Raw genomic sequence first — 62878 nt, 5'->3', positions numbered from 1 at the left:
CTGAAGGGAAAATACTGAACATGCACCTACCTCTTCCCCATCCCCTTTTTCCCCAAAAAACTGTCTAAAATTAAATAAAGAAATGGCAGAAAAAAAAAAGACCTACGTGCCCTTGTCCAAATGGTTTCAAGTCAAAAAATTAAAGGGAATCTTGGACCTAAGGCTTTCAGGTCCCCACTGTAAATGTTTAAAATGTTTATATAACCATTATCACGTCATTATTTTAGGGTGATACTTTTTCTCCGGTTTTTATTTTTTGGGTGGTGTGTTTTTATTATATACCCCAGAAAAAAAATTTATGATAAAAAAAAGTAAAAAATTAGGATCCAGAAAAAAAAAAATTGATAAAAAATTCAAAAAAAACAAACTATAAAACGTAAAAGGTGGGTCGCGGATGACTATGGTATCAAAAATTTTGGGTTGTTTCAAAAAGCTCCCTGTAATCGAGCAAGGAAAAAAAAAAAAAATAGAGTTTCTATTTGTTTTTCTATGCATCGAAGGGAGCATCCTAAATTATTTCTCCCCATATTAATTTAAGTGGCGTCTGTCTGTCTGTCTGTCTTTTAAAAAACTTTGTCCAAAAAAACTCCCCCAACAACACCAAGGGGTTTTACCCCAAGTTCCCAAAAGTGACCATTGCTTGCAGTTGTGGATATATTTGGGTATTTTTGGTTCAGTGTTTTTACCGTCATCAGAATTTATGATTTTTTGAACACTTCTCTACAGTTTTTATGTTTTTGGGGCAGATTTCCCCCAAAAACTTGCAGGAGTGATAAGTACAAAACCTCATTTTACATTTTATTGGTAGTGATTTTCAGGGGGAGTTTTGGCCCTTGATTTGTCATATTTTGCCTTGTCGATGTGACTGCCCCAATCCCACCGAGGAATACATCAAACTTATAGAAATGATTATTAATTAATTGCCAACCCTATTTGTTAGTTATCGGTAAAATGGGGATTTCTCCCAAAACTTTACAGGAATATCAGTGCTAAGCTTTTGAGCATTTAGGGCATTTCGGTTCAGTAGTTTTTACGGGGAAAGGGCCCTTTTTTTCTAAAATTTTTTAATATTTGACAATTTCTCTTTCACCTTTGGGCAGATTTCCCCAAAACCTTTAAGGAGTGATCAATGCCAACCCTAGTTCGAAATTCATTGTTTTGTTACATTTATGATTTACGCGGTTATCCCCTTGATTTTCGTTTTTTTCCAGTGTTTACTTTTTTGCTGTTAACATTAGGCGAATTTACCAAACTCACATGTATTTAGTGTAAAGCGTGTTGTGCTTTCTTTTTCTGATTAATGTTTCCTAGCGTCATGCCTTTGTTTTATCTGTACTACTGCCCTAATTCCACGGTTTTAAAATTTCCCAAACTTACAGGATTACGCTGTCAACCCTAGTTGTGTTTCATATATTTGGGTGTTCATGAGAAAACCTGTTTTGTGAATGGTATAATTGTGCAAATAAGTACTTAAAAATCGGAAAAATCACTTTTTTTTTCTTATTTCAACAAAAAACTAGAATAAAGTATTTTGCAATACAGTTATCAAAAGGGAAACAAATCTACCAGTTTTTAAAAAAAAATTTATTGTGTTGTCATGGCAAAGGAAATTACAAAACCCCAGTATTGAAAAATACAGGAGAAAAAAAGGGGCGGGGGTGCAACGAAAAATATACTTTTAAAATGATGGATGAATAGAAACAAACTGAAAATAAACACTTTTAAATAAATTTTATTATTTTTGGGAGCGAACCCAATTGAAAAAATGTTTTAAAAATTTCCCATTAACTTGCTGGTGATGATGTCAAAAAAGAAAGCAAAATTTAGATATTCGGTGCATTTCTTGAAAAAAATTTTGAACTTAAAAGATCTTAAATCGCAGATGTCCAACCCCATTTTGAATTACCTAAATTAAGAACATCTGAAAATACTTCACAAAAGCAGCCACTGAAATTTATTTTGTCTCATTATTTACTTTGGGTTATTGCAATGTCAACTGTATGGTGTTTGCTAACTGTGAGGTGCGTAGAGCAACGTTTCAAAACGTGTGACAAAATTTGTCCCTTTAAGGGGGAAATTTGACCCTTCCAAACAAACATTGTACCACTTACATTGGTTGCCGTGAAAACAAGATTGAGTTAAAGTTTAAATCTATTTCATGTATAGCTGTCACACTGGGAAGGGGACCTCTGTTTTTAACAGAATTGCTTACAGAGTATAGCCTAGTAGCAAGGTTTGAGATACTGAAAATTTTTGATGTTTTTGTTGTTTCCCTACAACAAGTCAAAACATTCAATGATAGAAGTTTTGTACTATTGGGCCAAAAAATTTGGAATGAACTGCCGTTTGAACTACGAAAAAATAAATCACTTGAAATTTTCAAAAAAAAAAACTAAAGACACTGTATTTCAGAGATTTCGCGGCATTGTTTTAAAAATTTTTGATAACGTTTTATTATGCAAAACAGCAGGTGAAAAGTTTTACTTTTTTTTTAAAGGTTTTACATTTCAGCATTTATTCCCAAGGTTTTTTGATAAAAGCATTTTTGGTAAGGTCTTTTGGGAAGGGAAATGTGTAGATTCTTTCTTAAAAAGTATATGATGGCACCATTAATGGGGGGTTGAAATTCTATAGCAGCCCGTTGGGCGTTTCCAATGCTTTAACACAGGTTTGGGAATAGGGGTAAAATTACCTCAAGGGGGGGGAGGCGATCAGGGCTGTTTTTACAAAAAGGTGTTATTATTTTCAATGTATTGTCATTTTAATTTGGATAATAACTTTTTTATTTATTATTACAAGCCCTTGAATAAATTATTGTATAAAAAAAGGTGTTTAACAAAATTTTTCAGTTTAGTTTCAGTCTCCCCCCACTAGTGGTGTGGGAGATTTTAAAATTTTTTTACTGCGCCAGTGTGTGTGTGTGTGCCGTCTGTTAAATTTTGTCTGCGCTCTAAGTAAGATTCTCACCGATCTACCAAATAAACAAAATGTGTTAACCTAAGTCCCCGGCCAAATTTGAACAAGCCCAATTTTCCCCGGCACTTTAGAATTTTGGCCCCCCGAATTATGGAAAATTTGGGCCTTTTTTTCTCTTTCTGTTCCTAACTTGAACAGTTTTTATCCGATCATACCAAACGGGAAAAAATGTGTTTGCCAATAAGACCCTTTTCCAAGTTCAATATTTCCCAAAACGGCCCCGGGGCACTTCAGAATTTTGGCCCCTTTAATTAACAAAAATCACTCCGTCACAGATGCCATGATACATGTATTGATGCATGGTTGACTCAGATACAAAACTGTTTCCCTTGGGGACATGCACTTTTCTCAAAAGCAGCTCTAGTTTTTCATTTAAATAATTTGAAAAAATGTTTCCAAAAATTCAAAAGCCTTGTTTAGTAAGTGTATGCAAAAAGGGGAAAGGGTTTACTTTTGCCCCAAAAAATTGACCTAAAAACCAGAAGTTTCTAACTGGAGTAAAGAATATGTTTTCTTTCATCAAAAAGTATTGTTTTACAATATATTCATTATAGAATAAAGTATCTGACGTAACTGAAAATACATTTAACATTATGGGTATGGGAAACCTTCAGTTTTTAACAGAATTTCTAAACAAATCTGATATTTTCACTATGAGCACAGCTGTCAACAGCTATAAAAAAATGACCATTAATTCTTCGAAAGAAACTGGACTTATAGTCAAAATATTTTTGTGGTCCTTGAGTGTGCTCACTACTAAAGACATCTGACCTAAATATGGTAAAAATGCCCAGTTTTCTAAAAAAATCTGCAATTTCATCAATATTCAGTGATATGTTTTGAACAAAAAAAATGTATTTTAATAATTTGTTTATAAAAAAAAAATTCCTTATAGCGGATAAATATTCTGGAAGCAAACAATAATATATAGTTTCTATACGCCCGTTTGAAAAACGGGACGTATTATGGGAACGGAGCATATCTTCTACATGCATGGAGGGATTTTGATGAAACTTGGCACAGGTGTTCAACATCATGAGACGGAGTGTCTTGCGCAAGAACCAGGTCCCTAGGTCTAAGGTCAAGGTCACACTTAGAGGTCAAAGGTCAAATTCAAGAATGACTTTGTCCTGAGCATATCTTCTTCATGCATGGAGGGATTTTGATGAAAGTTGGCACAATTGTTCATCATCATGAGATGGAGTGTCATGTGCAAGAACCAGGTCCCTAGGTCTAAGGTCAAGGTCACACTTAGAGGTCAAAGGATACAAGAATGAAAACTTTGTCCGGAGCATTTCTTCTTCATGCATAGAGGGATTTTGATATAACTTGGCACAAATGTTCACCACCATGAGACGGAGTGTCTTGCACAAGAACCAGGTCCCTAGGTCTAAGGTCAAGGTCACACTTAAGAGGCCAAAGGTCAGATACAAGAATGACTTTGTCCGAAGCATTTCTTCTTCAGGCATTGAGGGATTTTGATGTAACTTGGCACAATTATACACCATCATGAGACGAAGTGTCATGCGCAGTTCCCTTCTTTAGAATTACTTTCCTTTGTTGTTACTATAAATAGCTTTTATTGTAACTTTTTCATTACTAGTCGTAGGGAAAAATCGAGACCACTTTTCTATAGTACAACATGCATGCTACATCGTGTATTTTGATCAATCTCTACCTGGTAAAGATTTTTGTGTGGACTTATATTATTTTTTTGGGGATTTTTTTTTTTTTTTTTTTTTTAAAGATTAACTTCCCTTAGTTGTTACTATAAATAACTTATATTGTAACTTTTTTATAATTGACTGTAGGGAAAAACCAAGACCACTTTTCTGTGGTACAACATAGATGTTACTTTCCAATTTTAGGTGTATTTTAAGGTATCTCTACCTGGTAAGGAGTTTTTTTGTGGACTTATTAGAAAAACAAAAGACTTTCAATGATTACTAAACAACCACAAAATTAAAATTCCATTTGCAAATACAGGTGTTAGAGTAAAGAAATTTGCTGTGACGGGTGTATATTGTGACATTCTGGCACTCTTGTTCAAATTAAAGCCAATTTGAAAATGTTCAAAACTGCATAGGCGATAATTATAAGGCTTAAGTACACTGAGTCATTTGTTGCATTAATGACTTGAAAAATATATGCCAAGCATGTACTGTTCCATGACTTTCTTTAATTATATGATTTCAAAAAAGAGGAAATAGAAATAAATGCTGTGAGTAGCCTGACACTTTGTGTTGGTGTATTCTTTATGATAAACCAAGGTATATGTGACGTAAAAAATATTGAAACAAAAATTTAACCGAGGGGTGGTTTCAGAGGGCTTATTATAATATGGGTATTGCCTTAATTGCACTGTGAATTACAATATAAAGTCATAATGGTGTGCTAATATTTTCATTGTACTTTAGGAGACATCTTTGTTTTTTCTCCGACATCAGATGTGAAAGCTGCCAGGTTAAAAATTTGACACAGTTCCTGCAGAGTTACAGACAGCTATGGAATCTGAAAGGTAATGCAGGTCTAGTTAGGAATAAATCACTGAATACATCTAGTTACTGATTCACATAAATTACATTCTCTTGGTGGACATGCACATGAGCTGTTCCAACCAGATTAGAGCTAGTCAGATCATTCTTATGAATAAAGGGTATCAGCTTTCAGTATTGAAACAAAACAAATTACAGCTCTGAAAATGAGAATATTGAACAACAACCTCGTAAGATTGAATTGTCTGATTGGAAATATAATTAATGGAACCCTAGTGTACCACTGGAATGCAAGAATGCAGGTGTGAAGTGCAGCTCGTAATATTCCATTGATACATCGTAATATTCCATTGATACATTTTTAGCTTGACTACGAAGTTTAAGGAGAGCTATCCTACTTGACCTGGCGTCTTTCCACGTCCCCACCTTGGTTAAAAGTTTTTTACACTTTCTCTTTTTTCAACTTATCTCTGTAATTACTTGATGGATTTGATTATCCCCCGCCGATGAAATCGGGAGTGGGGTATTGAAATGGCGTTGTCCGTCCGTCAGTCCGTCCGTCCGCAGCCATTTCTCAGTAACTAGCAGGTAGAATTTCATGAAACTTGAAATAAACATGAACCAACATACTGCGATGATGCCTGTCAAGTTTTTTTATTGGATTGGTCAATTTCCCTTCGAGTTATTGCCCTTGATTTAATTAAAAATGTCCATCCGCAGCCATTTCTCAGTAACTATCAGGTAGAATTTCATAAAACTTGACATAAACATGCACCAGCGTACTGCGATGATGCCAGTCAAATTTTTATCGGATTGGTCAATTTCCCTTAGAGTTATTGCCCTTGATTTAATGAAAAACCTACATCTGCAACCATTTCTCAGTAACAAGCTGGTAGAATTTCATGAAACTTGAAATAAATATGAACCAACATACTTCGATGATGCCAATGATTTTTTTTTTCAATTGGTCAATTTTCCTTAGTTATTGCCCTATAATTGTTTAAAAATCTACAGATTTGTACATAACAAACCAACCCATTGGTAGAATTTCATTGAACTTCTTCCATTTTTTTCCATGAACATTTAGTATAAACATGTGAAGTTCTGACCCCACACCTGGTCACCACCTTGCCTTGGTCACACACCCTCCCCCTCTCACGCCCCTCTCAACCCCCCCCCCCCCCCAAAAAAAAATCCTTTTATTTTGTTTTTCAGTCCTTCCATGAATATTTATTAGCATGCAGAATCGTAGTATCCCCCCACCTCACTCTCCACTCGATCTTGCCCACCACCCCGATCATGCGTCCTCATTCCCCACCCAGTTTTTTATGCCCCCAAAGGGAGGCATATAGTTTTTGAACCGTCTGTCGGTCTGTCAGTCTGTCCGCAATTTTCGTGTCCGGTCCATATCTTTGTCATCGATGGATGGATTTTCAAATAACTTGGCATGAATGTGTACCACAGTAAGACGACGTGTCGCGCGCAAGACCCAGGTCAGCAGCTCAAAGGTCAAGGTCACACTTAGACGTTAAAGGATAGTGCATTGATGGGCGTGTCCGGACCATATCTTTGTCATCGATGGATGGATTTTCAAATAACTTGGCATGAATGTGTACCACAGTAAGACGACGTGTCGCGCGCAATACCCAGGTCGGTAGCTCAAAGGTCAAGGTCACACTTAGACGTTAAAGGATAGTGCATTGATGGGCGTGTCTGTTCCATATCTTTGTCATCGATGGATGGATTTTCAAATAACTTGGCATGAATGTGTACCACAGTAAGACGACGTGTCGCGCGCAAGACCTAGGTCCGTACCTCAAAGGTCAAGGTCACACTTAGACGTTAAAGGATAGTGCATTGATGGGCGTGTCCGGTCCATATCTTTGCCATCGATGGATGGATTTTCAAATAACTTGGCATGAATGTGTACCACAGTAAGACGACGTGTCGCACGCAAGACCCAGGTCCGTAGCTCAAAGGTCAAGGTCACACTTAGACATTAAAGGTCATTTTTCATGATAGTGCATTGATGGGCGTGTCCGGTCCATATCATTGTCATTCATGCATGGATTTTAAAATAACTACGCATGAATGTGTGACACAGTAAGACAACGTGTCGTGCGCAAGACCCAGCTCCATAGGTCAAAGGTCCTAAACTCTAACATCGGCCATAACTATTCATTCAAAGTGCCATCGGGGGCATGTGTCATCCTATGGAGACAGCTCTTGTTTTTTTTTCATTTTTAATTTTCCATCAATATTTATAACCAACAGGTGAAATTTTGTACCCTCATCCGGTCACCACCACTGCCCCCACTCCGCTGCCCCCACCAAAAAAAAAAAAAATCATTTTCTGTTAAAATGATTTTGACTAATGAAATTATTTGCTTCTTAGTAACATCCTAAACTTTTTGCCAGAAATATTTTTTTGCCATTCCTCACCTCAAGCCCTTTCGGCGGGGGATACCAATTCATCGAATTTGCTTGTTCAGACTTGAAATAGCTATTCCTCATCATCACCCACATCATCTGACATAAGGGCCATAACACTGGCACCAATATTTCATAATTTATCTCCCCTTTTCACATAGTTTTTAAGGTTAAAGTTTTGATGCACTTTCACTCTATCTCAGTTATTACTGAATTGATTTGATTCAAACTTAAAAATCATTGTTCAACATCATCACCCACGCCATATGACACAAGGTGCATAACTCTGGCACCAATTCTTCATGAATTATTCCCCCTTTTTACTTAGAATTTCAGGTTAAAGTTTTGATGCACTTTCACTCTATCACTGTTTTTACTGAATGGATTTGATTCAAACTTAAAATAGTTGTTCAGCATCATCACCCACACCATTTGGCACAAGGTGCATAACTCTGGCACCAATTTTTCATGAATTATTCCCCTTTTTTAGCTCACCTGTCACAAAGTGACAAGGTGAGCTTTTGTGATCGTGCGGTGTCCGTCCGTGCGTCCGTAAACTTTTGCTTGTGACCACATAAGAGGTCACATTTTTCATGGGATCTTTATGAAAGTTGGTCAGAATGTTCATCTTGATAATATCTAGGTCAAGTTCGAAACTGGGTCACGTGCCATCAAAAACTAGGTCAGCAGATCTAAAAATAGAAAAACCTTGGGACCTCTCTAGAGGCCATATATTTCACAAGATCTTCATGAAAATTGGTCAGAATGTTCACCTTGATGATATCTAGGTCAGGTTCGAAACTGGGTCACGTGCCTTCAAAAACTAGGTCAGTAGGTCTAAAAATAGAAAAACCTTGTGACCTCTCAAGAGGCCATATTTTTCAGGGATCTGTATAAAAGTTGGTCTGAATGTTCATCTTGATGATAGCTAGACCAAGTTTGAAACTGGGTCACATGCGGTCAAAAACTAGGTCAGTAGGTCTAAAAATAGAAAAACCTTGTGACCTCTCTAGAGGCCGTATATTTCATGAGATCTTCATGAAAATTGGTCATAATGTTCATCTTGATGATATCTAGGTCAAGTTTGAAAGTAGGTCACGTGCCGTCAAAAACTAGGTCAGTAGGTCTAAAAATAGAAAAACCTTGTGACCTCTCTAGAGGCCATATATTTCATGAGATCTTCATGAAAATTGGTTAGAATGTTCACCTTGATGATATCTAGGTCAAGTTCGAAAGTGGGTCATGTGCCATCAAAAACTAGGTCAGTATGTCTTAAAATAGAAAAACCTTGTGACCTCTCTAGAGGCCATATTTTTCATGGGATCTGTATGAAAGTTGGTCTGAATGTTCACCTTGATGATATCTAGGTCATGTTTGAAAGTGGGTCACGTGCCATCAAAAACTAGGTCAGTAGGTCAAATAATAGAAAAACTTTGTGACCTCTCTAAAGGCCATATTTTGTGGTGTTGTGATGATATCTAGGTCAAGTTTTAATCAGGGTCATGTGTGGTCAAAAACTAGGTCAGTAGGTCTAAAAATAGAAAAACTTTGTGACCTCTCTAGAGGCCATACTTGTGAATGGATCTCCATAAAAACTGGTCAGAATATTCACTTTGATGATATCTAGGTCAAGTTTGAAACTGGATCACGTGCCTTAAAAAACTAGGTCAGTAGGTCAAATAATATAAAAAACTTATGACCTCTCAAGAGGCCATACTTTTCATGGGATCTGTATGAAAGTTGGTCTGAATGTTCGTCTTGATGATAGCTGATCAGATTTGAAACTGGGTCAGCTGCGGTCAAAAACTAGGTCAGTAGGTCTAAAATTATTAAAATCTTTTGACCTCTCTAGAGGCCATATTTTTCAACGGATCTTTATGAAAATTGATCTGAATGTTCACCTTTATGATATCTAGGTCAGGTTTCTAAACTGGGTCACGTGCGGTCAAAAACTAGGCCAGTAGATATAAAAGTAGAAAAACCTTGTGACCTCTCTAGAGGCCATATTTTTCATGAGATCTTCATGAAAATTAGTGAGAATGTTCACCTTGATGATATCTAGGTAAAGTTCAAAACTGGGTCACATACCTTCGAAAACTAGGTCAATAGGTCAAATAATAGAAAAACCTTGTGACCTCTCTAGAGACCATATTTTTTATTGGATCTTCATGAAAATTGGTCAGAATTTTTATCTTGATAATATCTAGGTCAAGTTCAAAACTGGGTCACATGAGCTCAAAAGCTAGGTCACTATGTCAAATAATAGAAAAAACGACATCATACTCAAAACTGGGTCATGATGGAAGAGGTGAGCGATTCATACCATCATGGTCCTCTTGTTTTAATTCAGTCAGTCAAATATTTTACAACAGAAAAATGCTACCACTGACTATATATTTAAAATTTTGGCAGGGGTTGACCAGCATACACTGCTAACAATTAAAATTGTTTGCTATTCTGAGTGTTATTTATGATATATATATTATTTTATGACAGGCTGTGGCCCTCCACCTGATGTGAATAAGACAAAGAACCATGTATGGAAGTGTGATCCAGGTATCAGCCTTGTCTTGTACTCTGTGTATTTCTCGTGCGCTCTTGTATGTAACGTTACAAAGTTGAGTGGAATTATTATTGTAATGAGACTCTTCAATGGCAACCGTGCGAAGGTAATGATAAATATTATTTTATGATTACACAATAAATAGGCTATACAGTAACGTGGCCATTCGAGCCAGTGCATTATTATGCTAGCAAATAACTAAGTTCAAACTTTTACAATAACAAGATGATGTAATAGTTATGTACTAATGCTCAGGTGAGTTTTTCTGATCACTCGATGTCCGGCATCTGTCTGTCGTCTGTCAACATTTAGCTTGTGTTTGCGTTAGAGGCTGTATTTTTCAACTGATCTTCATGAAATTTGGTAAGAATGATAACCTTGATGAAATCTAGGCCGAGTTTGAAAATGGGTCATCTGGGGTCAAAAACTAGGTCACTAGGTCAAATCAAAGAAAAACGTGTATGCGATAGAGGCTGTATTTTTCAATTGATATTCATGAATTTTGGTCAGAATGATGACTTTGATGAAATCTAGTCCAAGTTCGAAAATGGGTCATCTTGGTTCAAAAACTAGGTCACTAGGTCAAATCAAAGAAAAACCTTGTGTATGTGATAAAGGCTGTGTTTTTCAATTAATCTTCATGAATATTGATTAGAATGATTACTTTCATGAAATCTAGGCCTAGTTTGAAAATGGGTCATCTCGGGTCAAAAACTAGGTCACTAGGTCAAATCAAAGAAAATCCTTGTGTATGCGATAGAGGCTGTATTTTTCAATTAATCTTAATGAATGTTGGTCAGAATGATAAGCTTGATAAAATTTAGGTCAAATTCGAAAATGGGTCATTTCGGGTCAAAAACTAGGTCACTAGGTCAAATCAAAGAAAAATCTTGTGTATGCGATAGAGGCTGTATTTTTAATCCCCCGCCATGGCGGAGGGATTATAGGAATGGTCTGCGTCCGTCCTTCCGTCCTTCCTTCCGTCCTTCCGTCCGTAACAAATTCGTGTCCGGTCCATATCTCCTAAACCCCTTGAAGGATTTTCATGAAACTTAGGTCAAATGATCACCTCATCAAGACGATGTGCAGAACCCATGAGTCAGCCTTGTCGGTTCAAGTTTAAGGTCACAACTCAAGGTCAAAGGTTTGAGCCTGCCATTTTGTGTCCGCTCTATATCTCCTAAACCCCTTGAAGGAATTTTATAAAACTTGGGTCAAATGATCACCTCATCAAGACGATGTGCAGAACCCATGAGTCAGCCATGCTGGCTCAAGGTCAAGGTCACAACTCAAGGTCAAAGGTTTGAGCCTTCCATTTTGTGTCCGCTCTATATCTCTTAAACCCCTTGAAGGAATTTTATAAAACTTGGGTCAAATGATCACCTCAGCAAGACGATGTGCAGAACCCATGAGTCAGTCATGCCGGCTCAAGGTCAAGGTCACAACTTAGGGTCAAAGGTTTGAACCTTCCATTTTGTGTCCGCTCTATATCTCCTAAACCCCTTGAAGGATTTTCATCAAACTTGGGTCAAACGACCACCTCATCAAGGCGATGTGCAGAACTTATGAGTCAGCCATGTCAGCTCAAGGTCAAGGTCACAACTGAAGGTCAAAGGTTTGAGCCTTCCATTTCGTGTCCACTCTATATCTCCTAAACCCCTTGAAGGAATTTTATAAAACCTGAGTCAAATGATTACCTCATCAAGACGATGTGCAGAAATTATGAGTTAACCATGCCAGCTCAAGGTCAAGGTCACAACTAAGGGTCGAAGGTTTGAGCCTTCCATTTGGTGTCCACTCTGTATCTCCTTAACCCCTTGAAGGATTTTCATCAAACTTTGGTCAAATGATCACCTCATCAACAACTCATGAGTCAGCCATGTCAACTCAAGGTCAAGGTCACAACTGAAGGTCAAAGGTTTCAGCTCTGTATCTCCTAAACCCCTTGAAGGATTTTCATGAAACTTTGGTCAAATGATCACCTCATCAAGACATTGTGCAGAATTCATGAGTCAGCTGTGTCAGTTCAAGGTCAAGGTCACAGCTAAAATCAAAGGTTTTACCCTTTCACTATCCATAGCAGTGGCGGGGGATTTAGCTGTCTTTCAGACTGCCTTGTTCAATTAATCTTCATGATTATTGGTCAGAATGATAACCTTGATGAAATCTAGGCAGAGTTCAAAAATGGGTCATCTGGGGGTCAAAAACTAGGTCACTAGGTCAAATCAATGAAAAACCTTGTGTATGCGATAGAGGCTGTATTTTTCAATTGATCTTCATGAATATTGGTCAGAATGATTGCCTTGATGAAAACTAGGCCGAGTTCAAAAATGGGTCATCTCGGGTCAAAAAGTAGGTCATTAGGTCAAATCAAATAAAAACTTTGTGTATGTGATACAGGCTATATTTTTCAATTGATCTTCATGATTATTGGTCAGAATGATTGTCTTGATGAAATCTAGGTCAAATTCGAATAAGGGTTATCTTGGGTCAAGAAGATGGTCACTAGGTCAAATCAAAGGAAAACCTTATGTATGTGATAGAGGCTGTATTTTTAATCCCCCGCCGTGGCGGAGGGATTATAGGAATGGTCTGCGTCCGTCCTTCCGTCCGTAACAAAATCGTGTCCGGTCCATATCTCCTAAACCCCTTGAAGGATTTTCATGAAACTTGGGTCAAATGATCACCTCATCAAGACGATGTGCAGAACCCATGGGTCAGCCTTGTCTGTTCAAGGTCAAGGTCACAACTCAAGGTCGAAGGTTTGAGCCTGCCATTTTGTGTCCGCTCTATATCTCCTAAACCATATAAGAGAAATCTGTTTCTCCTTATCATAAGCAATCTACAGATCATTATCTAATCATGCTTACTATCATGCTGATTTCTCCCTGCCACAGAGCGAGATGCATGTAATTATCTATCAATGATGCATGCCCTTGAGGTTACCTGGCTCAAAAAGAGCGATATTTCAGGCAAATTCGTAGCAGTGGGTATGTGATAGAAGCTGTATTTTTCAACTGATCTTCATGAAATTTTGTCAGAATGATTGCCTTGATGAAATCTAGGTCAAGTTTGAGTATTGGTCATCTGGATTCAAAAACTAGGTCACTAGGTCAAATCAAGGCAAAACCTTGTGTATGCAATAGGGGCTGCATTTTACACTGGATTTTCATGAAATTTAGTCAGAAGTTGCCTTGATGAAATCTAGGTCAGGTTCGAATATGGGTTTTCTAGGATCAAAAACTAGGTCACTAGGTCAAATCAAAGAAAAACCTTGTGTATGCGATAGAGGCTGTATTTTTCAATTGATCTTCATGAAATTTGGTCAGAATGATAGCCTTGATGAAATCTAGGTCAAATTCGAATATTATCATCTTGGGTCAAAAACTAGGTCACTAGGTCAAATGTTTATACTCAAGATTTTTGCTCCATTTTTAATGATAATTGGTCAGAATATATGTTTCCATGAAATCACTAGGTCACACATGTTTACACTGTTATGGTGTGTTTTTCAGGTGAGTGACCTAGGGCCATCTTGGCCCTCTTGTTGGTTGGTTGACTCAATATTTATAGCCTGCTGATTGCTAATTTATGGCCATCAGATGTAAAAGTGAACATATTTAACAGTTTAAATGTGTAACTTGTATGCAGATCAGAGTAGAAAATGTCAGAACAGGGCAAAACAAGGCTGCATTTGGGGTAGTCCAACTTTGGCGTAATTATCACTTTCATTTCATTTCAGTCTGATATCACATCCAACTCAGCCACGTTGGAACACAGGCGTAATCATTAGTGATTAAAATATGAACATAAATTATAAGCTTCACAGTTTGAAATATGAAAGATGTATTTTAATTTGCTGTAGGTAATACATTTATCTCGTGAACAGAAATGTTATTCTGCATAAAAAACTATAGAAAAACAGCTATTAGATATACATGCATGAGTGTACAGCATTTAGCACAGTGTGAAGTCGTACTCATTTTGTTCTCCAAAGTTTATTCCGGGTGCTCGTGAAGGAACAAGCACATGGGAATATATGTGAATAGTTCTCTCCCAGTATTTGTTTTGTCTTCCAATTTTATAATTTTTATAATTAGCTCACCTGTCACGTAGTGACAAGGTGAGCTTTTGTGATCGCCCGTCGTCCGTCCATCGTTCGTCCACAATTTCTTGTGAACAAGATAGAGACCACATTTTGCAAGCAATTTTGATCAAACTTGTACAAAACTTGTATTGGCATGATATCTCAGTTCCTTTCAAAAACTGGCCAGAACCCATCATGGGTTCTGGAGTTAATTAAAGGGCCAGAATTTGCTATTTTTGTGCGTCAACAATTTCTTGTCTGCACGATAGTGGTTTCATTTATGATTTGATTTTAACCAAACTTGCACACAACTTGTATCACCACAAGATCTTGGTTTCTTTCTTCAACTGGCCAGATTCCTTTATAGGTTCCAGTGTTATGGCCCCTGATAGGACCAGAATTAGCTATTTTGACCTTGTCTGCACAATAGCAGCTTCATTTATGATTTGAATTTAATCAAACTTGCACAAAACTTATGTCACCATAAGGTCTTGGTTCCTTTCTTGAACCAGATTCCATTATGGGTTCCAGAGTCATGGCCCCTGAAAGGGCCAAAATTAGCTATTTTGACCTTGTCTGCACAATAGCAGCTTCATTTATGATTTTATTTTAGCCAAACTTGCACACAACTTGTATCACCATAAGATCTTGATTGCTTTTTATTCGCCCGAAGGGACATATTATGTTATCGCCTCGGTGTCCGTCTGTCTGTATGTCTGTTGGTTAGCAATTTCCCTTCCACTCTGAAACTCTTGAACCCCTTGAAGGATTTCAAAGAAACCTGACACAAATGTTCACTCATTGAAACAATGTGCAGAGCGCATGTTTCGGATGGCTCACTTCAAGGTCAAGGTCACACTTAGGGGTCAAAGGTCATATGACTTTGTTTTGTGTGTATATTGCTCTGCATTTGCGTCGATTGCAGTGCTCTTGTTTTTATTTGGCAGATCCTTTTGTTCACTTACAATAATTTTTTTTAATTACTTCCCTTTTATGTTACTATAAATAGCTTATTTAAGAAACTTTTTTATTATTGGCTGTAGGGAAAAACCGAGACCACTTTTCTGTGGTACAACATGGATGGTACCTCCAATTTTTAGGTGTATTTTGACATATCTGTACCTTGTAAGAATTTTTTTAATTTTGGTTAAATTCTTCCCTTTGTTGGTCCTGTCCTTTGGACTTAGATTTTTTTCTGAGGATTTAATGGCAAAAAGAAAAATATTTCAAATAGCAAATTGATTCTTGTGCCTGACTTGTAAAATACACTCTATATCAGGTCAGGAGCACTTCGTACTTCCTGAAGAAAGTAACCCACTGACCTACGTTATTGATTTGTTTTTCGCCATTGGTGACGTAACAGCTTTAATACGTCACTATTGGCGCATTTCATTCATACTCAGGTACTGGTAACGGATGAGCACAATGTCTCGGGCTAATTCTAAATGTATTAGCGCAATATTATTTGTATATTTACCTTGCTCTAAAGTTGAACAAGAGGGCCAAAATGGCCCTTAATATCGCTCACCTGTTATCATTGCACTTAAGGACAAGAAGGTCAAAAAATCATAATCAAGATCAATCAAAAGAAATGAGAAAATATAGTTGAAATTTTCTTAAAGTTACTTCAAATAAAATTATTTTCAAATCAGGCCAGTAGTTTCATGCCTGAAGGATTACATCAGAGGAGGTTAGGAGCAAAATTTTGACTGATGAAGCCCAAAGGACAGGAACAACAAAGGGAAGAAATTAAAAATAAATCTAAGTCCTCATGCTTGCAATCATGTCTGAAAGATTGAAGTACCTAAATTATGCCAATTTTTAATAGTGGCTGCTTGTGACTCTGTGGATGGACTGTCAGGGGAGGTAACTAGAGTCACAGATTAGGACTACATTTGGGGTAACTGCTTCAAAATGATGTCGCAACAGCTATATTTGACAAAATCTGATGCTTTGTCTTACAGTACTAAAAATGCCATAAAACCTTAGAAACTGTTGATATCATGCTAAAACCTTGTATTTTTTTCATGTATTTAGGTTTCTTGTACATTTCAAAATGAAACTGGCACAGTGTCAGAGTAAAACATTTTTCTTATATTAGGTGATGTTGAAAGAAAAACTGGCGTATCACATATAGAGATTTGTTGTCTGTATATTATAATTGGGCAACAGTTAAATTCATGTGGGACTGTCAGAAAAATACTACAATTGGTAAAAAAGAAAGAAACCAAAGAAATGGCATAATGGAAGAGCAAAAGTGAATATTAACTTGCTAAACACATTTTCTTTTCTTTGAAATAACTACTACCACAATTTTTAGTAGTGCAGCTGCTGTTCAAAACAAAGTGCAGTTTCAATGTATGACACATGTCCCCTGCAAATGCTTGACAATGATAAATGTGATAAAAAAAAATCGTCAGATTAATGGTTGTTTAATATTTGTGACGGGCGATAAAACTGAGTTGAGATATTGCCTATATGAAAAGATTATCATTCTCAATATTTCCTAGGATTGTGTCAAATTAAATTGACTCAAGTTCTAGACAGGTACCGTAACTCAAAAAGATAATTGTCAAACATGAAACTCCCAGCAATATTCTCATGCTCACTTGATATATACCAATAAAATCTGTAATGTATGGGACAAACATTCATTCACTATATGCCACAATATGCCTTTGACACAGAGGAACACGTAATGACATATCCAGTAATAAATGTTTTTTTCGGACTCATAAGTTACTAAGTCCCAAGTCCCATCTCAGTGAAGAGTCCTCTCTCCGAAACTGTTGTTTGCACATTAGCCGATAAGGTTGTTATTTTGTACACATTTTTAGCTGAACCAAAATTCAGATTGTTTTTGCTTGTCATACAATGTAGGTGGCACTGACAGTCGGCAAAATATAAAACAATATTCAAGCCTCTGAAACTTAACCAAAGCTACAACAATATTAATGTTGTAATAGCTAAATTACTGCCTATGATGAATCAGATTCCAAAAGCCAGTGTGAAGAATATTTATCAATTCGTAATTTCTGCTTTCTAGTACGACAATGCCTGTCTTTCAAGACTTTGTGCCTCCAGCCAGTTGTATGTATGCAGGATGCAGACCTAAAGTAGTCATTGCATATCTCCATTTCATTCATGTTTATATAATAAACATTATGCAATGTTCTTGCATGTCAGCTGTGGTATCTGTATAGTTTATTATGAAAAATGTTTCCACAAGTCTATTTTTACTACAGAATAGATACATACAAAAACACTAATAATATATATCCTTGGTTACTTTGAAAATGGCATATATATGCATACAAGCTACACAAAGAAAACAACAGTAAACTGAGATTATTAGATATAAACCACTTAGAATAGTTGGCCTAAATCTTTGTCAGAATAGTCCAGGTCAGTTTCAATATAGGGTTACAATGTTTATAACTACCCCCCCCACCCACCCCGACAACAAAGTTGTAAGGGGGCGTATACTACATGTTTCAGGTTTGTCTGTCTGTCTGTAGACACAATCTTGTGATTGCACCATCTCTCCTCATCCCCTTGACACAATTAATGAAACTTCACACAAGTGATCAGTAACAACTGTAGTTATGCATGGGGCATGTTAGAGTCTTTCAGAAAAATAATTGCAGAGTTACGGGACTTTGTTTTTTGTTACTATACTATATACATAGACACAATCTTGTGCGCACAATCTCTCCTCATCCCCTTGACACAATTAATGAATCTTCACACAAGTGATCAGTAACAACTGTAGTTATGCATGGGGCATGTTAGAGTCTTTCAGAAAAATAATTGTAGAGTTACGGGACTTTGTTTTTTGTTACTATACTATATACATAGACACAATCTTGTGCGCACAATCTCTCCTCATCCCCTTGACACAATTAATGAAACTTCACACAAGTGATCAGTAACAACTGTAGTTATGCATGGGGCATGTTAGAGTCTTTCAGAAAAATAATTGCAGAGTTACGGGACTTTGTTTTTTGTTACCATACTATATACATAGACACAATCTTGTGCGCACAATCTCTCCTCATCCCCTTGACACAATTTAATGAAACTTCACACAAGTGATCAGTAACAACAGTAGTTGTGCATGGGGCATGTTAGGTTCTTTCAGAAAAAAAAAATTGCAGAGTTACGGGACTTTGTGTTTTGTTACGTTACTATATACATAGACACAATCATGTGCACACCATGTCACCTCATCCCCTTGACACAATTTAATGAAACTTTACAAAAGTGATCAGTAACAACAGTAGTTGCGCATGGGCCATGTTAGGTTCTTTCAACAACAAAAATTGCAGAGTTATGGGACTTTGTTTCTTGTTAACATACTATGTACATACAGTCTGCATAATTATGCAATCTTGTGCACGCCTGATCTTCCGAACCCTTGCACACAATTTAATGAAACTTCACACATTAGTCCAACCGGAAGTTGAAGTGACGATTTACGATGACGTAACAGCCACTATTTGCTGAAATATTTTTTATGCCCCTGCATCTACTGATGCGGGAGGCATATAGTGATCATCCCGTCCGTCCATTCGTTCGTCCGTCCGAGCTCACATTTGCATACTTAGGTGGCTATAGGAACAATAGGTAACTGTACTTTTTCTTTGATGTCATTCATTCCGTAAGGCTTTTATGTGGCTATTTTTCTCTTACGTGGCTAAAAGAACAATAGAGAGAACAAAAGAGTAGCCACATAAGTATCCATATGTAGGAACTTTCGTCCGTCCGTACGAAGTTAACCAAATGGGACTGTTTCGTCTAGCATCAATACGCCTTACTAGAATGACTTGATACTAATGCAGATGTAACCTGTGACCATTCCTCATCTGCAGACATCACCGGACCTCAGTTTGACCTTGACCTTGACCTCATTTTGGACTTAGGTTGCTTTATATGGGCCATCTCATTGTTAACCAAATGGGACCGTTTCGTCTAGCATCAATACCGCTTACAAAATGAATTGATACTAATACAGATGTAACCTGTGACCATTCCTCATCTTCAAACATCACCTGACCTCAGTTTGAACTTGACCTCATTTTGGACTTAGGTTGCTTTATATGGGCCATCTCTTGGTTAACCAAATGGGACCGTTCCGTCTAACATTAATACCGCTAACAAGAATGAATTGATACTAATACAGATGTAACCTGTGACCATTCTTCATCTTCAAATATCACCTGACCTCAGTTTGACCTTGACCTTGTTTTGGACTTGGGTTGCTTTGTATCAACAAGAATGCCACTGGGGGCATCAAGCGTTTATTGAACGCAGCTCCTTGTTACGAGTCTTTTGCTCTGAATTTTAATCAGTATTTTGCTTCCTTTTATGTAGTTATATCAAAATATTACGCGGAATGTAAGAAAATTGATGATGGTAACCGAAGTTATTTGGAATATAGTTGGGTGAAAGGTTACTTGTTACAGCCATTTTCAAATAAAAAAACTGGCAGTTTGATTTGTAATACCTATTTTTCAGTTTCTGTTGATAATTTGTTACTTATATACTAAAACTAAGCTCTAAAATTGTTCAGATTTCAGTAGAAAATTGTGGTTTCTTGAATTGAATTGATGTTACCATGGAAATGAAGCTCGTGACCTATATATCTAAATGCAAAATTCAAAAGCGTTGACACTAGTCTATTTAAGGAACATAGCTTCGGCTTTTTATTTTCATTTAACAAAAATCCATGAAAATAATAGCATCATGCTGAACAATTTTTCAATGAAAAATGCCAGAGGAAGGGTACTTCTGTTAGTATTTTAAGCTGTGAAATTTGTTTGAATAAATGCAGATAACTCAAAAATATAACTTACGTTACAAATAATATGTTTTAAAGCTACAATATTAACAAGAAAGATAATTTTATTCAATATTTTTTTTTTATAAGAAATTACTACAAGAAGCAAGATATAAGCTATTTTAAACATCTCTGTTGTCATGGTTACTTTTAAACTTTAAGAAAAATAGGGTACCATGTAAAGTGCTTGGTATTTTGCTAATAATATCACCCAAATATTCCATGTTGGTCATAAACAGAATGGCACTGAAGCTGTTGAAAACCCCGTTTTTATACATAGATGTTTAAAAATGAGAGAAAATGCGTTTAATACCATGGAAACATGAGCTCTGCGACATACACATTTTAAGCTGATATTGAGATAGCTAATGTGCATACTTGTAAATTATCAATTATGCAGACATTATGGATATCAATGAAACTAAAATACACTGAAAAGTGTTAAATATCCATATTTTACTTCTTCTTTTAATATAAAATACCTTTTAACGGTCATGTTCTTCAAACCTGGATAAAAATAGAACTTGAAGGGACAGAGATAAACGAAATTGAGATTGTAGCAGTTAAAACATCATATTACATGAAATACAAAAAATTGCTGCAGTTCAACTAATTTGAATTTACCCTTGTAACAAGGTAACCTACCTCCTTAAACTAAATTAGATACTATGTTTCAATGGGTTAAAACCTATATCAGGTGAGCGATACAGGGCCTTCAGGGCCTTTTTGTAAAATTTAATCAGTGATATTCAAATGATTGTGCCCCTTGATATAAAATGGTTAATATAGCTGGAAATAGAAATGGCAATATAATGTTCACCAAAGACTACCTTGGCTTGATTTCCTTAGTTGAACTGATGGAAAAGATTATACATTGTATTCTTATACTCAGTTTTTGTTTCTATAGCAACAAGGAGAGGCCACATGCAAACACAAGGAGTTTCTAGAATCTGAAGAAGTTCCTGAATCAATTTCTGTTGACAAGAAACATCGGAGTACTGCTCAGCTAATATATGCTGGATACAGAGTAAGTTACAACTATTTACTATAGATATGTCTCCCCCATAGGTGGAGGGAGACATATTGTTTTCGCCTTTGCCGTCTGTCTGTTCATCCGCATTAAGCTTGTTCGGCTTTCACTGGTCAAAGTGCTGGCCGGATTTCGAAGACACTCCACTGCAGTGTTCAGTACCAAGATTAGTTGTGCATGTGGCAGGCAAGTTCCGCATTGCTGCACAAAATGGCAACAGGAGCTAGAAGTAGAAAAATCTTGTCCAGTTTTCATAGGTCAAACTGCTTGCCGGATTTCGATCAAACTTCACAAGAGTGAACAGTACAAAGCCTAGTTGGGTATATTGCTGACACGTTCAGCTTCGCTGCACATAATGGCCGCCAGTGCTAAAGATAAAAAAATTTTGCCCGGCTTTCTCAGATCAAACTGCTGGCTGGATTTTGATTAAACTTCACAGGAGTAATCAGTACCAACCCTAGTTGTGCATATTGCTGGAACTTTCACTTCACTGCACAAAATAGCCACCAGAGCTAAAAATAGAAAAATCTTGTCAGGTTTTCACAGGTCAAACTGCTGGACAGATTTCAACAAAACTGCCTTCATCTTCATGTATTAAATCCGTTAAAACCAACTTCAACTTATGTTTTGACTTTCACCCTGTATACCAACAAACATGCCCCTCTCCCATCTTTAGAATACATAGGGGAGAGACATGTGTTTTTGTTACAAAAAACACCAAGTTTTTGGCTGTGCTTGGGGTGCTTTGAGGCCTAATTTTAATCCCCCGCCACAAGTGGTGGGGTGTCATAGGAATGGTCTCAGTCCGTCTGTCCTTCTGTCTGTTTGTCCTTAACACTTTTGTGTCCGCTCAATATCTCCTAAACCCCTTGAAGGATTTTCATCAAACTTGGGTCAAATGATCATCTCATCAAGACAATGCGCAGAATCCATGAGTCATCTGTGTTGGCTCAAGGTCAAGGTCGCAACTCAGGGCCAAAGGTTTGAGCCTTCCATTTTGTGTCTGCTCTGTATCTCCTAATCCCCTTGAAGGATTCATATGAAACCTGGGTCAAATGATCACCTCATTAAGAAGATGCGCAGAACTAATGAGTCAGCCATACCGGCTCAAGGTCAAGGTCAAGGTCACAAAGGTTTGAGCCTTCCATTTTGAATCCACTCTGTATCTCCTAAACCTCTTGAAGGATTTTCATTAAACTTTGGTCAAATGATTACCACATCAAGAACTCATGAGTCAGCCATGTCAACTCAAGGTCAAGGTTACAACTCAAGGTCAAAGGTTTGAGATCTGTATCTCCTAAACCTCTTGAAGGATTTTCATGAAACTTGGGTCAAATGATCACCTCATCAAGATGATGTGCAGAATTCATGATTCAGTCATGTCAGTTCAAGGTCAAGGTCACAGCTCAAGGTCAAAGGTTTACCCTTTCACTATCCATAACAGTAGTGGTGGATTTAGCTGTCTTTGGACGTTTTAATAACCTGATAAGTTATGGACTTGACAGATAAGCTTTGGTCACTAGTAAGATCATCAGTAACGTACTCAATGTCTTTACCTAATACTAAGATACCCGAGTCATCAGCATACAGGAGTAATTTATGACAAACACAGGCTCCATATCATTCATATAAATGAAAAATTGGAGGGTGGCCAAAGATTGAACCCTAGTGGGGCCCGCATGTGACCTTGGCACTAGATGAAAATACACAAGAAATATTGACCAATTGTGTAGGTCTAGATAACTAAGATCTAAACCAGAAACCAGTGAATAACATCATTTGAAAACCCCATTTCACCAAGTTTTATTAGTAAAATATCATGATCGACAGTGTTGAACGCCTTTTGTAAGTCTAAAAGGACCATACCAACATAATTGGCATAATCCATTTTAAATTTAATAAAGATGTAAAAGACGGGTATCAGTGCAATACAGTCTAACCTCTCTTGAGCAGTCAGCCAGGGGAATAATTTGCCCGCTTAAGTGAGGTGGCAGCTGATCAGAGGGGCAGCCAGAATATTTATATATTTCAGACTTATGACCTGTGTTCAGTCATAACATAAGGCCCGTATCTTTTTTGTTTTACTCTTGCCATTTTACCAGAATACATGACGTGCATTTAAATTCGCAATACTAATGGTCTTCTTCGAAATCGACAACTAGCAAACAACAAAAATTGTCATTTTCACCATTTCTGTAAAGGGAAACTACTCTACACACTTTTTGTCTAGACTAAAATCTAAGATTGCCACTACGTTCCGTTAAAGATTGAGTGGTTTATATTTCATTCAAAACAAAATTTTGATAGTATTTTGAGAAAGAAATATAAAAAAAATCACAAATATGCTGATACTAATTAAAGATTACTGAGATCAAACTGTGAATAACAAAATTGACACTAGATGACGCGCTAATTGCTGATAATTACTGGCCATTTTATCATAACAAAAATGATGATCACACCTTTTGTTATCAGTTTGAATTGAGAGGTATGGAATATACAGTCGAGACTGCCTTAACGACCCCCTGAATTTAGCGACTCCCTGTCATATGCGACCCTATTTTATGCTCCGGACGCAATTTACTATTAAAAGAGTCTGAATTAAGCAACCCCCTGCCTTACGCGACAAGCGACTGTGAAATCAGGCTCCCGAATCGATATTTAGACCGTTTTCAGCGACTTTGAGACGCTCCCTCGCAAGATTTTACACGATAGAGTTACCGTTCTTTATCACGCGTGATGTTGTTTGAGACGAGAACTTAATTGTTTACAAAAAATGGCTGATGAAAAACATAAAAAAGAAGAATGTTTCTCATTGCAGAGTTGGTGCAGCCATTCAGAGCATGCGCGGAATTATTATCAAATGGAACGCACGACAAAAATACTGACATTAGAACAGCGTGTTAAGGGACTTGAATTGCTCGATTAGGGAAAACCAGCGTATAAAATCGCTGAGGAATTCGGAGTCGGTGCATAAATTAACTTTATTCCTGGTGAAACAAAAATATGGCGGTAATTAACAGGAAACGACGAAGTAAACACAGATTAAAGATGCAGTCAGTAATCGAATAAATGTCAATGAACAATTAGTACACAAAAATATAAATATCATAAACCTCAGTGTGTAAATAGTTCAAATGGAACTTTTATATTTTACTGCTCCCCTTTATTTTCTTGCCAGATCATGAGCTTAACTCATTCTGCCCGCACGACGCATTAATGCGTCGGCCAATTGTTATCTGAATACCGCGTGACGCTTCTAGGCGGTCTTGTTATCTACATCTGGAAACCGCACGCCGCGTACATGCGTCTTTACAGTAATAGCTCTGAATTCCGCATGACGCATTCAGTCGTCACATTTCAATTGGTCTTAAATAAAATCTTTTAGTGCTTTCTAACAAGTTGGACCAATCAAATTTTTTGTTGCCTAACATTTTTAAAACATAAATAAAATCGGCTGTTGTGAAAAAATAAATGCTTTCGTTGAAGAAAGCTGTAAAAGCGAGCGTCGTTCGAGTTAAAATTTGTGATTTCTCGAAGCCTGGAAATTACGGATGATTCTTTATATGACCGAAACATAAAAAAATGAATGAATAAATAAATAGATACCAACAAATATTCTTTGAGAAATGACAGTTGAAATAATGCAACCCAAAAGTATATACTTTTTCGCTCGTCGCTATGCGGAAAATAATTCCATCTGCGGGATCAAACAATTTTACGGATAAATGAGTTTTATTCTCATTATTATCATTCTTACGTTTTATTACAATAAAATCATCATTAAAATTGTGCCAGAATGTTTTTAAAATCTGTCAAAATCTAGCAGAGATAAGAATAAAATCCCAGCTATGGAGCTAGAAAAGGTGTTGAGTATATTCTTTATAAGTACGGTTCTAAACATTTGAGTGCGGAAAAAAATTGAATTATAAATGATCGGGTATTGTTATAAAAATACACGTCAGTAAAGACAGACGTACGATATAACAATGCTCATGTGTGTATGAAAAAGTAAAAACATCTTCGTTGGTATCTATTTATTTATTTATTCATCTATTTATTTTGTTGTTAAACTTCGAGACTGCCTCTTGATCTATAGAATGAAGTGTTAATAATAACTCAATTATTTCGACAGTTTGTTTGTGATACTTTAGGAACTCCACAAAATTGTTTCAAAATTCAAATTTTCATAAAGTACATGTATATGTTTTCTGAAAATTAGCCCAAAATAATCTCATTTTCAGCACAATAATTTCCGTCTAAAATAGCTAAAATATTTATTTTATTACATCTTCATACTAAACACATACGCTATTATTTATGAGAAATAACTTTATTTGGATGCGGTTTGATTGCCTGGATGCGTATAAATGAGTAAAATCAGTGTTAGAAAATGACAATAATATGTATTTAAAATTATTTTTAAGAATTGTTCATATTTGTTGTTTAAATACGTGCATGATAAAATTTAGCATTTTATAAATGTTGTTTAGCCAAATCAAAATCTGATGAGAGAGTACGGTCATTTGTTTTGTGTCTTTAATTCAACAGTCTGTTGAAATGATTGTACTACAAAGCTGCATGAAATTAACTTTGTTGCGTAGCTACTTTATTTACTTACAAGGAGTACAAATTCCATATCTATTAGCACATACAAAGAGCTATAAAAATAAATAGATTGGCAACTTGAAAGGCATATAGAGCAAATCTCGCCAACCTCCCGTGACAAAAAAACGTGATCTCGTTACCGGAAGTGGCGCTTTCTCCACGCGCCATTTTGTATGCGAAAGCAATTATTCATCGGTAAAATAATTATCACCGTATGACCACGCTTCTTTCGATGGCAAAAAAACCCCTGTACTTCGTGTCTTAAGACCATTTCTCATTAAACTAATTTTGTTTTAGAAGCTAACATGTATTTTAAATGTAGTTTTAAAGGTACAAATTGTAACTCCATGCTTGCCGATGTTTGTTTTTAGTAAGATAACGCCGAATCACGCTCTGACACGAGCTCACGCGAGATTACAGCCAGTTGCCATTCTGTGTATTTTATACTTCTTTGGCACATATTTGATGTCATATGTCACTAATTAACAAAACTATCCCAAACAAAAAACTACAAAATCTATGTTATCTCTCAAAACATCTCTCGGTATTCAGGGCAGATTGGCTTATCAGCCTCCTAGGTGGCTGAAAGATAAATATCAGCAGGGTAGAAGTGGAGATAACGCTTTAGGGCATTATGAGTTAAATTTGTTTTATCAACATCATACGAATGATGCAACTAATTTGAAATTTATATTTTATCAATATGCAATTAAAGAAATAGTATTTAATCATTTTCCACTCCTACTTTAAAAGAGGCCAATATATAAGTATCCGATATTCATGTACTTTAATTGGAAAAAATATATGAAACCAGCGTCATCCTGTTGAGTGAGACTGTTTTAAGAGACTCCCTGTCATATGTGACCTTTTTCGCTGCTTCCCAAAGTCGGTCTCTTAAAACAGTCTCGACTGTAGTGCTGAAAGTATTTGTAAATGGACAGCGAAAAATGGTACTTTATACAACTTGTTTATTCACTCATTTTAAAAACGAACCACATTCTGTCCGTCCATCCGTCCTTCCGCAATTTCGTGTCCAGTCCATAACTCTGTCATCGATGAAGGGATTTTAATATAACTTGGCACAAATGTTCCACATGATGAGACGACGTGTCATGCACAAAACCCAGACCCCTAGCTCAAAGGTTAAGGTCACAGTTGATGGTCAAAGGTCAACAGGGCTTTTTTCCTGTCCGGTCCATACCTTTCCTGTCCATGAAGGGATTATAATACAGTCAATCTTGTGTTAAGAGACCACCCAAGGGACAGGCAAAAAGTGGTCTCTTAGGACAAAGTATGGAAATTGGGCATGATTATTGGACTTAATGTAACTATGGCTTATTTTATATATGGTAGTTTGAGTTCTAACTACTTAATAAAGAATAACCAATGTTGTTTGCGTGGTTCGAAATGTCCTTTTTATTATTTATTAATTGTATCACATTTTGTATCACATCCTTATATTGTCTTTGACACTAAACAGTCTGGTATTTATCTAATGAACATTTTCCTAATCAAACGGTGACCGAAACACGGTGACCTGAAATACACAATTAGCAATAGTAAATAGAATGCAACAATAGAAGCTTATACCTGAAAACATACATGTATCTAAAGTTCTTATGTAGTGTTATACATGCACATTTTACACTTAGTAAATATACATAAATCTGCGGGTTCAGTGGTCTATAAATACTTAAATGAAATCCTGTATCATATGTAATACACATGAAATACTCGTCTCACACACTGCATATAAAAATATCTACTCAATAAAGCACTACACAAAATAGTTTACACAAACTCACCAAATTATGGACTTGATCACACTAGCTACCTTACACAACACATCTTCGCCTGTCTCCCGTGAGTGCTTTACTGTATTAAACTGCAAATTTAAAAGAACAACATGTGCAAAGGTTTTCATAGTTGTGATATGGTTAAAAATAAGTTACGAGGTTAGAATTTCTACTGCCATTTTGAACGACATGTACATTACTCATGTATACGGAAATTATGCCAAATATAAATCTTTTACTTAGATAATAAACAACTCTTCGTTTAGAATGAAATGATCCGCAAACAGAAACATTTGAAATAAACACAATACCTATTAAATAATTCCATTATTTAAGTTCCTTTTTAAAGAACTCTACAGAATAACCAACATGTCTGCTCTATCAAACTGAAAACGGCGCTCTGCCCCGAGACAGCTGATCACGAGAACCAATAAAAATAGAGTTCAAATAAGGTCAACAATGTCAAAGGTAAAAACTGGAATGGAGGTCTCACATAACAACAACTGAGAGGTCTCACACAATTGATGGTATCAGAACCCTAAATTATCACCCTGTCACATTAAGTTTTCACGTGGTGTATGTAAGAGACACACTGGGTAAGGATGCAGATAAAATACATGTTATTCATATCAATTTAATAGTTTGAAATTCTCTTCATTTTATGCAAGTGTTTCAGAATAAAGATTAACATATGCATGAAATATTTACATACATCAATAAAACTTTAAAGTGTAATAAAGTTTGTTTTACTACGATAAAATCAGCTGAATTTCACACAGTGTTATTACGTTTCAAGAACGAAGCAAGCCATCCCGTCGATGTCCTAAAGTTAATGTCCCCAAGATCACTCGCGAACTTAAGAGCTTGAGTGCACAAGACAGGCCCAGACACGAGCATTCTCCTAGCAGTCACATCCTTAAACCACTCATATACCAAATTGTTTACATCCTCGTGAACAGTTACTCTCCTCGCGCATTTACGATCACCTGAAACATTTTTAACGTTTTTAATATCCTCCAACACTTCTGCTTTCCGTTTCAAAATCATGATCAACAATTAGGTAAAATTTGCTGTCTTATCGGTAAAATTATCCCCCTTGAAATCGACTGGCTGTGCGCTATCAATTTTTATCTGGTTGATATTTTCCAATAGAAACAAAGAAGGAAAAAATGTTTGAACAAAAATTGTTTTAATTAGAATGAACACACAATATTTATTATCCTATTGAAGTGTTCGTCATTCTTTTCTCTTTACAAAGATATAAAAAATATTTATCTAAAATGAAGAATTAATGCTTCCCTTGGCGATTAAAAAACACCACTATCAGTCTCTGTTTGCGGCATACAGTTACCGAATAAAATAAGCAAAAGCCTGTGGTACAAATCTTATTCGTTCCCCTGTAGCCACTTTATTCATAATTTGAGAATATTTATTATCTTATTGAAGTATTCTATAGACAATAAATTTTTTATATATGTTTTTATTTTGAAATTATTTTAATGTCTTCTTGCTTCCCTAGACATTTAAAAGTTGGTGATGTTTGTATTATTTCTTTATTTGCTCGTGTCCGTGGTATATCCGAACGCGTGCGGAAACGCACGAACTCGCCCGAAGTTAAGCTGCCGATGATACAGAAAGAGCTGATTGTTACCACAGAGTATTATTATCAATTGGTAATTCTTACTGCATGCATCAGTATAAAAGAAAAAAGAAAGAAAGGTAGAGAGAGAAGAAAGGAAAGTCATAACAATTTCATGAATTAAATTTACAGATTTTCTAGATTATCATTTTTTATTAATCTGGTTTAACGACAAAGATATTGTGCAAATAGAGCGGTATGTGATCAATTAACCAGGTGTGCAACTTGGCAAAATACGTTTTATTATTGCAAATAATTATAGAAGTGTTAATAACAGTGTGGGAATAATTTCAGTTATATTAAGGCGAACCATAGTTTTTGGGAATTATTAACTTTCCGCAAAATAAATGTTACAGGGAAAGATGCTGACGTATCATATTAATAAAATCATAACACATGATGCACATTGCAACTATATATATTTCTTTCTAAAAAAAGATATAGCCACTGTCTCGTATTTTAAAGATTCGTTTAATTATATTTATACCCCTTAGTTCAAGTTTTAACCATTATATGTTATAAAGAATTTATATAATGCAACATTTTGAATAAACATAGCATAATGATTGAGTATTTGCTTGTATTTGATTAAAAGTATTTTTTCCTGAATACAGGTAATTTGTTTGATATTAAAGTAAAGATACATAGAACATATGTTAAAGGTTTGCCTTAGAGTGAAAATATTATATTATAAAAGTTTTGTGACAACATCGTGAAAAATTTTCGTTTATTGATTTATTTAGTTTAAAAGATAATGAAAAATCTGTAATCCCTAGTTCATATAGTACAAATATTCGTGATAATTATTATGAATAACATTTCCACTACATTAGTGTCACATTATCCTAAATCTTTCCTAAAAGACTTTTTCTATGATGAGCTTGTTTTGTTCTTAGGTTTTTCCACTTTTTATTTTAAAAATCTGACATTTATTAAATCAGTCAGTCAGTCCCTTTGAGAAAACTTGAGAAGTCATAATTCGCACATACTTTACTACACAATGACTGGCTTGGGGGCAAATAGGTCACACTTTCAATTAACAGGCTCTAGTGTCATAAAAAGATACCTTTTACATTGTCTTTGTTTTTCTGTTTATTTTTCATTAGTGCGTGACAATATGTTTTTCAAATGTTAATTACATAGCAAAATTATTTTTGACAAGTTAAATTTCCATTGAATGTAATGAAATAAAACGTATTTCACATTTATTTATTTATAATAACTGAAAATGAAATTGTCAAGTTTGTAGGCACTTTTAAAAATTATATTTTTTTCCTGCTTTCTATTTTTTAAGATAATAGTAGTTTCATGTACATGTATGTTGTGCTTGCCTAACATACATGATTTTGTGTATTTATATTTGTGTTTATGTCTCAGTTTCTTTAATGTAAAATATAAAGAAGGTAATGCAGTGTTGATCATATTTGCACAGAATGTAGGACGTTTTGGCCAGCGGACATTTTGGCCCTGACGTTTCGGCCTAGGATCTTTCGGCCTAGGATGTTTTGGCCAGGCATTTTTTGGGGGTAGGACGTTTTGTCTAAAAATAAATTGTGGCTCCATATCATGCAAAATATGGTCTGGAGATTATTCTAAAGAATGTTATAGTCAAAGAAATATAAAAACATTTATTTTTATAGCTCTTTGTTATAGTGTAAGTAAATAAATGAAACTGATGATAAAACATACTCATGGTATTTTATTTTTATTTCTTTATAATCTTTTTATATATATATATATATATATATATATATATATATATATATATATATATATATATATATATATATATATATATATATATATATATATATATATATATGTGTGAAAATATTTGCCATTTACAACAAATCAAGAGTTATGAAAATAAATTTTATTCACAATTATTTTTCTTTAAAAACTATCAATTATACTGTAACATCTGATAACATATTAATATCCATATCATATTTTGCATATTATGGAAATAATTTTTTTTGGGCCAAAACATCCTACCTCAAAAATTTTCTTGGCCAAAAGATCGTAGGCCAAAACGTCCGTGGCCAAAACGTCAATCCTCCTATTTGAGGATATACTATGCAAAATTTTAATAAATAACGTAGTGTCTTCTTTTTTCGTTTTGTATTTTACATTATTGAAAAAAAGAATTAAACCAAGTTGTTACTCTGTATGTAACCTGATAAATGTAAAGATGACTATATTTGTTGTTGTTGTTTTACCGGTACTAAAATTGGTGTAAAATAAGTCACCCTTCCCATGTTTTTACAGTAGATCTCTGATCTATAATCCTTGTTTTTTATGATTGGCGCCTCCCGTAATATGATAAGCGGAGATAGCTGAACCATAACGATCTGCAACACTCGCTAAAAAATATCCGATAGTGAACGATAATTAGCTAGACGGTCTAAGGGAGACAACAATTTATAGCGTTGATCTCAATAAACAAGGAAAGATAATAGAATCGATTTTTGCCCAATTCTTCAGTATGTGTTTTGGATCTGGGTTTTCCTACGCCCATTTCTTCAGCCAATTTACGAGCAATTTTGTTCTTACTTAATTCCAACACACGAGCTCTATCATCCAACTTTAACACTTTCCGTTTAGACATATTCAAGATCAATCAATTACACATAGGATAGTTTACAATACATATATAACACGATATGCGATTTTCCATATTTATCAAGGTCAAGTTATTATTGGAAAAAATGGGCGGATCTTAAAAACAACGACAAATTTGATTGGTCATATCGGTCTCTCGCTTACAATTATGCAGTGATTGCGGGATCCCATCAGATGTTGCTTACATTTCTCACCTTTTGCAATCGAGAATTAAGTGTAAACACGTTCTCATAATTAATCGGCGTTAGTGTTTGATGTAAAGATGATTTAATATGGACATAGTTAAATTTTAGCGGTCGCTTAACCAAAAAGATCAGTCAGTTTTGCCGAAAATCAGCGGTCGCTGGTCACGTTAGACAAAAGTCGTTAAGCACAAATATTTTAATAGTAAAAGTGTTCGGGGGGAATTCAAAGTGGTCGTTAAAGACAAATGGTCATTGAGGACACGTGGTCGCATCCACAATATTGACTGTATTACTTGGCACAAATGTACCTCATAATAAGACAATGTGACTTTGGGGTCACCAGGTCAAAGGTCAAGGTCACAGGGGCCAACGTTAACTTTTTGCATGAAGGCCTTTTACTTGCGAACCACTGCACCCAGGACCTTCAAACTTCACATGCTGATAGTACTTATTGAGTACACCACCCTTACTGACCTTGGGGTCACCAGGTCAAAGGTCAAGGTCACAGGGGCCAATGTTAACTTTTTGCATGAAGGCACTTTACTCGCGAACCCCTGCACCCAGGACCTTCAAACTTCACATGCTGATAGTACTTATTGAGTACACCATCCCTACTGACTTTGATGTCACCAGGTCAAAGGTCAAGGTCACAGGGGTAAATGTTAACTTTTTGCATGAAGGCACTTTACTCGCGAACCCCTGCACCCAGGACCTTCAAACTTCACATGCTGATAGTACTTATTGAGTACACCACCCCTACAGACTTTGGGGTCACCAGGTCAAAGGTCAAGGTCAAAGGGGCCAATGTTAAGTTTTTGCATGAAGGCACTTTACTCGCGAACCGCTGACCCAGGACCTTCAAACTTCATGTGCTGATAGTACTTATTGAGTACACCACTCCTACTGACTTTAGGGTCACCAGGTCAAAGGTCAAGGTCACAGGGGCCAACGTTAACTTTTTGCATGAAGGCACTTGACTCGCGAACCACTTCACCCAGGACCTTCAAACTTTACATGCTGATAGTACTTTAGGAGTACACCAACCCTACTGACTTTGGGGTCACCAGGTCAAAGGTCACAGGGGCCAACGTTAACTTTTTGCATGAAAGCACTTTACATGCAAACCAGGACCTTCAAACTTCACATACTGATAGTACTTATTGAGTACACCACCCCTACTGACTTTAGGGTCACCAGGTCAAAGGTCAAGGTGCTGCGGGGGCATTTGTCACCATTAGTGACAGCTCTTGTTTTAGGATTAATTATGTCTCCCCCAGGAGACATATTGTTTTTGCCCTGTCCGTCCGTCCGTACGTACGTCACACTTCATTTCCGAGCAATAACTGGGGAACCATTTGACCTAGAACCTTCAAACTTCATAGGGTTGTAGGGCTGCTGGAGTAGACGACCCATATTGTTTTTGGGGTCACTCCGTCAAAGGTCAAGGTCACAGGGGCCTGAACATGGAAAACCATTTCCGATCAATAACTAGAGAACCACTTGACCCAGAATGTTGAAACTTCATAGGATGATTGTACATGCAAAGTAGATGACCCCTATCGATTTTGGGGTCACTCTGTGAAAGGTCAAGGTCACAGGGGCCTGAACATTGAAAACCATTTCCGGTCAGTAACTTGAGAACCACTTGACCCAGAATGTTGAAACTTCATAGGATGATTGTTCATGAAGAGTAGATGACCCCTCAGAATTTTAGGGTCACTCTGTTAAAGGTCAAGGCCACAGGGGCCTGAACATGGAAAACCATTTCCAATCAATAACTTGAGAACCTCTCGACCCAGAATGTTGAAACTTCATAGGATGATTGTTCATGCAGAGTAAATGACCCATATTGTTTTTGGGGTCACTCTGTTAAAGGTCAAGGTCACAGGGGCCTGAACATTGATAACCAGTTCTGATCAATAACTTGAGAACCACTTGACCCAGAATGTTGAAACTTCATAGGATGATTGAACATGCAGAGTAGATGACCCCTATTGATTTTGGGGTCAGTCTATTAAAGGTCAAGGTCACAGTGGCCTGTTCATGTAAAATCATTTTTTGGAAATAACTTGAGAACCACTTGACCTACAATGTTGAAACTTAATAGGATGATTGGACATGCAGAGTAGATGACCCCTATTTATTTTGAGGTCACTTGATCAAAGGTCAAGGTCACAGAAGCCTGAACAGTGACTTGAGAACCACTAGGCCAAGAGTGTTGAAATTTAGCGGGATGATTGGACATGCCAAGTAGATGATCCCTATTGCAGCCATTAGTGTCTCTTTGACTTTTGCTCCTGACCCCTATTGACTTCTTGCCTATAGGACTTTGCATTGGGGGAGACATGCGCTTTTTTACAAAAACATTTTCTAGTTTCCCTTTGTTGTTACTATAAATAACTTATGTGATAACATTTTAATAATCGGCAAAAACAATTTAATATGAAAACAACTGTGGGTTTTTATATATGCACATTTTAATCCAAATGTTTTGTTATAACATATTGTTTATATAGTTCAATATTGTTTATACATCATTGACAGATATAGTGGACACAACTTGACCCCGATGGTTGACCTTTGCATTATAATAGATTATAAGGCATAGCCTATTATTGAAAAGGAGTGTACGTACAATACGAGCTGCACGAGAAAAAGGAAATATCATTTTGTGTAAATATAAGTGTATTGTAAAGTTTTAACTGATCAGTTGTAAGTATATATACTTTGATACTGCACTGTACAAACTCATTCCATATAAATATACACGGCTACCTTAAACACCCTTGATTTCTACAATGAAATAATCGATATGAATAGTCAGCCTAAGGTCAACCATCGCGGTCAAGTTGCGACTACTATATCAGTTCATTATATTATTCTGCAGTAGAGAAAATTAGGAGCCTTCCAGTAGGGGACTTTGTATTGCATGGCAATACTTCATTCACTTGTTGATTAAAGAAAATGGCTCGGACATTTCAAAATATAAAAATATTCACATTTGATTGGTCAATTAATAAAAATTGTGCTTTTGTAGTAAACATTCTTTTATGCAGATAATTATTATAGTTATTATCAAACTGTCGCGAAATAAATAATCCGTTGCTAAATAAACAGATGTTCATATTTTCGCATACGTTCTTTGTTCTCTAACGGTCCTGAGCTTTTGAAAAAATGAGAATGATTTGCCGCTAATAGGGGTAAATATGGTGGTCAGGAGGCAAAATCGTTGACCACTGACCGCAGATGAGGGGTGACCGCTGACACAGGTAATAAAATAAGAGTAAAAATCGATAGGGGCGTCACAGCTGACCATTGGGAAGGGGTGACCGATGATCAGGAAGGACTGTTAGAGGGGTTAGACTGTCTAAACCCAGACTGATGGGTATAGAGTAACTTATTTTCAGTTTAATAGCTCTCAATCTGACCATAATATTATTCTTTCAAGAAATTTTGACACAACAGTTCAGACACCGAATGGTAATTACCTGCTTCCGTCCTATTACTCTTTTTATACGCCTGAAAGGATGTATTATGTTATATCCCCAGTGTCCGTCTGTCTGTCTGTTAACAATTTCATGTCCGCTCTGTAACTCTTGAACCCCTTGAAAAATTTCCAACAAACTTGACACAAATGTTCACCAAATGTGTAGAGTGCATGCTTTGGATGGCTCGCTTAAAGGTCAAGGTCACAAATAGGGGTTAAAGGTGATATGGCTTTGTTTCGTGCCCCCTCTGTAACTCTTGAACTGCTTGAAAGATTTTAAAGAAACTTGGCACAAATGTTTACCACATTGGGACGACATGCAAAACACATGTTACGGATGGCTGGCTTACAAGTCAAGGTCACACTTAGGGGTCAAATATCATATGGCTTTGTTTTGTGTCCACTCTGTAACCTTTAAACTTTTTGAAGGATTTAAAGAAACTAAATGGCTCAAATGTTCACCACATCTAGACGATGTGAAGAGCGTATGTGTCGGATGGCTGGCTTCAAGTTTCTCATTCTTCTTAAAGGCGCTCGCTACAGTTTTTTCGGACGGGTCAATATTTACCCCAACACCGTGCCAATTTGGTTGTTTCTAATCGATGTTTCTCATGACAGACCTCAATGGCTCAAATGTTCACCACATCGAGACGATGTGAAGAGTGTATGTTTCGGATGGCTGGCTTCAAGTTTCTCATTCTTCTTAAAGGCGCTCGCTACAGTTTTTCCGGACGGGTCAATATTTACCCCAACACCGTGCCAATTTGGTTGTTTCTAATCAATGTTTCTCATGACAGACCCAAGGTGCAGCTGTTCTGCGCATGCCCGGAATGATTGTCAATTAGCCGTGCACGGAAAAATTATGCAATTTTGCGTACAATACGCATAATATACTGACTGAAGGTTAGAGTTAGTATCACTATGGTTACAAAATATATATATTTAAGATATTTTTGTTCAAATTTAGTTTATCGGGTATATACCGGAGTCTGTAATATATCACAAGCGCACCAACTCTGTTTTCGGTCACAGCTGTTTCTAATCCCGTCCCGTAGCCATGCCGTACATCCGTATTCGTAAACTATGGGTTTTGTTCGGAGAAAGGTGGAAACTTATATTATTCTATGACATCAAAATACTTCAGAAACACGTAAAAATCAGCTTATTAAGAAATCTGCCGTTTGATAATTTGATATATCTATAAGTCATTTGCTAAAACACTGAAAGAGTTTCCGTAGAATTTGTCCAGAAGCCTTTAACCTGCACTCTTCAAACCTAGTGGGACGAATGGCTAAATGAAGTGGATAACACCTATTGCTTTTAAGATCAATATGTTAAAGGTAAAGGATGCGGCAGCCGAAATAATTTCTTCCTCTAGAAATACAGAAAAAAAAGTTTCTACAGTCATACTTTCAGCGAGTTTATTTCAAATGTTCCTGAGGTGAGCGACCTTGGGTCATTTGATCCTCTTGTTAAATATCTTTGCCTTAAGCTGTGAACAAATACAGAATACTGTCAAGAGTTTGGCTGAATATATGCCATTGTTTGAAATAAAAATTGATGACGTATTTCCTACCAAGCTGCGTTGTCTAAATACCCGCCATACCCCACCTCGTTGTAATTTGATTTAAGTCAAATCAGATATGGTGACCTATCAATTTTCTTTTTGTTTTAGATTAGGTAGACATGACCAAATGTATGTGCATAGTTCGATTTAATTCTGTTATGTGAAACTCGATAAAATAGCAGAAATACCAACTTAAAATTGCCAAAAATATGCAAAAATACCCCTTGGATCTGCTCAACAAGTATTCCCTTTTTTAGCTCACCTGTCACAAAGTGACAAGGTGAGCTTTTGTGATCGCGCGGCGTCCGTCGTCTGTCGTCCGTGTGTCTGTCCGTAAACTTTTGCTTGTGACCACTCTAGAGGTCACATTTTTTGTGGGATCTTTATGAAAGTTGGTCAAAATGTTCATCTTGATATCTAGGTCAAGTTCGAAACTTGGTCACGTGCCATCAAAAACTAGGTCAGTAGCTCTAAAAATAGAAAAACCTTGTGACCTCTCTAGAGGCCATATATTTCACAAGATCTTCATGAAAATTGGTCAGAATGTTCACCTTGATGATATCTAGGTCAAGTTCGAAACTAGGTCACGTGCCGTCTAAAACTAGGTCAGTAGGTCTAAAAATAGAAAAACCTTGTGACCTCTCAAGAGGCCATATATTTCAAAAGATCTTCATGAAAATTGGTCAGAACGTTCACCTTGATGATATCTAGGTCATGTTTGAAACTGGGTCACGTGCCGTCAAAGCTAGGTCAGTAGGTCAAATAACAGAAAAACCTTGTGACCTCTCTAGAGGCCATATTTTTCATGGGATCTGTATGAAAGTTGGTCTGAATGTTCATCTTGATGATATCTAGGACAAGTTCGAAAGTGGGTCACGTACAATCAAAAACTAGGTCAGTAGGTCAAATAATAGAAAAACCTTGTGACCTCTCTAAAGGCCATATTTTTCATGGGATCTGTATGAAAGTTGGTCTGAATGTTCATCTTGATAACATCTAGGTCAGGTTCGAAACAGGGCCATATGCGGTCAAAAACTAGGTCAGTAGGTCTAAAAATAGAAAAACCTTGTGACCTCTCTAGAGGCCATATATTTCACAAGATCTTCATGAAAATTGGTCAGAATGTTCACCTTGATGATACCTAAGTCAAGTTCGAAACTAGGTCAGGTGCCATCTAAAACTAGGTCAGTAGGTCTGAAAATAGAAAAACCTTGTGACCTCTCTAGAGGCCATATATTTCAAAAGATCTTCATGAAAATTGGTCAGAACGTTCACCTTGATGATATCTAGGTCAAGTTTGAAACTGGGCCACGTGCCGTCAAAAACTAGGTCAGTAGGTCAAATAACAGAAAAACCTTGTGACCTCTCTAGAGGCCATATTTTTCATGGGATCTGTATGAAAGTTGGTCTGAATGTTCATCTTGATGATATCTAGGACAGGTTCGAAAGTGGGTCACGTACCATCAAAAACTCGGTCAGTAGGTCAAATAATAGAAAAACCTTGTGACCTCTCTAAAGGCCATATTTTTCATGGGATCTGTATGAAAGTTGGTCTGAATGTTCATCTTGATAACATCTAGGTCAGGTTCGAAACAGGGCCATGTGCGGTCAAAAACTAGGTCAGTAGGTCTAAAAATAGAAAAACCTTGTGACCTCTCTAGAGGCCATACTTGTGAATGGATCTCCATAAAAATTGGTCAGAATGTTCATCTTGATGATATCTAGGTCAAGTTCGAAAGTGGGTCAGTGCCATCAAAAAGTAGGTCAGTAGGTCAAATAATAAAAAAACTTTGTGACCTCTCTAGAGGCCATATTTTTCATGGGATCTGTATGAAAGTTGGTTTGAATGTTCATCTTAATGATATCTAGGTCAGGTTTGAAACTGGGTCAACTGCGTTCAAAAAGTAGGTCAGTATGTCTTGAAATAGAAAAACCTTGTGACCTCTCTAGAGGCCATACCCTTGAATGGATCTTCATGAAAATTGGTCAGAATGGTCACCTTGATGATATCTAGTTCGAGTTTGAAACTGGGTCACGTGTAGGGCTGTCATTGATTGGGTCTTTGTCATATCGACGATACTGATATATTGGAAGACAGATATCGACGATACATCGATATATCGGTTATTAAGTTAGTGTAACAACCTATTTGTTCATGTACATGCTATATACCTTCTTGTTAATGTTATTTTTAGTTTAATTGCATGCTTTTCGTGTGTTTTAATTGTATTTATGTATTTCCCCATACAGGTAGTGCCGACTAGTTGGAAAAGACTGCTACGGGACAAGTTTAGACATGACCTTTATTGACAACTTCCGTTACTTAGGGTGCATTTTTGCAGGCAGAAAAGTTGTTTTAGAGGGTCTGAGTGTTTATCTGGATAGTTTCTTTTCTCTGTGTAAAATATCGATTTTTAAAAATGGGAATCGATAATCGATCGACCAAAAAATATCGTTGATACATCGATATCGTTTCTATCGATGACAGCCCTAGTCACGTGCCTTAAAAAACTAGGTCAGTAGGTCAAATAATAAAAAAAAGCTTGTGACCTCTCCAGAGGCCATACTTTTCATGGGATCTGTATGAAAGTTGGTCTGAATGTTCATCTTAATGATATCTAGGTCAGGTTTGAAATTGGGTCAACTGCGGTCAAAAACTAGGTCAGTAGGTCTAAAATTATTTAAATCTTTTGACCTCTCTAAAGACCATATTTTTCAATGGATCTTCATGAAAATTGATCTGAATGTTCACCTTGATGATATCTAGGTCAGTTTCGAAACTGGGTCACGTGTGATCAAAAACTAGGCCAGTAGGTATAAAAATAGAAAACCTTGTGACCTCTCTAGAGGCCATATTTTTCATGAGATCTTCATGAAAATTAGTGAGAATGTTTACCTTGATGATATCTAGGTAAAGTTTAAAACAGGGTCACGTACCTTCGAAAACTAGGTCAATAGGTCAAATAATAGAAAAACCTGGTGACCTTTCTAGAGACCATATTTTTCAATGGATCTTCATGAAAATTAGTCAGAATTTTTATCTTGATAATATCTAGGTCAAATTCAAAACTGGGTCACATGAGCTCAAAACCTAGGTCACTATGTCATATAATAGGAAAAACAACGTCATACTCAAAACTGGGTCATGTGGGAAGAGGTGAGCAATTCAGGACCAGCATGGTCCTCTTGTTATAAAATCATTTTCTTTTGATTTCTCTGAGCATGTTTCAAATAGATATATATTGTTTTCCGTTATAAAAATGCTTAGATATCAAATCTATGCCGGTTATTAGCTCACCTGTCACAAAGTGACAAGGTGAGCTTTTGTGATCGCGCGGTGTCCGTCGTCCATCCGTCCGTCAGTCCGTCCGTGCGTCCGTCCGTAAACTTTTGCTTGTGACCACTCTAGAGGTCACATTTTTCATGGGATTGTTATGAAAATTGGTCAGAATGTTCATCTTGATGATATCTAGGTAAAGTTCGAAACTGGGTCACGTGCGGTCAAAAACTAGGTCAGTAGGTCTAAAAATAGAAAAACCTTGTGACCACTCTAGAGGTCACATTTTTCATGGGATCTTTATGAAAGCTGGTCAGAATGTTCATCTTGATGATATCTAAGCCTAGTTCGAAATTGGGTCAAATGCCATTAAAAACTAGATCAGTAGGTCTAAAAATAGAAAAACCTTGTGACCTCTCTAGAGGTCACATTTTTCATGGGATCTTTATGAAAGCTGGTCAGAATGTTCATCTTGATGATATCTAGGTCAAGTTCGAAACTGGGTCACGTGCCGTCAAAAACTAGATCAGTAGGTCTAAAAATAGAAAAACCTTGTGACCTCTCTAGAGGCCATATATTTCAAAAGATCTTCATGAAAATTGGTCAGAACGTTCACCTTGATGATATCTAGGTCAAGTTCGAAACTCGGTTACGTGCCATCAAAAACTAGATCAGTAGGTCAAATAATAGTAAAAACCTTGTGACCTCTCTAAAGGCCATATTTTTCATCACATCTGTATGAATGTTGGTCTGAATGTTCATCTTGATGATATCTAGGTCAAGTTCGAAACTGGGTCACGTGCTGTCAAAAACTAGGTCAGTAGGTCAAATAGTAGAAAAACCTTGTGAGCTCTCTAGAGGCCATATTTTTCATGGGATCTGTATGAAAGTTAATCTGAATGTTCATTCTTGATGATATCTAGGTCAAGTTCAAAAGTGGGTCACGTGCCATCAAAAACTAGGTCAGTAGGTCGAATAATAGAAAAACCTTGTGACCTCTCTAAAGGCCATATTTTTCATTGGATCTGTATGAAAATTGGTCTGAATGTTCATCTTGATGATATCTAGGTCAAGTTCGAAACAGGGTCATGTGCGGTCAAAAACTAGGTCAGTAGGTCTAAAAATAGAAAAACCTTGTGACCTCTCTAGAGGCCATACTTGTGAATGGATCTCCATAAAAATTGGTCAGAATGTTCACCCTGATGATATCTAGGTCAAATTTGAAACTGGATCACATGCCATAAAAAACTAGGTCAGTAGGTCAAATAATAAAAAAACCTTGTGACCTCTCTAGAAGCCATACTTTTCATGGGATCTGTATGAAAGTTGGTCTGAATGTTTATCTTGATGATATCTAGGTCAAGTTTGAAACTGAGTCAACTGTGGTCAAAAACTAGGTCAGTAGGTCTAAAATTATTAAAATCTTTTGACCTCTCTAGAGGCCATATTTTTCAATGGATCTTCATGAAAATTGATTTGAATGTTCACCTTGATGATATCTAGGTCAGTTCCGAAACTGGGTCATGTGCGGTCAAAAACTAGGCCAGTAGGTATAAAAATAGAAAAACCTTGTGACCTCTGTAGAGGCCATATTTTTCATGAGATCTTCATGAAAATTAGTGAGAATGTTCACCTTGATGATATCTAGGTAAAGTTAAAAACAGGGTCACATACCTTCGAAAACTAGGTCAATAGGTCAAATAATAGAAAAACCTAGAGACCATATTTTTCAATGGATCTTCATGAAAATTGGTCAGAATTTTTATCTTGATAATATCTAGGTCAAGTTCAAAACTGGGTCACATGAGCTCAAAAACTAGGTCACTATATCAAATAAAAGAAAAAACGACGTCATACTCAAAACTGGGTCATGTGGGAAGAGGTGAGCGATTCAGGACCATCATGGTCCTCTTGTTTTACTTTACTGAAATATATTTTACGAGTATAAAATTTTTGAAAAATGTTAAAAATAGCATCATATCTAAGAGGCAAATAAAACTGAAACAAAGCTGGTGACCTAGTATTTTTATTTCATTTTTCAATACATCATTAACATGATCTTGTAATAGATAACATTTCATCAAAATCTATTATTGGGAAAAAAATTACGAAACTGTAGCGAGCGTCCTTAAGTGGACGAGCAACACAGTGCATTGATGAAGTTCCATTACAATTTCAAAGAGTTGATTGATCAGATAAAGTTTAGTTATGTCAGTCCCATTTGATATGACCAATATACGGGGCCTCCGTGGCCGAATGGTTAAGGTCGCTGACTTCAAATCACTTGACTCAGGGCGTTGAATTCTTCATGTGAGGAAGCCATCCAGCTGGCTTACGGAAGGTCGGTGGTTCTTCCCAGGTGCCCGCCCATGATGAAATTATGCACGGAGGGGCACCTGGGTTCTTCCTCCACCATTAAAGCTGGAAAGTTGCCTTTAACCTATCATGTGTTGGTGCGACGTTAAATCCAACAAAAAAAAAAGGACCAATATACAGCCTGCCCGCTTAGCTCAATAGGGAGAGCATTGGTTTACGGATCGCAGGGTCGCGAGTTCGATCCCCGAGCGGGGCATATGTTCTCTGTGACGATTTGATAAAAGACATTGTGTCTGAAATCATCCATCTCTGATAATTCATGTGGGAAAGTTGGCAGTTACTTGCGGAGAACAGGTATGTACTGGTACAGAATCCAGGAACACTGGTTAGGTTAACTGTCCGCCGTTACATGACTGAAATACTGTTGAAAAATGGCGTTAAACCCAAAACAAACAAATATTATAATATTTATAAATTGGGAGTTTGGCATTTCAAAAGTGGGAGATTGGGGTGGAAAAGTGGGAGATTTTGTACAGAGCAAAACAAGGGCATAACACTATGCACACATGCATATTTTTTGTCAAAGTACCACCCGAAAAAGCAGCCAGACAGCACCAAATGAAGTAAAGATTTCAAAAAAAATTTCGGGGAACGTCCCCCATACCTCCACCAGCGAGAGGGGGTCACCCCCTCCAACACACACCCCCTTTTACATGCATACAGTCTATACCGCCCTGGGTATGCCCTTGCAAAAGGAGTACATAAAAACACTATAATTTCAATGAACAATACACAATTTAAGTTAATTTTGCACTTTATTGAATGATTTATATTACTTTGATAAAAATATATTATTTTATAATGTTTGTTTTATATACAGTTAAACAACAAAACATATCATCACTCACCAGTCTGACTAATGCACATAGTTCACTGGTTTTGAATCAATCATTAAATTTTGGCAATTAGCATCACTTTACTTTTCCTGTTATGCAGGTGTGTAAATCTTATGTTAACAGATAGAAGATTCTTAAAGATATGGAAATATTGCTGAAGTACTATATTCAAAAATTAATGATATGGTTTGTTTGTCTCGTCTTTATTTTGTTTTTAACAGTTGTGATTTCCTAGACAAAGTCAGAAGAGTTTCGTAAATTTTTGAATATTGAGTAATCTTAATTTGGCAAAATTATTGTCTTAATTGCTTTACCATTTCGAGAACTTTTCAAGTCAGCCAATCCTTATATCTTCAAGGGCACCCAATAATTGCTAATAACTTACAACTACATCATATGTAATATTTATACCTAAAAATATATTATTTCAGCTTATTATTTTTGGAACATCATATAAATATTGAAATAAATAAATAGATTAATGACAGTACCTTAGTGTAATAACTGCACTTGTTATCCCTGTGGAGACTGTGAGGAAATTTCCTTAGAGACAGTAGACTCCACATAAGGGATAATAAAGATGTATGCAAAACTGCCAGACAAATTAGTGATTCTTGTGACGTGCTATTTTTACGTAGCTTTGAAATCAGGAATTTGCTAATATTTTCGCATGCCAAATGTTTGGAATTCCAAATTCGCTAATTTTTGACCCACAGAGATATCTACTTATACAGTACTTTTCATGAAAGTTACAATGTCTGAGAACTCATGAATGGGAAGAATGATCTGTACAGACTATTGACTGATATATTAGATAAATAGAATGCACAAATCAAGAAATAAGGAAACAAGCAGCCATAACAGCAGCCTTCCCCATGAGGCAATTTTACCCCTATTGCTGGATACCAGTGCTTAAAGCCCTATATGGTATGCCCAGAAGGGCTGCATATAGAGGTTCAAAGCCCCTGGTGTCATCAGTTATTCTACACACAACTCTGTGAGGTTGAAATAGAGCATGTAACATGTAAGTTAGGTTTGATAAGGTAACTAGAGTAGACCAATAGAATAAAAGAGAGATTGCTTATGTAGTTATAACTTTAATTGATGAGACATTGTTGTGAACTACTTTTCAGACAGATTGCCACATGGCATTGGAAACAAAAATAAAGCCTTGTTTGTGAAGAAAGTTATAATGGTACTGGCTGAAAAAAATAGAGGAAGTTTTAGCTGTAAAACTGCTGAAATACTTTTTAACAAAAATAGTCATGTCAGTGTAAATCCAAGTAGAACAGGATGTTTGTCATGATGTTTTGTTGTCTTTTCAGGAAAAGGCTGCTGTCAAGCACACAGTATGTGGTCCAAGATGGCTCCTAAACTTTATCTGGTAGGTGTTCTTCTGTGTTTATTTCTTTCTGCTAGGGACTTCTGTTTTTTAAATTGACATGATTTTCATCACAGGAGGTTTGAAATCTCCCAAGAAATAAAGAATTCTGTGATGTGAGGAAGCTATTTAGTTGGCTTTTGAACTTAGGTTTAGGGTTGAGCCAAGGTACACTTTGCCTGAAATACTGCCAGGAGTGGCCTCAGCTGTCTTCTTCCACTGTTACGGCTGTCTTCCTCCACTGTTAGACTGTCTTCCTCCACTGTTACGGCTGTCTTCCTCCACTGTTACGGCTGTCTTCCTCCACTGTGGCTGTCTTCCTCCACTGTTACGGCTGTCTTCCTCCACTGTTACGGCTGTCTTCCTCCACTGTGGCTGTCTTCCTCCACTGTTACGGCTGTCTTCCTCCACTGTTACGGCTGTCTTCCTCCACTGATATGGCTGTCTTCCTCCACTGATATGGCTGTCTTCCTCCACTGTTACGGCTGTCTTCCTCCACTGTGGCTGTCTTCCTCCACTGATACGGCTGTCTTCCTCCACTGTTACTGCTGTCTTCCTCCACTGTGGCTGTCTTTCTCCCCTGTTACAGCTGAAAAGTTGTGATATGATCTAAAATTTGTCAACATTATTGTTTTAACTGACTCAGCTGTCTCAGAAATATCCATCTAAAAAAGAACAAAGTAATTGCAAATGCAAAACTTTTAGCTTTCCATACTAGTCTAATATGGTTTAAGGTAGTTCTGCACGTTTGGATCAAAATTATTTCTACAATGTAGAATTTGATTAAACGCTGATTTTTTGCTGGATTGATTTGAAAAAAAGGGAACTCGGGCAATATTTCGTAATGGGAGTCTATGGGAAAATCATAACTTTCATAACATTTTAGCGAATACAAATTTTTCTGCAGTGTAGATTTTGACGAAACTTCTCACAGTTGCAAATAAAGACATGGCCTATAATTTGATGAAATAAAATGTATAGATCCCTGTGCTTATTTTTGAGATATTTGACCATGATTAAAGTAAACCGGACATTTCATGCTAATTTTAAGACATTTTCTATATGCCCGTTGTATTATGGGAATGCCCCTGGCGGGCGGGTGAGCGGCGTCCACAGACTGTCCGGAGCATATCTTCTACATGCATGGAGGGATTTTGATGAAACTTGGCACAGTTGTTCACCACCACGAGGCAGAGTGTCATGTGCAAGAACCAGGTCCCTAGGTCTAAGGTCAAGGTCACACTTAGAGGTCAAAGGTCAAATTCAAGAATGACTTTGTCCAGAGCATATCTTTTTCATGCATGGAGGGATTTTGATGAAAGTTGGCACAATTATTCACCACCACGAGGCAGAGTGTCCTGCGCAAGAACTAGGTCCCTGGGTCTAAGGTCAAGGTCACACTTAGAGGTCAAAGGATACAAGAATGAAAACCTTGTCCAAAGCATTACTTCTTCATGCATAGAGGGATTTTAATATAACTTGGCACAAATGTTCACCACGACGAGACGGAGTGTCGTGCACAAGAACCAGGTCCCTAGGTCTAAGGTCAAGGTAACACTTAGAGGCCAAAGGTCAGATAAAAGAATGACTTTGTCCGAAGCATTTCTTCATGCATGGAGGGATTTTGATGTAACGTGGCACAATTATACACCATCATGAGACGAAGTGTCGTGCGCAGTTCCCTTCTTTAAAAATACTTCCCTTTGTTGTTACTATAAATAGCTTATATTGTAACTTTTTCATAACTAGTCGTAGGGAAAAATCGAGACCACTTTCCTGTAGTACAACATGCATGCTACATCCAATTTTGAGTTGTATTTATACCCCCACCAAACATGTTTGAGGGGGGTATATAGGAGTCAGTTTTGTCGCGTTTGTCGCGTCCTGTCGTGTCCCGTCCCGTCCCGTCCCGTCGCGTCCCGAAATCTATTATCTCGGTTATTACCAAATGGATTTGATTCAAACTTAAAATACATGTTCCACCTTATCACCCACATCATGTGACACAAGGTGCATAACTCTTGACACCAAGTTTTCATGAATTATGTCCCCTTTTACTTAGAATTTTAGGTTAATTTTGTTGTATTTTCACTATATCTCAGTTATTACTAAATGGATTTGATTCAATCTTAAAATAGATGTTCCACCTCATCACCCACATCATGTGACATAAGGTGCATAACTCTGACACAATTTTTTTTATGAATTATGCCCCTTTTTACTTAGAATTTAAGGTTAATTTTGATGTATTTTCACTTTATCTCAGTTACTACTGAATGGATTTGATTCAAACTTAAAATAGATGTTCCACCTCATCACCCACATCATGTGCCCACATCATGTGACACAAGGTGCATAACTCTGACACCAAGCTTTCATGAATTATGTCCCCTTTTACTTAGAATTTAAGGCTAATTTTGTTGTATTTTCACTATATCTCAGTTATTACTAAATGGATTTGATATAAACTTAAAATAGTTGTTCCACCTCATCACCCAGATGATGTGACATAAGGTGCTTAACTCTGAAATAATTTTTTTATGAATTATGTCCCCTTTTACTTTAAATTTAAGGTTGATTTTGATGTATTTTCACTATATCTCAATTATTACAAAATGGATTTGATTCAAACTTAAAATAGATGTTCCACCTCATCACCCACATCATGTGACACAAGGTGCATAACTCTGACACCAATTTTTCATGAATTATGCCCCTTTTTACTTAGAATTTAAGGTTAATTTTGATGTATTTTCACTATATCTCAATTACTACTGAATGGATTTGATTCAGACTTAAAATAGATGTTCCACCTCTTCACCCACATCATGTGACACAGGGTGCATAACTCTGACACTATTTTTCTTGAATTGTGTCCCCTTTTACCTAGAATTTAATGTTAATTTTGATGTATTTTCACTATATCTCATTCTGATTGGCTTAGAGCCAAAGGGAAGTAACCTTTTTTAACCTTTGTACTGAGTTTCTTCCCCTTAAATTCCAGGAATTAGTCTATTTTTAGAAATCCTATTTTTAGATTTTCAATCTTTTTTATTATAAGTCCTATGTAAAAAGTAAAAACATTTTTCCGTGGTAACATGGGTCGGTAAGACACTTCTTTGTATTCACTTTTAGTGTATCTCTAATATTAGAGATTTAATATATGTACTAGTATTACTATACTAGTATTATACTAGTATTACTTATATGTGGAAGCCCAGGATGAAGTACTCCAAAGTATTTTTTAGATTCCTTATGGTTGCCATTCTTCTGTGACAAGACCGTATGGTGGGGGTATGAGTCACTCCTGTGACAGTTCTAGTTTGACCAATCTCTACCTGGTAAAGATGTTTGTGCGGACTTACAATTTTTTTTTGGAATTTTTTTTTTTGGGGATTTTTTTTTTAGCTCACCTGTCACATAGTGACAAGGTGAGCTTTTGTGATCACGCAGCGTCCGTCGTCCGTCCGTCCGTCCGTCCGTAAACTTTTGCTTGTGACCACTCTTGAGGTCACATTTTTTGTGGGATCTTTATGAAAGTTGGTCAGAATGTTCATCTTGATGATATTTAGGTCAAATTCGAAACTGGGTCACGTGCCTTCAAAAACTAAGGCAGTAGGTCTAAAAATAGAAAAACCTTGTGACCTCTCTAGAGGCCATATATTTCACAATATCTTCATGAAAATTAGTCAGAATGTTCACCTTGATGATATCTAGGTCAAGTTCGAAACTGGTTCACGTGCCATCAATAACTAGGTCAGCCATATTTTTCATGGGATCTGTATGAAAGTTGGTCTGAATGTTCATCTTGATGATATCTAGGTCAGTTTCGAAACTGGGTCAGCTGCAGTCAAAAACTAGGTCATTAGGTCTTAAAATAGAAAAACCTTGTGACCTCTCTAGAGGCCATACTTTTGAATGGATCTTCATGAAAATTGGTCAGAATGTTCACCTTGATGATATCTAGGTCAAGTTTGGAACTGGGTCACGTGCCTATAGTGCCAATAACTAGGTCAGTAGGTCAAATAATGAAAAAACCTTGTGACCTCTCTTAGAGGCCATATTTTTCATGGGATCTGTATGAAAGTTGGTCTGAATTTTCATCTTGATGATATCTAGGTCAGGTTCAAAACTGGGTCACATGAGCTCAAAAACTAGGTCACTATGTCAAATAATAGAAAAAAATGATGTCATACTCAGTTCAAAAATGGGTCATGTTGGGACAGGTGAGTGATTCAGGACCATCATGGTCCTCTTGTTTAAGATTAACTTCCCTTAGTTGTTTCTATAAATAACTTATATTGTAACTTTTTTTGCTCACCTGTCACAAAGTGACAAGGTGAGCTTTTGTGATCGCGTGGCGTCCGTTGTCTGTCCGTACGTCCGTCCATCCGTAAACATTTGCTTGTGACCACTCTAGAGGTCACATTTTTCATGAGATCTTTATGAAATTGGTCAGAATGTTTATCTTGATGATATCTAGGTCAAGTTTGAAACTGGGTCACGTGCGGTTGAAAACTAGGTCAGTAGGTCTAAAAATAGAAAAACCTTGTGACCTCTCTAGAGGCCATACTTTTCAATGGATCTTCATGAAAATTGGTCAGAATGTTTACCTTGATGATATCTAGATCAAGTTCGAAACTGGGTCACGTGCCATTAAAAACTATGTCAGTAGATCAAATAATAGAAAAACATTGTGATTTCTCTAGAGGCTATATTTTTCATGTGATCTGTATGAAAGTTGGTTTGAATGTTCACTTTGATGATATCTAAATCAAGTTCGAAACTGATTCAACTGCGGTCAAAAACTAGGACAGTAGGTCTAAAAATAGAAAAACCTTGTGACCTCTCTAGAGGCCATACTTTTCAATGGATCTTCATGAAAATTGGTCAGAATGTTCACCTTGATGATATCTAGGTCAGGTTTGAAACTGGGTCACGTGCCTTCAAAAACTAGGTCAGTAGGTCAAATAATAAAAAAAACCTTGTGACCTCTCTAGAAGCCATATTTTTCAATGGATCTTCATGAAAGTTTGTCTGAATGTTCACCTTGATGATATCTAGATAAAGTTTGAAACTGGGTCACGTGTGATCAAAACTAGGTCAGTAGGTATAAAAATAGAAAAACCTTGTGACCTCTCTAGAGGCCATACTCTTCATGAGATCTTCATGAAAATTGGTGAGAATGTTCACCTTGATAATATCTAGGTCAAGTTCAAAACTGGGTCATGTGCCTTCAAAAACTAGGTCATTAGGTCAAATAATAGGAAAACCTTGTGACCTCTCTAGAAGCCATATTTTTCAATGGATCTTCATGAAAATTGGGTCATGTGGAGACAGGTGAGCGATTCAGGACCATCATGGTCCTCTTGTTATGATATTGACCGTAGGGAAAAACCAAGACCACTTTTCTGTGGTACAACATAGATGTTACTTTCAAATTTTAGGTGTATTTCAAGGTATCTCTATCTGGTAAGGAGTTTTTCAAACATGACCCCCGGGGTAAAAATTGACCCAGCCCCAGGGGTCACTTGATTTTACATAGGAAAATCTTCAAAAATTTTCTAGAAATAAACCAGAAGGCCTAGATCTTAGATATTTGACATGTAGCATTGCCTAGTGGACTTCTACAAAAAATTTTCAAATCATGACCCCTGGGGTCAAATTGACCCTGCCCCATGGGGTTACTTGATTGTACATAGAAAAATCTTCAAAATTTTCTAAAAATAAACCAGAAGGTCTAGATCTTAGATATTTGACATGTAGCATTGCCTAGTGGACCTCTACAAAATTTGTTCAAATCATGACCCGGGGGTCAAAATTGACCCCGCCCCAGGGGTAACTTGATTTTACACAGGAAAATCTTCAAAAATTTTCTAAAAATAAACCAGAAGACCTAGAGCTTCGATATTTCACATGTAGCATTGCCTAGTAGAACTTTACAAAATTTATTCAAACATTACCCCCGGGGTCAAAATTGACCCTGCCCCAGGGGTCACTTGATTTTACATAGCAAAATCTTCAAAAAAATTCTAAAAATAAACCAGAAGGCCTAGATCTTAGATATTTGACATGTAGCATTGCCTAGTAGACTTCTACAAAATTTGTTCAAATCATGGCCCCCAGGGTCAAATTGACTCCGCCCCATAGGGTTACTTGATTGTACATAGAAAAATCTTCAAAATTTTCAAAAAATAAACCAGAAGGCCTAGAGCTTAGATATTTGACATGTAGCATTGCCTAGTGGGCCTCTACAAAAGTTGTTCAAATCTTGACTCCCCCAGGGTCAAATTGACCCAGCCCCAGGGGTTACTTGATTGTACATAGGGAAATCTTCATAAATTTGCTAAAAATAAACCAGAAGGCCTAGATCTTAGATATTTGATATATAACATTTCCTAGTAGACTTCTACAAACTTTGTTCAAATCATGACCCCCGGGGTAAAATTAACCTCGCCCCAAGTAGTATGTAAGCCTGTTGTAGGTGCATTTAGGTGACTGGAATTGGAACAACCAGTTGGATCCGAAGTCACTTATATCCCTGCTTCTAAGAAAATGTTTGATATTTGCAGAGAAACAAATTTAAACTAAAGCAAATTTCTGTAACCTGATTTAATTGGTTGGCTCCAGTTGTAGAGATATTTTATTGAATAAAAAAGGATTCTGTCATGGCCAACTTCATAGAGAACTGTAGATAATAATAACAATGATTTTATTTAGCAAAACAAACAGAACATGATCATTTTTCAGCTCCACTATCCGGAGAAAAGTTTTTCAGCAACCTTTGTTTTTATGCCCCCGAAGGGAGGCATATAGTTTTTGAACCGTCTGTCGGTCTGTCCGCAATTTTCGTGTCCGGTCCATATCTTTGTCATCCATGGATGGATTTTCAAATAACTTGGCATGAATGTGTACCAAAGTAAGGCGACATGTCGCGCGCAAGACCCAGGTCCGTAGCTCAAAAGTCAAGGTCACACTTAGACGTTAAAGGTCATATTTCATGATAGTGCAATGATGGGCATGTCCGGTCCATATCTTTGTCATTCATGCATGGATTTTAAAATAACTACGCATGAATGTGTGGCACAGTAAGATGACTTGTCGCGCGCAAGACCCAGGTCCATAGGTCAAAGGTCCTAAACTCTAACATCGACCATAACTATTCATTCAAAGTGCCATTGGGGGCATGTGTCATCCTATGGAGACAGCTCTTGTTCTTTCATATCTTTGTTACTATTGCTTATATCTTACTGTAACTTAACATAAACATTGTCCAGTATACTAAGTATGTACAGGGGCTGGGCCCATTTTATCCAAGGTCAGTGTTACCAAGGTGTTATACTTAGGTTATTTTTAAGGTTAAATTTTTTTTGGCAACCTTTGTTTTTCTGTCGTATCTTTGTTACTTTTGCTTATGTCTTACTGTAAGTTCACATAAACATTGTCCAGCATACAAAGAAAGTATGTGCAGGGGCTGGGTCCATTATACCCAAGGTCAAGGTCACAAAGTTGTTATACTTGGAATTATTTTCATGTTAAATTTTTTTTGAAAGCTTTGTTTATAGACGTATCTTTGGTACTTTAAAAGATAATGACTTGAAATTAAAAATATTATTTTATAATCATCATCTGCATGACTTTTGTGTGGTTACAAACCCCATAGCTCTAATTGTATTTTTGACAGAATTATTCCCCTTTTGTACTTAAACTTTTTTGCAATCTTTGCTTTCTAGATATTACGTTAATGCAGTATAAGATAAAGACTTGAAACTTAAAATGTATTTTTATCATCATCATCTGCATGTGTGGCAACAATCCCCATAACTCTGATTTGTATTTTTGACCAAATTACGCCTCTTTTATACTTAAATTTTTTAACAACTTTGTTTTCTGGACATAACTTTAGTACTACATAAGATATTGACTTGAAACTCAAAATATATCTTTACCGTCATCATCTGCATGTGTTGTAACAATCCCAATAACTCTAATTTGTGTTCTTGACAGAATTATGCCCCTTGGTGTATCTGTCTTTTAAAGTAAAGGTCTCACATATATTCATTTTACTGTCAAATCCCCGAATAGTTGAATGCTACATAGTTGTCATAATGGTGGTTCGGCGTATGTGAGTCCATGCATACATGTGTCCAAGTTTGTCCTGACTGTAACTTACGCATGGAACAAGGGATTCTTTATAAATGACTTGGCAAATATGTTTGTCTCAATGACAGGTGTGTTGCGTGCAAGAACCAGATTGGTTGCTTAAAGGTTAAGGTTATACTTAGAGGTTAAAGGTCAAAACTTGGTGCAGTTTTCCTTGTCCAGCTGTAACTCAGCCATGGATTGAGGGTTTCTTAAAAACTTGGCACAGTTGTTATCCTCAGTAAGTTAGTCTGTCATGGGTAAGTAGTTAAAAGGTCAATGTCACACTTAGAGGTCAAAGGTCAAAAGTCGATGTGCCCACTGGCTTAGCTCAGTAGGGAGAGCATTGGTCTATGGATCGTTGGGCCGCCAGTTCAAACCCTGGGAGGGGCCTATGCACTTTGTGACAATTTGATAAAAGACATTGTGTCTAAACTCATTTGTCCTCCACCTCTGATAATTCATGAGGGGAAATTGGCAGTTACTTGCAGAGAACAGGCTTGTACTGGTACAGAATTCAGGAACATTGGTTAGGTTAAATGCCCGCCTTACATGACTGAAATACTATTGAAAATGGCATTAAACCCAAAACAAACAAACAAATCGAAAGATGTAGTTTGTCTTGTCTAGACTGTAACTTAGCCATGGATGGAGATGTTCTTAAATAACTTGGCAGAAATGATTGCCACAATCAGTTCTACCGCCGCCAAATAGTATTAAAAATATTAGTTCTTTCGACAGCTGGCAGGCTCAACATGTTGCCTGTGGGCATCTTGTCTGCTATTGCTATTTTACTGTTTATTTCCAGAGCTCAGTCGATTGTGTAGAGTACTGTTACAGATGGAAGAAGAGTGAAAACTACAGAAATAGATGTTGTAAAAGAAGAGGCAGCAGCAGAAAGCAGAGGTAGTTATATCTTAAATTGTTCTTGAACTCTGTACAAATGATGATTCACTAAGTTTTGGGTATAGTAAATATATAGGTCCACAAAACTTGCAGACGGCTTGGTCTATTGGTCTGGTTGAATTAAAATTAATGTTAATTACTGATTCCTGTTTACCATTTAGGCTGTGGATAAGCAGAAAATTTGGCAGAAGTACTCCATTTATCAAATCACATTCTGATTATTCATTGTATGCTTCAAAATGGGTGGAATTGAAATACTGCAATTCACATTCTACTTCTTTCACCTTCAGACTTACACTCTCCATGGGTACCTTGGCATACTTCAGATTTGCTCAGCTTGTAAGAAGTAAGAAACAGTAATCACAGCAACTCTTTTCTTTCTTTTTTTTTTGGAACTGCTTAAACGACAGCCTGTTTATTGACAGTTATTACATATACACATATATTTTTAACAATTTACATCAAGACACAAAAAAGCATTACAAAATACAGCTCATACTTTTCTAACAGAAATAACAAAAAGGTATATTCATATTCTTCTACTTAAGTTATTTCTTTACATGTCAGAAGTGTCTAACAGTACATGTATTTTAGAAAGTCTTTAAGAACGTGTGTACATAATTTTTTGTTTTCGAGAAAATAAGTATTAAAATATCGGTATACAAGATATTCAAAATGTTCAAATGTTTCATTCTTCTTTCACTCAAAAAATACAATTTATATATGCAGTATGAAATTGTGTTTAGTAGTAAGTTTATGTCATTATACTCCTTAAGTTCTATCTTATAACCAACTATTATGCTTTTTAAATTTTTAAAAGATTTATTAATTCCACATTTTCTGAAAGTTTTGTCAATTTTAGACCAGGATGAATCTAAGTATTTGCAATTGAGGAAAAAATGGTCATAATCTTCGAATTCATTGCATAATTTGCAACAAGGATTACTTTCAATATTCCATTTAAACAAGTTTGAATTAGTTGCGAGTATTCTGTGTACGGCTTTATATTTGAATTGTTTTATTTTGTTGTCAACATTACATTTATTCAAAATATAGTAGAATGAATTCCAGTTATTTTCACAGGACAGAATATCTTCCCAGTATTTATGTATATATGGTTTTGTAAATTTTGAAGAAACAAAGATATTATATATATCTTTGTTCGTGGTTTCTTCGAGAAGTTTGCCTTTGATACGAATATCGTAATATGTTTTAACTTTAGTATGCACAGACGTTTCGGATTTCATATTATGTTTCCATGCATTAGGCAAAGATTGTTTAATGATATTAATTTCTGCGATCAAATTTTGCTTTCTGGTTAATTTTTCATAGATAAAATTTGGATCTATTTCGCCATTGTTTGAAATAATGTCATTTACAAAAATCAAATTAGAGTCGATCCACGCTTTGAAAAACAGGCACTTCCCTTTGTGTTTAATAAATCTGTTTCCAGATAAGTTGTTTGCGAATGTCATAAAAAGTGTGTACTTTCTCTGTTTTATCCACATCTTTTTGTTTTATTTCTATCCAAGTTTCAATTAAATTTTTATAAAATAATGGGATTTTCAAGTTTATGTTTGGAAGGCTTTTAACTGAATCTATGTTAGTATTGAATATGAGAAGATTTTTACCATACTGGTTTAAGAAAAAAGATGGTATTACTTTCCATTTAACTGTCAAGGTTTTATAAAAGGAGTAAATATCTATCATATCTAACCCTCCATCTAATCTGTGACCTATTGTTGTCGTTCGTTTTACTTTATCATTTTTTCCGTTCCAGAGAAATTTAAAGAACATTGAGTTGAATTCACTTAAGGTAATATGCGCCACCTAACGAAAGTCAACGGACCGTTATGAAATTTTGCCGAATCAAAATTGACGATATTTCCGATTGACTGGTATTTTTTTCATTTTTCTGTTATTCTCCATTTTGCTGCTGTAAATCTTCAAACATGGCCACTAACGTCATTTTTTCAGCAGAGCGCAAAATGACGTACTTGACTGGTTTTTCGAGTATCGTTTTTATATACAACTAAAAAACGGCAAAAATCCTTTATTGTCAAGTTTATATTAAAATTATCTCTCCAATGATTTATAATATGTCATGTTTATTTCAACGTCACATCAGAGGCAAACGATTTATGAACGCAAAATACGTAAAACTGACGTTGAGTTTCACCCGAAATTTCGCGTAAAAACGCCTATATCTTAAAAACTGTGAGATAGTTTTTTGAATAAATTTCAAGAGATGTGCAAAATTTCAATTGCTTGATTCCTTAAAAGAAAAATGGGGGTCACCGATTTAGATTTCGCTCTATTTACCGTTGCACTTCCCCTACCCCCAGTAAAAATAACGACGTTTTCATACTTATTTCGTAAATTTCCATTAATTCAAATTCAGTGTCTTCTTCTGTTGATGGATATAATGAAATAATATCAGTCCTGCTGTTGGATATAATGAAATGATATCACAATAATGATAAAATGAAGACGGTTTTTTGTTTATTAAATTTTTCAAACAGATGAATGTTTTCTAGAAAATGTTCTATACATGACAAACAGACATGCTTTATTACAGACAATTTTGCCTAAGTGCCTGTGCACTCTATATAGTATTTAGAGGATAGTATGCGCCTGATATCAGAAGACGCAGGTTCATACATGTGCTATATATCCCGACAAAATTATAAACGTCTGCTGGAAATTAAGCAGTAAATTGAATAAAATGCTCACAAAACGTGAGCATGGCTTTATATATTACCCTATTTTATAATTTAATTTTATACTACAGTCATGTTTTACAAAGTCTCTATTTTATTTTCTGGCCACATTTGGTTAATTAAACTATCTACCGTGCGAAGGCTTTTAATGCCTTTAAAATGAGACATTTAAAATTGTGGCATTTGTATGGTTTGAACCTACGTCTCCTGATATCAGACGCAAACTTTCATCGGTGTAGTCAATCTAGATGACGATCTTAACATTTGAGCCAAGCCATGAGAAAACCAACCAAGTGCGTTTGCGACCAGCATGGACCCAGACAAGCCTGCGCATCCACGCATTCTGGTCATGGTTCATGCTGTTCGCTAACAGTTTCTCTAATTGCAATAGGCTTTGAAAGCGAACAGCATGGATCCTGACCAGACAGACTGCGCGGATGCGCATGCTGGTCGCAAAGCCACTATGTTGGTTTTCTCATGGCACGGCTCATTTATGTTTTGATGTTTAAGTGACAGATATTGAACAGTCACTGTAGTAGCATGAATGAAAAAGCAGCTAAAATATAAAAAAGAATGTGTAAGAAAAAAGAATCAGTCTTTATATTTCCAAACTGCACTTTTAGCCCCGATAATCATGTATCGAAATAACTGCATTTTTATTAAGACCGCACCATCTTCTGCGTTTTCTTATAAACCATTTTATCTTGTTTACCTCACACGAACCGGCAAACTGAACTTCCGGCGGGATAGTTCGAACTTGTACCTGTTTCCTCTCCAGATAACGGTTTGTGCACACAAGTCATGTGCAGAATTATTTTCTAGAACGGTTCCTTTTGTCCCTATCATGCGTTCGACAGAATACCAAAGTAAGATAAAAATATACTGACATGGAAATATCCAGTACTGGCATGAAGCATACCTGCGTGAACATAAATTTAAAAGTTAAGAAGTCTGAGATGAACACCAAAATATCCGGTAATAGAATCTCTTTAAGATTGACTACAAACATTTTGCTTAGAACTTTAATATTTGATGTGCTTCACTTTTCTGCTAAGGTTTTAGCGTTTTGACAAATGTTTTTAATTCTATTAAATTTAAACAAAGTTTGCTTAAGAATTGAAGCTGCAGCTACAAATAAAAATCAGCGTATTCTAGGTGAATACAACTTTCGGCTAAAATGCACTTTACCGATACCTATATCCTGTTTCAATAAAAAGGACTCTTTGTATTTCTGTGTCATGTATAGGAGAGCAATTTCCTGAAATTATTCATTTATTTCAATAATTTCATTTAATCATATCGTCTTTTTATCATTACTGGAATTTAATAGCATTATATCCACTAACAGAAAAAGAAACGGAATTAAAATTTATGAACATTTACGAAATATGTATAAAAACGTTGTTATTTTTTACTGGGGGTAGGGGTAGCGCCACGGTAAATAGAGCAAAATCTAAAACGGTGACCCCCATTTTTCTTTTACGGAATCCATAGTGATTGAAATTTTGCACGCCTGCTCAAATTTATTCAAAAAACTATCTGACAGTTTCTGAAATAATAGGTGTCTTCACGCAAAATTTTGGGTAAAGCTCGACGTCAGTTTTGCATGTTTTGCGTTCATAAATCATTTGCCTCTGATGTGACGTTGAAATAAACATGACATATTATATGTCATTGGAGAGATAATTTTAATATAAACTTGAAAATAAAGAATTTTGCCGTATTTTAGTTGTATATAAAAACGATAATCGAAACACTAGTCAAGTACGTCATTTTGCGCTCTGCTGAAAAAATGACGTTAGTGGTCATGTTTGAAGATTTACAGCAGCAAAATGGAGAATAACAGAAAAATGAAAAAAATACCAGTCAATCGGAAATATCGTCAATTTTGATTCGGCAAAATTTCATAACGGTCCGTTGACTTTCGTTAGGTGGCGCATATTACCTTAAGATTGTTTTAGGTGGAACTGTATTCTGTAGTAAATATGTTATTTTTGGTAACAAGATAGACTTAATTATCAGAATTTTACCATACATAGTAAGATTTCGTTTATTCCATGCGTTTATAAGTGATTGACATGTGTTTAATTTTGAATCCAGTTTAACTTGTCACATTCTTTTGAATCGTTTCCGAAATGAACTCCTAAAGATTTAACATATGAATTAGTAAATGTTATTTGTTCAAAAAAGTCAAGACTTTTTGTTTTAGAACGTCCTATCCATAAACCATTTGTTTTACTTTTATTTAATTCTAAACCAGAATATTTTCCAAATTCATCGATAATTAATATGGCTGTTGAAATATCATTTTTTAAGAATAAAGTGGTATCATCGGCTAATTGAGTTAATTTTAGAGTTCGGTTAAATTGACTGTCTTTAACGGAAATGTTAACATATTTACTACAGAATACAGTTCCACCTAAAACAATCTCTGACCTCGGTTAAAGATAATACTCGATAACTAATTAGTAGCATAATATTTGTGATTTTTTATACTTTTTCATCAAAATACTATTTAATTTATACAAAATTAATTGTGTTTGAAAAAAAAATATAATCCACTCTATCTTTTACGGAACGTAACGGCAATCTTAGATTTAGCGTAAACAATAAGCGCCGAGAGTAGCTTCCCTTACCAAAATGGCGAAAATTGTAAACAAACTTGTTTTGAAGTTGTCTGTAACAATTTTTGTAGTAAAAAAACCACGCCGGAGTTTTAGATTGCTAAGAATACCATTCGTATTGGGAAGGCAAATGCACGTCATTGTATCCTGGTAAAATAATAATAGAAAACCCAAAAAGAAATGGGCATGAAGGCTATAGACTGGCCAGAAGTCTGAAAAATACATATACTGGGTGCACCTCCGATCAGCGGTCACCTGACTTAAGCGGCCAAATTGTCTGCTTCCCTTGGCTGGCTGCTTAAGACAGGTTAGACTGTACTTGGATATTTTCACATTTTCGTATCTTTAAGGGGCCTCCGTGGCCGAGTGGTTAGAGTCATTGACTTCAAACCATTTGCCCCTCATCGATGTGGGTTCGAAACCTCATTTGAGGCGTAGAATTCTTCATGTGAGGAAGCCATCCAGCTGGCTTACGGAAGGTCGGTGGTTCTACCCAGGTGCCCGCTCGTGATGAAATTATGTACGGAGGGGCACCTGGGGTCTTCCTCCACCATTAAAGCTGGAAAGTCGCCATATGACCTAAAATTGTGTCGGTGCGACGTTAAACCCAACAAAATAAATAAATAAATTCGTATCTTTAAAGCTAAAATCTCGGCAACGATTATAAATAAGAGGGCTGACAATGGACAACCTTGACGAATTCCTCTAGATATTTTGAAGGAATCAGATTTCCATCCATTATTTAAAATACAACTTGAAATATTCGTATAAAGCACTTTGACCCAGTGTAAGAATGATGTTTTAAATCCAAATTTTCTTAAAACTGTAAACATGAAATTCCATTCAACCGTGTCGAAAGCTTTTTTAAAATCTAAAAATAGAATAGCCCGTCAATATTTAAAATATCTGTATAGTCTATAATGTCTTGAATCTGTCGAATGTTATATCCAACTCTTTTCAGTGCTGGTTTTAGATTATTTTCCTGACTGTTGAAGGCTAAAACTTGAAATATGTACAGAATTTAACCTCTTTAATATATTCTTCTGCAACTTTTTTTTTTTTAGAAATTATGGAGCACTTTCTGAAAATTGGATAGGCCTTTTTTTGGGATAATGCTATTGTTATGGGTCAAATATTGTGAGTATAAAAATCATTTCAATAAATAAGAATGAGATATTCAAAACATAATTTTTTTCTGATTGTATGAACTTTCAAGTCTGAGTTTCAGAGACCTTTATATTATCACAAGAAAGAGACATGAGTGGGTGATTGTACTTTCTTTGTGGTATTTCAGGCCCATGCTGTATTTCCTAAGGAAGAGGCCTGGAACCAATAACTGCATCATCTGACCTTGCAACACAGGTAGCAGAAACAACAGAAGCTGCAGATGATACTGTGGACATGTATGTATTTGCCTTTTTATGTGTTAATCCTTTAACCTGTCCAACCATTAAAGTATATTATAATAACATAAAGTAAGATTGAAATATCTTTCACAAGTGGACATCTTATGAAGTATTTTACAGTGACAGCCATGAGTGAAAATGTAAGATACAATGTTCATTGGTGAAAGATATTTTGATCTTACTTTATTTCTTTTTATTTCATGTTTTAACAAAATTTACCCATTTTATTGTTTCTGAACAGTGAAAAATTTACTTGGTATTTGTTTCTTTGAAAATACCAGATACATATATTTCACTTTAATATTTAGATAATTCACTGACAAAAGTGTAATAAGCTGTAATCTTGGTTTGGAGTTTTAAGACTTCTGCATCTAACTCATTGTTTCATTGCACAGTTTGAAATTGACCGGTAGCAAGGTTTCATTGACAGAATTACTTTACCACTCAGTGAAATATCTTCTTCCAGTGGGGAAGTCCAAATCTGACCAGCACAGACAGGGTCAACAACAAGTGGTAAAAAAGATGATGGTAAAGAAATAGATGATTCTGATGATACTGATACAGTCAAAGGAGCTGATAGAGAAGGTAAACATCTTATCAACTTCATTCCTTACACCTTACAATGAGAGGTCTCTGTGACCAGGTGCTTTTAGATACAGACTTCAAGTGACTTGCCTCTCATTGCTGTAGGTCACTGTGACCAGGTGCTTTTAGATACAGACTTCAAATGACTTGCCTCTCATTGCTGTAGGTCACTGTGACCAGGTGCTTTTAGATACAGACTTCAAGTGACTTGCCTCTCATTGCTGTAGGTCACTGTGACCAGGTGCTTTTAGATACAGACTTCAAATGACTTGCCTCTCATTGCTGTAGGTCACTGTGACCAGGTGCTTTTAGATACAGACTTCAAATGATTTGCCTCTCATTGCTGTAGGTCACTGTGACCAGGTGCTTTTAGATACAGACTTCAAGTGACTTGCCTCTCATTGCTGTAGATCTGAAACCTTGCTTAGGGTTTAGAATTCTTTCATGTAAGGAAGCTAACCTGCTAGCTAATGGAAGGTCTGTGATTATATCCCCACAAAACAAAGTTTGTGGGGAGGGGGGGGGGGGGGCGGGGGGGAAGGGTATATAGGAGTGAGCTCGTCTGTCTGTTGGTCCATTGGTTTTCATGGTTTCCAGACAATAAATTAACTCATGAAATTTTTGCCGTTTTAAATAATTTTTGGTACACAGGTGTAACAATATAAGATACAGGCCAAATACGACTTGAGGTCAGTAAGTCAAAGATCAGGGTCACAATAACCTGGAACAGTAAACAGTGTCTGGATGATAACTTGAGAATGCTTGGGCCTAGTATAATAAACTTTGGTACACAGGTGTAACATCATAAAATACAGATCAGATTTTACTTTTAGGTCAGAAAGTCAAGGGTCAAGGTCACAATGATCAAGAACAATTCCGAAGAGTTTAACAGTTTCAGGATAACTTGAGAATGCTTAGCCAAGGACCATAAACAGGTGTAACATAAAATACAGGTCAGAATCGACTTTTAGGTCAATGGTCAAGGTCACAGTGACCTGGAACAAAAAGTTTCCAGATGATAACTTGAAAATGCTTGGGCCTAGGGCAATAACTTTTGGTACACAAGTGTAACATAATAAAATACAGATCAGGTTTGACTTTGGGGTCAGTGACCCAGAACAGTTAAACGATTTCCGGATGATAACTCTAGAATGTTTCGGCCTAGAACCATGAAAGTTGATAGGAAGGTTGGTCATGGCCAACATATGACACCTATTGATTTTGAGGTCAAAGGTCAAGGTCACAGTAACCCAGAACAGTTAACCATTTCAGGACAATAACTTGAGAATGCTCGGGCCTAG

General features: G+C 36.3%; 1 long non-coding RNA gene across 1 annotated transcript; it reads right to left on the bottom strand.

Annotated features, from left to right (window-relative positions):
• Positions 1–27417: 27417 nt before the first annotated feature.
• LOC128553675 (uncharacterized) lies at positions 27418–28336 on the bottom strand. The gene is made up of 3 exons (XR_008369405.1): positions 28136–28336; positions 27834–27913; positions 27418–27565 (listed from the first exon to the last, which is right to left on the bottom strand). It is a non-coding gene; the product is annotated as an uncharacterized LOC128553675 (long non-coding RNA).
• Between the last annotated feature and the right edge of the window lie 34542 nt (positions 28337–62878).

Source organism: Mercenaria mercenaria, unplaced genomic scaffold (genome assembly GCF_021730395.1).
Source record: "Mercenaria mercenaria strain notata unplaced genomic scaffold, MADL_Memer_1 contig_4173, whole genome shotgun sequence".
In the NCBI taxonomy this organism is placed as follows: Eukaryota; Metazoa; Mollusca; class Bivalvia; order Venerida; family Veneridae; genus Mercenaria; species Mercenaria mercenaria.
Note: the sequence above shows the minus strand (reverse complement) of the source record. Positions and strands in the feature narration are given on the sequence as shown.